At 34.6% G+C, this 72,089-nt stretch overlaps 1 protein-coding gene and 2 long non-coding RNA genes across 3 annotated transcripts; 1 reads left to right on the top strand and 2 right to left on the bottom strand.

The window, feature by feature from the left end:
* Positions 1-28,711: 28,711 nt before the first annotated feature.
* Positions 28,712-29,219, top strand: LOC149252673 (uncharacterized). Its single transcript, XR_016266087.1, has 2 exons — positions 28,712-29,018; positions 29,095-29,219. It is a non-coding gene; the product is annotated as an uncharacterized LOC149252673 (long non-coding RNA).
* Positions 28,752-29,105, bottom strand: LOC149252674 (uncharacterized). Its single transcript, XR_016266088.1, has 2 exons — positions 28,939-29,105; positions 28,752-28,828 (listed from the first exon to the last, which is right to left on the bottom strand). It is a non-coding gene; the product is annotated as an uncharacterized LOC149252674 (long non-coding RNA).
* A 16,847-nt stretch (positions 29,220-46,066) lies between the features above and the next one.
* On the bottom strand, positions 46,067-50,196 carry LOC149252672 (peroxidase 3-like). The gene is made up of 5 exons (XM_089454231.1): positions 49,925-50,196; positions 47,191-47,359; positions 46,863-47,051; positions 46,562-46,727; positions 46,067-46,467 (listed from the first exon to the last, which is right to left on the bottom strand). The coding sequence occupies exons 1-5, from the start codon at positions 50,194-50,196 to the stop codon at positions 46,067-46,069; spliced, it is 1,197 nt and encodes a 398-aa protein (XP_089310357.1).
* Between the last annotated feature and the right edge of the window lie 21,893 nt (positions 50,197-72,089).

Genomic DNA, 72,089 nt, shown 5'->3' with positions numbered 1-72,089 from the left:
CATGTTGACTATGTTGACCATGTCAATCGTAGTCAATTATGATGCTCATGTTGACTATGGCCATGATTCATATAGTTGACAATGGGCATGTTTGACATAATGACTATGCTTGACTATAGTCAACTATATTCTACCATGGATGATTGTGGTTGGGCTTGTTTGAACATCTTTGGCCATGGGAGCTTATGGTTAACTGTGGGTGAGCATGGTTGGCCATGGTTGTCAATGTTCAAATATAGATAAATATGGTTTATCATGTTGACTATGGATGACCATCTTAACCAAGAATAACCATGGTTGACCATTGTTGACCATGGTTGACCACAATTAACCATAGTCAACCATGTTGACCATGTAGATTATTATTACTACAATTTGACCAAGTTTAACCTTTGTTGAACATGGTTGGTGTTGTTGTCTATGATTAACTATGCTTGACCATGTTTGACCTTAGTTAACCAAGGGAAGATAATAGTTGACTATAGTTGACTATGGTTGACTTAGTTGCCTATTGTTGACTATAGTTGACCAAGGTGACTTAGTTGACATGATTCAATATAAGCAACCATGTTCTGTTTTGGTTGACTATAGTTAACTATAATCAATCATGTTTGACTTACTTGACCATGGTTGACTTTTGTCTGTCATTATTTACAATGAATGTAGTCAACTATAATTGACCATGTTGACTATGGTTGATTATGATGGCCATGTTGATTAATTTTTTACATTAGTCCCATGTTGACTATGTTGACCATGGTAATCATAGTCAATTATGATGCCCATGTTGACTATAGGTATGATTCATATAGTTGACAATGGGCATGTTGGACATAATTACTATGGTTGATTATAGTTAATTATATTCTACCATGGATGACTGTGGTTGAGATTGTTTTGAACATATTTGGCCATGGGAGCTTATGGTTAACTATGGGTGAGCATGGTTGGGCATTGTTGTCAATGTTGAACTATAGATAAATATGGTTTACCATGTTGACTATGGATGAACATCTTAACAAGGAATAACCATGGTTGACCATTATTGACCTAATTTGGCCAAAGTTGACTATGGTTGAACTATTGACCATGTTTAATTATGGTTAACTACGGTCAACCATGGGTGAACATATATATATATATATATATATATATATATATATATAGAGAGAGAGAGAGAGAGAGAGAGAGAGAGAGAGAGAGAGGGAGAGGTTTCTTATCATTAGGAATATGTGTGTGTTCCTACCACTAGGAAAGTGCAGAGAGAGAGAGAGAGAGAGAGAGAGAGAGAGAGAGAGAGAGGGAGAGGTTTCTTATCATTAGGAATATGTGTGTGTTCCTACCACTAGGAAAGTGCATACATTCCTATAGCTAGAAATTTTAAGGCATGGGAAATGGTTGAGGTGAGGGAAAATTTTAGGGGATAATATTTGCAAGTTAGCTAATTTTCCATACTTAGAAAAATGTTTGCTAATTTCCATTTTTTCTAAAAATTACTCGCCCAAATTTTAGAGTGTAAAATTATTTTTATCCTAAAAATCACAAAAAAATTATAGAGACTATATAATCATTAGAAATTTAAATATTTTAAGAAAGTAAATGGAGTACAATAATACCTAAGGGTCGAGAGCCGAAGGTAAGATGCAGTATTGGAGACGACACCTAATACAAACTAAATAGTATGTATCATTTGGTGGGAAAGAAACCTCACTAAAGTTGAATTCTTCATATCGAGAATCAAAGTCATGTTCCATTTCAAGAGAATAAGTGTTTGAATTTCCAAGAATTCCATATGCACGAACTTGAAGTCTCTTAATGCCACCAAAAGGATAGATTTGAAGATCATGCTTTGAAGAAAGGATAATGTAAAGTAAAAATGTCAAATGATTGTTTCAGACACTTTGTCTAAACAACTTCAATGAACCACATTAACCATTAACCAGGTCCTTGTCTGAATCCTTTCTAGTCACTCTGCTCATACCACAAAAATTTTACATGTGCTAGACACCCAAGATTTTGGGCTTGTAAAAAACATGGATTAATAGTGAATGAAGTTGGAGATAGTTTCACATTTCAGTTATTTATAAATTACCTTGTGAATTAACATATATAGAAAATTCAACACTTTAACTATATTCTAAGAAGAGATCATGTTCATATTCTATTTGCAATAAAATTCAAAATTTGATTTGAAAACTCTTTTGAAATTCAATAAATAAGGTGACCTAAGGAAAAATTAGATCCATAACATGAAGTAATTTTCATAGAGTAGATGAAATCCAAGACTTAATCTCATTATCAAGCTCTATCTCATTTACTAAATCCACATCTGTACGGGGAAGAGAATAGGAGGTGGAGACAACTATAATCCCTACAATGAAAACATATGGAATTCTCATATTAATTAGGAAAGCATATGGAATTTATGTCCAAGAGCACCCCAGCAAGGTAAAATAGTGTACATAGCACACACATATATTTACTAACAATATCTTTGAGATCCTTTAAAATGCTAAGAAATTTTTCCAAATCATTAGTCCAAATCTTTCTCCCATCAATTACTCCAACAAAAAGCTATTTGTGCTCACGAAAGCCAAATTTTTTGACAATTACTCCAATTATGAAAGAATGTTGTATTTGTGTCTCCTCTTGATACCCAGAGAGCATGAATTTTCAGTCGCCACTCCTCCTCCTGTAATTGCAAAATATCATTCTTCCTCTTTTCTAAATCCATAGCTCATAATTGATGCACCATTGAGAAATAATCTACATGTGAAGGATCCATTCAGGCATGTTTTACATGTAATTGGAGGCATTGTTACATGGATTACATTCTCTTTTGTCATGTCATTGATGGAGATCCTTGTTCCTAGGTTAAAACTAGGGCCTAATACCATGTGGATGAAGGATCTGAGCAAAAAGGGAGCTTTACAAGATGAGCACCCAACTTGAGATCATGCCATGTAGCACTAATTTACACATGGGTTTGGTCAAAGGCCCACTTAAGTCTTGAGTTTGGAAACCTTCTTCAAGGAGGTGGTTAGGGGATGTTGCAAGTAAGAAGGGGTGAGAAATAACCCTAATGAAAGAGCTTCCATGTATTTGAAGGTGTGTTTTCACCTCAAGTATAAATTTATGGGGGTAAGGACACATTTTAACATATTTGGAGGCATATTTCAACTTTTGAGGTATTTGGGGTTAACCACATTACAGAAATTCAACCCTAGGTGACTATTATCCATATGAACCTAGTTAAATAGATAAATTGCTAACATTAATATAATGTAGAAATTAATTTCAGATCATGGCATCAATCACACAATAACTAAAAATTTAAGTACTTGAAGAATAAAAGAGTTTTTCACATACATAAGTAATTTCTTCTTCAAAATCAGCGTTGAATACCTCAAAGAAACCGCTACAAGATAATCAATTAAAAATTGCATGGTCATCAAAATAATTTCAAAATGAGGTATACGAACAACACAAAAAAGAAATGCAAAAGTTATACAACTGTTATATTGCTCCATATGACCATACAGATCAATACAATTGTATTGATTCTTTGTATAATTTCATTTCAACCTATTGAAAACCTGTAAGTTCATCCTTATTGTGCATGGATTTCTCTCAATTGTTCAATGTGAGAAATACCTCTCTATCTTGTTGTATTTATGATTTTTTGAAACATTTACAAGTTCTTGCTTGCACTACATTTCTCAATGTACATATTGTTTGAGACCTTTTGTTCATATTTGGAAGGATTTTTGCATGGGGAGATACCATGTGTTTGTTGACATAATCAAACCGTCATATGAATAGAAAATTCATGCTTTAAAAGGATTTCATGAAATAGAAAGTTGCAAGTGGCAATAACACCTATTTTATTTATTCAAAAGACAAAAGGAAGTGCTCCACTTGAGGAAGATTAGGGCCTTGAAAAAATAAATATTATTTTATGAATTAGGGTTTGATTTGGAAAATCTAAATAAAGGAGAGGGTACTTTGGCCAAAGTTATAGCTGGAATATTGGGAGTCCCCTCTGAGCTTATTTGAATATCTTTGGGATGATTGGAAGAGAGGTTATGTAATATTTTTCCATCACTCTATTCTTTCCATGGATGATTATGGCTTTTGCAATTTCCATGAGTTTAGTTGAGACTTGTTTGGTCCTATTGACCTTCTTGCAAAATAATATTCAAAAAATGATGTATTGTTGGTTGTTTGTCCAATAAGAAGGTTGTACTGCTTTCTCTAATTCATTTAAGAGTTCATGTTTTGGTTATTCCTTTGTTGTTCATGGTTGTTTGTTATCACTTGGTGGTAATTTCATGTTTATGATGGTGCATCTTCTTTAAGGGTTCCTAGTTTTTGTTTTTTTTCATGTTACCAAGCTTCCATCTTCCAACTCTTAAGAAGCAATAACGACATCACTAGTACCTCACTAACCCCAATCAAATCTCTCCTTTTACCCTTTTGTTATTCAAAAAATTGTTTTGTACTAATTATGTCACATTAGTGAATGGCTTAAGTATGTCTTCTTTGTCATATTCAAAGCCTTTTCTCTTTGATTTTAACTCCATCACCAAATGGATAGGCATTGGTCTTTGTAAATTCCAACCATTATTTTTATTTTAATAAATACCATAAAACCAAATTTTGGTAGGGTTTCCTCCCTTGTGCTGGAAAAGAATTGGCCTAAAGTGAGGAAGAATTATTGTTTTGATGTGAAACCTTTCCAAGTTCTCATAGGGTTTCACTTGGTTAAGGGACTTTGTAATATTTGAATTCTAGGTTTGGTAGGTAACAAATTGGCATTGTTGTTGAGGATGGTGTCTAATTCCAAATATTTAGTAGATTAGTTACAATGGTTTGGTGAGGGCATTTCTTTGAAGATCTAGTGGCTCTAGGAGGAAGCAAAGCATTGTACCAAAATATTTTGAAGTGACATGTTGTATGTAGAGGCGAAGACATCCAACAAGATTGAAGGCATTTGAAAACTCACCAAGTGACTCCATTGATGTCGAAAGGAGGTATGTTTGTAATATGTTTTTTAAATTTCATATCAACTTTTTAGTTTGAAGATAGATGGATTTTGTGGTCTAATTGCATCTCACTTTTAATATTTTTAGTATAATGTATTTTCCTTATGCATGCCCCCACTCAAACAAGGCAGTCCCAATTGAACACTTTGCTCCTGTAACTCCTATTCACTACCATATTCCCTACCATTATTTCCTGCAATATTATGTCCCTCTGCTCTATATGGAAAGGTTGAGGTCAAAAAAGCATAAGATCACTCACTTTTCATGATTGGGATAGAATAAGAAAGACTTTTGAAGCTCCAAGGAACCTATGCTCACACACAAAACGTTTCATAAAATTTTCATTATGATGAAGGTACACTTCCATCAAGTCTTTTATTTCATGTTAGATTTGGACATCTGAACTATGACAACCTTCGTTTGTTGAATAAAAATGGTGTTACTAGTTTGCCAACTATTATGAAGAAACTTAAGCAATGTGATGTTTGTACCTTAGGAAAGCGCAACAAAAAATAATTTCATGATTCTCATTCCAAAGCACATAGAAAGCTTGAACTAATTCATTTTGATTTGTGTGGCCCTACGCATGTTCCTTCTGCAAATGGAAATAAATATATGATGACATTTATTGATTAATACACCAGAATGTGTTGGGTTTATTGATTCTTGTTCCTATCTCTTGTACTAGTTAGGTTCCCTCATAGCCTATCATGGCTAGATCCTAGTTTGTACAACTTTGTTGAATTATGCCCTAGTTTGAGACCTCATCCTTATAAATCCCTAATATATGATAACCATTTTTATTTTTGGAGTTGTGCTTGCTAGAATTAACTCTCCTTCCTTGAGTAACCTCAAGCCCTAGCTCTAGGGTTTCTTTGACTCCATTTTCCCTAACCCTAAATTAGAGTAAGGCATTAGTCTTAGCATAATTTTTATCATTTTCGCAAAACCCAAAGTCTCATCCTAGGTAACGGTTTATCTAGGGTGGACGACACTGGTGTCATTTGGTCTCATGGCCAAGAAGAGTTAGATCTTTTTTTCCAGCATCTCAACAAGAAGTCCTCCTCCATAAAGTTTACTATGGAGCAGGAAATTGATGGGTGCCTTTCTTTCCTTGATGTTCTCATTTCGAAGAATAATGACAGTTCTTTCTCCCACCAAGTATTCCGGAAGAAAACTCATACTGAGCAGTATCCTCATGCCTACTTTCATCATTTCTATGCTCAAAGGTTAAGTGTTCTCAACACTCTAGCTACTCATGTGCTAAGAATCTCTGATGAAAAGAACCTTGATAAAGAAAAATCCCATCTCCTTAACATTTTTGTTAATAATGGGTATAGTAGGCACCAAGGTCTGAATGCTTTCCTTAAAGCGAGCAGAGGCCCCAAGGTTAAGAAAGACCCTAAAGATCGAATCTCTAAGGTTCATCTCCCTTTCATCCAAGGGACCACTAACAAGATTGCGAGAATCCTTAAGAAGCATAATGTTCCCTCTACCTTTAGACCCCTTAACACCATTCATAGCTCCCTACGATCTGTTAAAGATCCTGTTGACCCCAAAGACATGAAGGGTGTTTATGTTATTCCTTGTTCCGATGGTACACCCTACGTTGGAGAAATCAAGTGCTCTATAAACAGAGGATTCATGAGCACACAACCTACATCAAACATGGGAGGACTCGCTTCACTTCCTTGGCAGAACATGTGAAGAAGACTAAGCACCATATATGCATTGAGGAGGCCCAAGTGATTGCTAAATTGCTACTTTACATCATCGGAAATTTAGGGAAGCCATTGAAATTGAAAGAAGACCGAGGAATCTCAACAGGGATGGCGGATGGAAGATTAGAAGTTGTTGGATCCCTGCCCTTTCCTCCTAACCCCTCCTCTTTCTTCCCCCTCACTGCGCCTCCTATTTTGATTTTTCTCCCTGTCTTCTGGATTGTGTGTTTCCCCCTTTTTTTCCCTTTTCTAATATTATTATAATTTTTTTTTATTTCTTTATAAATAAATTAAATTTATTTAGGACAATTTCATATAGATTAGCTATTTAGTGGATTATTTTTAAACCCTTAATTTTTTTTTTTTTTTTTTTAAGAAAATAATTATTTTCAATAATCAAAATAAACTAAGGGATTCCGTTAGTTAAAGAAAATAATTATTTCCAATAATCAAAATAAACTAAGTGATTATAATAAAATTAAAAAAATAACAAATTATTTATTCTTTCGTATAATAATAGAATTTTCATGTAATCTTTTTTGTTTTAAAAAATAAAATAAAATTCAAATCTATTATTTTATTTTCATAAATATTAGTTAAAGATTAGATTTATTTAGTTACAAATAAATATAATAATAAATAAATTTAGCAAACTAATTTCTTAGTTATTAATTATTTGATTAATACTAATAATAAATACAATAGTCAAATAAAAATAGTTAGAGATAGGATTTATTTAGTTACAAATAAAAATAATATTAAATAAAATTAACAAAATAACTAATTATTTATCAATTATATAATTGATATTATTCCTATCTCTTGGCTCTGTCAAATGTAGTCGTTGCCTAGTCAGTTCCCTGGTCAAATGTAGTCGTTCCTTTCTAGCCGTTGAATGATGGATCTCTCTATTTAACTTGTTACCACATTCTAGTTCTTCATCTTGTCCTAACGATGAACCACACTTGCTGGTTCAAAACACGTCGACCAATGAATTTTGATGTGATTCTTTCCGAAATCCTTCTCAAACAATAATTTATTACTCATTTTTTATAAAATGTAAATAAATAATTTACTTATTTTATAAAAGTGTTTTTAGAAAAACATAAATATTTGTAGTTTATTTATTTTATAAGTTTTAATAATAATAATAATAATTTACTAATAAAAATGAATAAATAATAGTTAAATATTTTATTATTGCTAAACAATAGAAATATTTGTTTAATTAAATATTGGTATATAAAAATAATGTGAATATTAATTAAATAATAATAATAATAATAATAATAAATTCATTTTTATATCATAATAATTAATAAAGTTAATAATCAATAATAATAATTAATTAATTGTCACAATGTGATATTGGATCATGGTTGAATGTGGTTGACTTTCATATTGAGACAATATTTGTCACAAAGCAACATTTGATCATGGTTGACCATGGTGCACCTTGTTTGACCCAAGAGTAACAAACCATTGGAAGTAATACTAAAAACCCAAGGTTGACCATAGTTGTTCACAATTGACCATGGTTGACCATGGTTTGTTATGGTTGATCATGATTAATATTGTAAAACCAAGTTAATAATAAACCCAAGGGATTAATAGTAAAACCCCATAATTGACCATGGTTGATAATGGTTGACCATGATTGATATTATAAACCCCAGGGATTGATCTTATAAACCCAAAGAAATAATAAACACAAGGGATTAATACTAAAACCCCAAGAGATTATCAACGCAAGGGAGTAATATTAAACCGAAGGGACTAATATTATAAACCCAAGGTATAAAAACCCTAAGATCAATATTAAAATAAACATGGTTGAGTAGATTTGATTTTCATATTGAGACGATCCTTGTCACAATGCGACATTGGACCATGGTTGACCATGATTGATTATGGTTAACCATTATTGAATAATATTAAACCCTAGGAATATGAACCCTTAGATCAATGAACCCAAGGGATTTATATTATAAACCCAAGGGAACAATAAACCTAAGGGAAAACAATTATAAAATCAAAGTATATAAACCCTAAAATAAACATGGTTGACCATGGTTGATTTCCATATCTAGCCTTGTTTGAGCATGGTTGAACATGGTTGGTTATGACTGACCATGATTGATAATGATTAATGTTATAAATCCAATAGATTGATACTATAAACTCAAGAAATTAATACTAAAATCACAAGGGATTATGAACCCAAGGGACTAATATTATGAATTCAACGTATATAAACACAATACATTGATTAACCATCTTAAACATGAATAATCATCTTTAATTTTCATATTAAAACAATCTTTATCATAATTCAATGTTTGAACGATAATTGACCATAATTCACACACCCTAATAGACCATGATTGAAAAAAAAATCTTCTATAAAGAATTATGTTATTATATTAACATTGATAGCAACGCAATTATTTATAATACCATGACCCGTTTTGCAGGGAGTTGCGTGTTGATTTAGAATTAACGGTGACAAATAGAATAGAGAAACAGTTATGGTTGGTGTTGGTTGATAAACCGGAGTTGGTATAGGGACTAGTGTTGAGAATTATATGGCAAGCCCAACGGTAAATTAATTGTTTATAGAAAACCTAAGTAACATGCCTCGAGGCTGGGCATTCTTTATATGATGCTTATCTCCATATTCCCTCTATCATGGAGCTAATCTGTCCGTTTCCAATTCTGATCATTATTACACCGAATGCCTCTCCTCTTCACGACTTACACGTTAATAGAACATGAAGCTCTTAAAACTTAAAAAGGAATGGTTGCTCCGATAATATTTTATCATTTTATGTATATAACTGAAAATGATGTCTTACATTACCTCCTCCATTGATCTTATTCTGAGGATACTATGAGCCGACAGGTTATCTTGGAGCTTACTCCAAACATGCTATGAGCATACGTTATCTCCTCATAAATATGTTTTTGGGTCTATATTCTCTGCTCAAAGATTATGATTCTGAGTCCGCACTCTTTTTAATATTCTTTTGCTAATATGGTTTAAAATTTAATTAAAAATTTGATAGAATGTTATAAAATTTAATTAAAAAATTAAAAGAATGTTATCAAAATGTATAATTTAAGGGCATGGAGTATGTATTAACAATGTTTATGTTTGGTTACCAGTTTATTTTTTTGGGACTTAAGGAAATAGGTTAACAGCTCAATATTCAAAGTTATCAAGTAGGAGTGAAACCTGTTTTTTATAGACCACCCGCTAGTTATTCCAGGTAGCGTGGTTTTCCTTGAATAACGGTGATGAGTCAGCCTGCATTCGCTGCAGAAATGGTTAGTTTTCCTTGAATAATGGTGATGAGTCAGCCTGCATTTGCTGGAGAAATTGTTGGGTTTCCTTGAATAACAATGATAATTCAACTTGCATTTGCTACAAAAATAATAATCTTCACCATTAGTTTGACAACTCAATTATGACAAATTTTTTTATATAAAAAAATGCACAATTTAAATATAATATTTAAAATTATATAATACAATTGTAAAAAGATTTTTTTTAATATTAAATTTATTTATAAGTTGGAAGAAGAATTTTAATTTTAAATTATATGATTTAAAAGTGAAAAGATTTTTGTAAATTTTAGATTCATCAAGTAAATTTAATAATGAAATTTTACAAATAATTATATATGTAAATTGCAGTTACCATAAAAGATAATAAATAAAAACGTAAACTTATATTTCTCATCCTAAAAAAAATAAAAAATCTTAATCATATCTGCGTTCCATTAATGAAGTTTATTCTCTGAGAGCATTTGTTTTCAATTAAAAAAATGAGACAAGGGTTAACCTTGTCATAGGGCATTAAATGCTCGGTTACCTGCATACTCTATAACAAAATAACACATCGTATATTTTTTATTTATCTAGCCACAATGAGTGTGTATTATTTTATTATAGAATATGCAAGTAACCGGGCATTTAATGTTCTATGACAAGCTGGTTAACCCTTGCCAATATAGCGGCCTATCAATTTCCTCTCATCAGGGCTTATACTGCTTTAGAAAGATGCCACACCGACTTAATGAACAGACCCTTGTTTTGGTTATTATAGAATATGCAAGTAACCAAGCATTTAATGTTCTATGACAAGCTGGTTAACCCTTGCCAATATAGTGGCCTATCAATTTCCTCTCGTCAGGGCTTATACTGCTTTAGAAAGATGCCACACGGACTTAATGAACCGACCCTTGTTTTGGCCGACGGCAGTGAAATTGTAGGTGCAATTAGAATCGTCCCTACCCTAGCGTCGAACTACCCAACCTAACCTGTCCTTTCCATTCTCCATTGACATTGCAATTTGAAAAGTCCATGTCAATCGAAATTCATATTTAGAAAAGGAAACATTATTTTACCATATATCAGAAACGACAAGATTCTATTTTAACCGTAATGGCGTGCAATGAAGAAATATAGAAAAGAGAGCATGCATAATCCATTTCACTTAGTTTGGAAGTCCCAACAACCTATACCAGTTCCATCTATATTTTAATTAAGGAGTCATCTTATCGCTTTAGTTGTTTCACACATTACTTCAGCATAGAATACAAGTTAATCAAAAGCGAAAATACATGCAAAACAAACCGATATGCATAATTTTAAATTAGCATAGCTGTATTAATAAAGTGATTGATATGCGTTGACGGAGTCATCTTATCACTTAGTTGTTTCACACATTACTTCAGTATAGAATACAAGTTAATCAAAAGCGAAAATACATGCAAAACAAACCGATATGTATAATTTTAAATGAGCATAGCTGGATTAATAAAGTGATTGATATGCGTTGATCATAGTTGAAAAATGGTGTGCTTGAAGTAGATTAATATATTAGGGTTGAGTATGGTTAATATTGTTTAATTATGTTTAAAAATGGTTGATAAGGGTTGATAATAGTTGAAAATGTTAATTATAATGGTAAAGGGTTTTTCAGCATGAAAAATATTAGATGGTTGTCATTTCATTATAATAACCGAACATTATATCATAATACTACAATGATAAACATATAGATATGCCGATCTTTGACAAAAATAAACATAAATGAGAAACTTTGAATACATAGTCAAATGACTACAATTCTCCATAAAAAATTCTGGAATAAAAGAGGCAAAATATGCAGCATCAATAGATGAAATAGGACTAGAAAATAGTAATACCAAAATAGCACAGAAAATCCAGGAAAAGGGGACATGATACATCGAGGGTTGTTGATGTTTGATTATGGTTGAAAAGGGCTGACCATGGTTGATGCTACATTAATGTTAATATTAATGTTACATTAAGGGTTGGAGATGGTCGATGAGATTGACAATGATTGATTGTGATCAACCATTAACGTAATAATATATTTGTGTTATATTATAGTTACATTCTTGAACAAGGATGACCATGGCTAAATTTGGTGACATGTTTGACTATGATGAATCATGTTTCACCATGTTTGAACATGGTTTACTATAGTTAAATGTGGTTAACTTATGTTTGACCATGAACATGGTCGTCCATGTTGTCCATCTTGACCATGGTTGTCCATCATTTGACCATGTTGACAATATTTGACTATGATTGACTATGGTTGAGCATGGATGAACATGGTTGACCATACTAGAGACATGGTTGAACAAGCTTAACTATGGTTGGGCTTGCTTGACCATGTCTTAACATGGTTGAGCTTACACAACAATGATTGACGATGGTAAACATATGGTTGACTATGGCTAAACATGGTAAACTAGGGTTGTCGACATTTACCTACAGATGATTGTGGTCAACCATCCTTCCCATGTTGGCCATGGTCCACCATCATGACCATATTGACCATGTAGATCATTGTTGTTCGTGGTTTGGCCATTTTGACCTCGGTTGAACATGGTTGGTCATCTTAACCATGGACCATGGTTGACCTTATTGTCTACAATTGAGTATGGTCACATTGCAACCACATTTACTCTTCATCACATTGTGATGTTGTTAATTGTTCGTAAGATTGTGATGTCATTTTTTGTTTGGCATGTTGCAGTGTTGTTTTTTGTTCACCATATTCTGATGACATTTATTGTTCATCAGTTATGATATTTTTTATTGTTCACTACATTGTGATGACATTGATTGTTCATCATGTTGCATTAATTCTTGTTGTTCATCACACTTTAACATTTTTGGAATTGTGATCACATTTGTTGTTCATTACATTGAAAACAATATTAAATTTATTAAAGCTATTATGTGAGAAATATAAATGTAAAGTAATATTAAACTTACATTACCAAGATATTAATATAGTTATTTAAAAAAATAAATATTGAAACATTGAAAACTATATTAAATATTAAATTTATTATATAAAGTTATTTAAGTTATTAAATTTAATGACTATATTAATATCGATGCCCATGTTGACGATGGGCATGATGCTTATGTTGACTATGTCTCGCCATATTACCATGTTTACCATGATTGAACATAATTAACTATGGTCAACCATATTGACCACATAGACCATTATTTACCATGTTTGACTTTGGTTAACGTTACATTACTGTTAATGTTAATGTTACATTAATGGTTAAAGAGGGTTGAAGAGGATCACTATTATTGGCAATGGTCAGCCATTAATATAACAATGTATTTGTGTTACATTTTTTGTTATATTGTTAAACAAGGTTCACCATGGCTAAACAGTGTGACATGTTTGACCATGGTTAAGCTTATTTGACCATGTTTGGACATGGTTTACTATTGTTTTATATGGTCAAGTTATGGTTAATGGTGAACATGGTAGTCCATGTTGTCCATGTTGACCATGTTTGACCAGGTTGAGCTCAGTTGACCATATTTTACCATTGTTGAACTTATTTGACAATGGTTGACTATGGTTAGACATGGAAACCAAAGTTGTTAGCATTTAAATATAAATGACTATGGTTGAACATGATGCCCATGTTGACCATGGTTTTTTATCATGACCATGTTGACCAGGGTTGTTTATCTTAACCATGTTAACCATGTAGACTATTGTTGACTATGGTTTGGTCATGTTTGACTTTGGATGAACATGGTTGGCTATCTTGACATGTTGAACATGGTTGACATTGTTCTCTACAATTGATTATCATCGACCACATATGATAATGGATGACCTTGCTTGACCTTAGTCAATCTAGGAAAGATCATCATTGGTTTAACTGAACATGGCTAACCATGGTTGTCAATGGTTTTGTTTGTTGCTTTGTGACATCATTTTTTTGTCCAATTGCGACGACATATGTTGTTCATCACATTGTGAAAACATTTTTTAGCTATCACACTGCAATAATTTTTATTGTTCACCACTTTGTGATGTTTATTGTTCGTCACTTTGGGAAAAAAATTATTGTTTATCACATTATGAGGTAATTTGTTACTTAACACAGTGCAATGTTATTTGTTTTTCACCATATTGCAATGATATTTATTGTTCGTGACATTGCAATGGCATTTGTAGTTCATCAGAATAAAATATTTTTTGTTGTTCGACACAAACAATATTAAATTTATTAAAGTTATACTTTAACCAATATAAAGTAACATTAAACTTATATTACTAAGTTATTAGTATAATAATAATAAAAATTAAATATTGAAACGCTTAAAATAATACTAAATACTAAATCTATTATATAAAGTTATTTAAGTTATTAGCTTTAATGACTATATTAACCTATACACCAATGTTGGCCATGGTTGACCACAATTAACCATACTCAACCATGTTGACCATGTAGATTATTGTTTATTGCAATTTGACCATATTTAACCTTGGTTTAACTTGGTTGACATTATTGCCTATGATTAACTATGCTTAACGATGTTTGACCTTAGTTAACCAAGGGAAGATAATGATTGACTATACTTGACTTAGTTGCCTATTGTAAATCATGGTTGACTATAATTGACCTGTTAAGAAATATAGGGAAAAGACAAGAAGTGATTTGTCTAGAGATGATAACTACTTGTGAATACTTTTTACTTCTTTTGATTAGGTTATTCTTTAGCTTGATAATTATAGTTTTGTTTTCATCAAACAACTATCAAAATATGAACAACAATGAGACAAGGGAAATAAGATGTAGGTGATCAGCCAAGGCCAGAACCTCTCCAACCTCAGAGGAAAACCCAAACAAATTCGTCTTCTTATTAAATCTTCAAGTAGTAAATTCCAAGACCAAGACTCTTGACCTAACAACCTCTCCAAGACCAAGTCACAAGACTTCCTTGAAAATATTAATTCCTCCTTGAGTCAACATTAGTCAAACTGATTTCTTCACCATAGATCTCGGCTTCTCTTTAGATTTTGGCATATTGACACACACCTACAATTCTCGGCCTCTTCAGAAACCCTAGTTGTAGCACATGTGAGGGACAAAAAATTATTTTGTCACTTGATTTCCTTCTTGCTTGGATAGTATCTCATTATTCTACAATTTGGCTTGATAAGTGACCTGGTTTCTTCCTTGATTCAACCTCCTAGGATGATTGTGAGAACTCGACTTCTTTTGCAGCAGATGATACTAATATCAAAAACACTTCGGCTCCTTCTTCTCACTTCTTCATTGATGAGAGGCTTCTCTTCTTGTGTTTTTCACACTTGATCTATTATTGTAGTTGCTTGAACGAATGAAACTTCAAGTGAGGTCGAGTTTATATATATAGAATTCTTCCTCATGCTTGTAGGTTGAATTAACTTGATCCTAGGTTGACATGTTAACTTGGAGATGACTTATTGCTTCATTGAAGGTTGGCATGTTTGATGCTCTTGGACATGGTCTTGGAGGGTCTTTTGACTCTTACATTGACTTAAATAAATATGTAGTATGCCCAAGAAGTGTCTCTTATACATGATAAAGACTCAATTTACTTTATGACTTAATAACCAAACCTAATAGCTCACAGTGGGAACTTTATCTATAAAATACAATTTCTTGAGCATGAAAACCATGACTCAAGCATAAAATAATTTTATTTTCCTTCTTTACATTAATTACATAAAATCATGATTACACATGTCATTATGAAGACCCAACCTGGTTATATGTTTCAACACTCCCTCATAACTAGGGAGGTATTCATAATCCATAAAAGGTACTTGGACATTCTTAATCTAAAGAATTATCATAAGAGTTGGATTGGTAACCCATATTTTCAGCATAACATCATCAAGCATTGTCACATAGCAGGGCCTTGACTAACCACTGTATCTCTCCACAATATTAGAGCACAACGCTAGCGAGAACAATGATTTATAGACACCCTCATCATTGTCTCTCTTGGAGCATACCCCACCCCGGTTCTCTCAGAGTATGTTCCACCATGACTATTATTATCTTGGATTCCTAGTCCTCAAATAATATTGATCCTTGATGACTACTCTTATCTTGGATGCCCTAACACATCCTCAAAGAGTATCGAATGCCACATTCTTAGATAATCCTCCATTGTATCTTCCCAAGTGAAGACAAGAATGATGTGTCTATCTCTCCCTCTCAACTAGGGAAGATATAAACATTCCATTAATGGAATGTACCCATTCCTATAAAATGAATGTACCCAAACTCCCTCTTAATCATGGACTTTCTTCTAGCGGCTCTTTAGGTGGAGATCATGCGATGAACAACTAGTTGTAGGACCTCCTTCCTTTGATGTCCTGAACTATGGATCCTCATCTTTTTGGGTCTTCTTGTAGGGCACAAACCATCCATCACTTTCATTCATGAATCATGTCAGTCATGTCATCCTTCTTTTCATAGTGATCCATCAATCCATATTTGGCCTACCTTCATGCCTTTCTAGCCTCTTCATGTCATGTTTCCTTCAGTTTCTTTCATCATACGACATGAATATCAGTTGTAGATGACATCTATAACTCTTTCCTTGGAAGTGTTGCATTAGCCTATCAAGTTGTCTCATCAAAAATAGAAAATGAATCATTAAATCAAGATTACCTTTCTGATGGTCTTTCATCATGACGTCTTTCTATTTGCATCAACATCCTCCATATATATTAACACATCTCCAACAAATATACAATGTCAAGGGTCTCTTTGTTTTTCCAGACTTTATAAGAATCTTCATATCTTTCTCATGGATATATCATAGTGAAACATTTTAGTCCTTGGATGTCGACTTCCCTCTCCATAGTTCAATTTTTGTAATTTCTTCTTTTCTTTATTCATACAATTCTTCCCATGAAGTTCCAATCATAGTTCCTGCAACTTTGTCAACCACCTCATATTTCATGTGAGGACATATTATGTTGATTTCATCTAGTTGATGTGTGAAACGTGCCTTCATGCATTCTTCCAAAGGAGGATACCCTTTCTTTTTATCTTTCTCACAAGGTAGATCATTTATCCTTGCATCCATATGACATGACTCAAGTTTATCTAAATATATGCATACATACCTCATTTCTTTCTTTTGGCTATCTAAACTTCCTTCAGTAGCTTCCTTGATTGAATGTACATCAATCATCTTCACTTTTTCATCACACCATCATTCCATGAATTCCCTACAAATTGGAATTCTCGATGAAACACTTGCTTGTTTCAATCAGTGAATCTTCTAACTAAGATTCCAATAGAGGATCATGTTCATCCTCATCGCGCAAATGCCTCTCTTGAGTTATGTATGATGAGATTTGTCCTAGATGACTTTCTTCTTCCCATAAGTACTACTTATTCTTCTAATGAGGTTACCAAGAGCTATATCCTTCTATAGGTAAATGCCATAAACTTCTATTTCACCTATCTTTCATGCTTCTCTTAATATGATGTCATGAGCTCTTTCATTCAATTGAATGCTTCTATTTTTCCATGATGCATCCTATCCTGCTTCTCAATTATTCCTACCACGATAGCTATATTTTACAACAAGAAAATTAAAAATAGAAACTCGAAAAGAAATATCCGATGAAGACTATCTCAATCATAGTAGAGATCTTTTACTTCCTCTTTCTTGGATTTCTTATTTTTAGCTCCCTCTACTTCTTCGGTGATATGGGATTATTCCCTTCGTCTTTTGTTGTTGTCCTTCTTTATTTTAGGACAATCTCACCTATAGTGCCCATATTCTTGACATCCATATCATTTGACTTTTTCCATATTCTTCTTTCCTTTATGAGGACCAAATTTTCCAAATTTCCCTTTTCTATTTTCCATAGTAGCATATGCTTTATTTTTCTCATATGATCCTACATCATATTTTTCCTTCAACCTGGTTTCTTTAATTTTTCATAGTGACCATAGATCCTTGAATGAATTGGCTTCCTTCTTCCCATAAATTCTCAATGTAAAGTTACCCCATTCCTTTGGTAGTGCATTTAGTACAATGGTAGTCATCTCCTTGTCATACATTATCTCGCCCAAACCTTTTAGTTGATCTCTTATTTCATATATCCTCATAAAGCATGAGGCTATTACTTCTTCTTTTGATATATTCATCTTATAGATTTATGGTCTTAATGAGATTACTTCTCCTATTTTACTTATGGAAAACAAATCTACAAGTTTGTCATATATTTCTTTTGATGTTTCAAGTTTGGATACATAGGGAATGAGGGGATCCTTGATGGATTCTATGCGAATCCTTTGATCCCTCACTTCCCCTTTCATATACCTTGCAAGTGCTTGAGCATATTCCTTTGGAGGTTTAGTGATTTAGCCATTAATATGTTCCATGACCTCTTTTTCTATGAGTTTTAGATCTGTCATTTTCTTCTATGCTAGAAAGTTTGAAGCCCAAACCAACTTGTTGCTTTCCTTGCAAAAATAAATTTTGACATATTCAGATGTAGGCATAAATTTACTTACTTGTAAATACGCTCCTTCAACTTGCTAACTTCTTGAATTTGATGATGATATAGATGATAGAAAAATTCTTCTTAATGAATATGGTTTTCTTAGAAAGTGATCCTTGACTCCAAAGAGAGGGAGATTACCTTGAATCTTTTGATGATGCCAAAAATCTTTCTTCATACTTCCCTTGGATAAGAATATTTCAATATGCTTTGATTTGATGATTTCTTTAATTAGGGTCTTTTGATTTCTTCTTCCTCGTGATGATGATTTGAGTGAGGATCCCAAGAATACTTTAACTTTGGACTTCTTGTTTGGTCGATCTAGGGTTTTGACACTACTTCAAGATGATGATGTAGCCTTTGTCTTCGAAATCCTTTGGAGATAAGAGGATATTATTTATTCTTGATGCCCATGATGCCTTAAAAATTCGGTCTTCAAGTGTTTGAGTGTCCTTTGTTGAGTTGCCCTTCCTTGATTTGTCACCTTAATTTCTGATACCATGTTGAGAAATCTAGGGTAGAGATAAGAAATGATTTCTCTAGAGATCATAACTGCTTGTGAATATTTTTTACTTATTTTGATTAGGTTCTTCTTTAGCTTGATTGTTATAGTGTTCTTTTCATCATAAATTTATCAAAATATGAACAACAATCAGACAAGGGACATAAGATGTTGGCGACCATCTCAGGCCAAAACCTTTGCAAATTGAGAGGAAAACCAGAACAAATTCTTCTTATTATAGAATCTTCGAGTAGTGAATTCCAAGACCAAGACCGTTGATCTAACAACCTATCAAAGACCAAGTCACAAGACTTCCTTGAAACAATCCTTCCTCCTTGAGTCAATGCTAGTCAAACTGATTGCTTCATCATAGATCTTGACTTCTCTTAAAATTTCGGCCTATTGACATAGAGCCACAATTCTCGGCCTCTTTAGAAACCCTAGTTGCAACACGTGTGAGAGAAAATCAACGATTTTGTCCCTTTATTTCCTTCTCGCTTGGGTGGTATCTCCTTCTGCAATTCGGCTTGATAAGTGACTTGGTTTCTTCCTTGATTCGACCTCCTAGGATGATTGTGATAACTCGGCTTCTTTTGGAGAAGATGGTACTAATCTTCTTCACACATGTGAGAGGTATTTTCCTAAAAATTGATCAAAATCACTTCGACTGCTTCTTCTCCCTACTTCGCTTGATGAGTGGCTTCTCTTCTTGCATTTTTGGTACTTGATTTATTATTTTAGATGCTTGAATGAATGAATCTTCAAGTGAGGTCGAGTCCCTATATATATACTTCTTCCTCATGCATGTAGGCTAACTTGACTTGATCCTAGGCTGACATGTTAACTTGGAGTGGACTTATTGCCTCATTTGAAGGCTGACATGTTTGATGCTCTTGGACTTTGTCTTGGAGGGTCTTTAGACTCTTACAATCACTTAAATAAATATGTAACATGCCCAAGAAGGGTCTATTATACATGAGAAAGGCTCAATTGACTTTATGATTTAATAACCAAACCTAATAGCTCACAATGGGCACTTTATCAATAATAAAAAAAATTCCTGAGCATGAAACCCATGACTCAAGCATAAAATAATTTTATTTTGCTTCTTTACATTAATTACATAAAATCATGATTACACATGTCATTATGAAGACCAAACCTAGTTACATATTTCAACATGACCATGGTGACTTAGTTGACATGATTCAATATAATCAATAATGGTTCCTTATGGTTGACTATAGTTAACTATAGTCAATCATGGTTGACTTTTGTTTGTCATTATTTACAATGAATGTGATCCACTATAATTGACCACGCTGACTATTGTTGATTATGATGGTGGCCATGTTGATTAAAGTTGAACATGACATCCATATTGATTATATTGACCATGTGAATCATAGTTAATTATGATGCCTATGTTGACTATGGACATGATGCATATAGTTGACTATGGGCATGTTGGGCATAATGACTATGGTTGACCATAGTGAAATATAATCGACCATAGTTGACTGTAGTTGAGCTTGTTTGAACACAATTGGCCACGAGAGCTTATGGTTAACTGTGTGTGAGCATGGTTGGCCATGGTTGCCAATGTTTAACTATAGATAAATATGGTTTATCATGTTGGCTATGGTTGCCCATCTTAACCATGGATAACCATGGTTGACCATTATTGACCTAATTTGACCAAAGTTGAATACGGTTAAACTATTGACCATGTCTAATTGTGGTTAATTGTGGTCAACCATGGGTGAACACTGTTGTTAATGTTTAGCTATAGATGAATATGGTTGACTTAGGTGACATGATTAACAATATTAAACTATGTTTAGCTATGATTGATTATAGTTAATCATGGTTGACTATGGTTAACTATTGAATATTCTTTGTTAGCATTTTTTATGATTATGGTTGACATGTTTCCATTATTTCAACCTTTGAGAACTTAAATGATGGGGAATCTAGTTATAAAAACTTGTAGAGTTAGAGAGAATAAGTTGTTGTTGTGCACAATTATTATATCAAAATTTATAATCTTAATTTTATATTTTTTAAATTATGTAAGTCATTATATCCTTGAAATTAGAGGGTCTTCCATGACTGCAAGATAAAATGGTCTTAACATTATCAAAAAATATATTTTTCGATGGATTGAAAATGTCAGTGTCATCGAGACCAACACATAATTTTCATTTCAAATGGTTAAAGGAAAAAATGAGTTATAGTGGAAATAAAAGAGGCATGCATTATAGTATTTTGACATATGTCCAAAGAAAAATATATTAAAAGTAGTAACCAATATTATTACTTTTTTTAATTATATATTTATAATTTTGGCAGTTGACTCTATATTTGTTTGTAGCCTCGTGGACAACATATTTGTTTAGCTTATGGAAAAATGATCTCTCTCTCTCTCTCTCTCTATATATACATATATACATATATACATATATATCTATATCTATATATATATATCTATATATATATATATATATATATATATATATATATATATATATATATATATATATATATATATATATATATATATATATATATATATATATATCCCTCCCTCCGTTAGTCCCTCCTTCAAAGTCAACCCCCTTAAATTCTATCACTCTCTTCCTCCCTGTGTCACCCACAACACTTTCTCTCCCCCCCATTTTCCCTCTCTCTCTCTTCCCCGCTCTCTTTCCTAATGTCTCCCAATTTTGGATTCTTACTCATGCTAATCTCTTTATCCTGCTCTTTTCTCCTCACACAACCATTCATTATTCTCCACTGTTGTTGTTTATTTTTCTTCATTTCTCTCCCTTAACCCCGTTTGTCCCTCCCTCTCTACCCCTTCTCCTCCCTTCCAACCCCACCATTACCATTTCCCATATGTCAAAGTTCCTAGCTATAGGAATGTGTTCACATTCCTAGTGGCAAGAAAACAAACCTACTCCTAGCACTAGGAATATGTGCACACTTTTAGCATTAGGAATGCACATGTGGTTTTTGGATTTAAATTTGTTTGAATGGAAGTGTAAATGTGTGACAACTTGGTTGTTTTAGATATAGGTCCAGTTTCATAAACTTGGTGGTTTGGGAGAAAAATACGTGATATATATATATATATATATATATATAGAGAGAGAGAGAGAGAGAGAGAGAGAGAGAGAGAGAGAGAGAGAGATCCTAAGCCCTTAGGTTTATGCACCTAGACTATATTTGAGGCAATTAACGCATGACATGCACACTTCCCATTGGATCAAAATTTAAATTCAAAAATCCACAAGTACATTCCTAATGCTAAAGATGTGCACATGTTCCTAGCACTAGGGATAGGTTTGAGTTCTTACCACTAGGAATGTGTAGATGTTTACTTCTAAGAAGCATTGGGAATGAGAGTGCATTCATGCTACTAGGAATATTCGCACATTCATATAGTGACGAACTTTGACACATGGGAAATGATAGAGGTGGGGTTGGCAAGGGGGAGGAGGGACACAGAGGGAGGGTAGAATGTGGTCAAGGGAGAGAAAGAAAAAAAATAAAGAGAAAGATTGGGGAAGAATGAATAGTTAAGTGAGGAGAAAAGTATGAGATAGAGAGCTCAGAGTGACAAAGAGTCAAAATGTGAAAGAGATAAGGAAAGAGGGTGGAATAAGATAGAGAGAAGGAAAGTCGGGGGGGAGAGAGAGTTGTGAATGGAACAGGGAAGAAGAGAGAGATAAATTTTAAGGGGGTTTTCTATGAAGAGGGAACTGAGGGAGGGAGGGATATATATATATATATATATATATATATATATATATATATATATATATATATAGATATATATATATAGAGAGAGAGAGAGAGAGAGAGAGAGAGAGAGAGAGTTTACTTAGCATTAGAAATGTGTGTGTGTGTTCCTGCCATTAGGAAAGTGCATACATTCCTATAGCTAGAAACCTTAAGGGATGGGAAATGGTTGAGGTTAAGGGAAATCTTAGGGGCTAATATTCAGAAGTCAGCTACTTTTACATACATGAAAAAATATTTGTTAACGTCCATTTTTTCTAAATATAACTCCCCCAAATTTTACACTATAAAATTATTTTTATCCTAAAAATCACCAAAATTTTAGAGACTATAAAATCATTGGAAATTTGAATATTTTTACAAAAAGTTCACCAAACATTTTACAATTTGCATATTAGGGACTAGCAAGATCCACTAATGTTTCTATACTTTAAGATAATTTTCAATCCTTAAAATTTTCCTTGGTTGAGGTGAGGTTTATTGAAATAGTAACTAGGAAACTAGGTTCGATCTCATAATATTATGATCTTGGTAAAGCATCGAAAATAAAATTTATGTGAGTCTCATGTCCCATTGGGACATTTAGAAGAGAAGAAAAAATGAATTTTGTTGTATAATTTATGTCCGTCCAAATATACCTAAGTTGACCCTCCCTTAAAGTCATGTCAACTTGCATAAGAAGAAACCCATTCACTCTTAATAATATATATATATATATATATATATATATATATATATATATATATATATATATATATATTGTTCACCTCCCTCGAAAAGCACTACTTTGAAGTAACATACATATGAAGAAACATAATAACGTCTGGGGCAACATATGAAGGAACACAACGAAGTCTACATCTATGGAATACAAAAAAATATAAAGCTATATCTATCAAGATAAAGATATCCGAGGAAGTATCTTTGTGAATCTCTGAAGAAATATTTGAAGTACAATCTATGATATGATATAATGGAAAAGGTAAGGCTCAACTCTTATGAAAGATTAATGCAAACCAAATTGTGGATAATTTGTGATATCTTATCTTGGAAGTCTTGGAGGGTTGACTTAGTGTTTGAAGGATGGTTATTTAGTTGTTAGTTTGTCTATGACTTGAATTTATCTTGTTGACTAAGAATCTATAAGGAAAGGATAGTTGAGTTTTCCCCTTGTCGGTTTGTCCCTAGCCTCTGGCTTAATTTTTAGCATTCTTTGTCTTTTGTGCATTATATTTGTAAAATTGCTTGATGACCTAATGAATGAAGCAAAATGCATAATGGAATACACACACACACATACACACATATATCACAAGTAATTATCGTGTTAATAAATTCTCTCTTGAAGCCGAATTTCAACAAGGTTAGGGGGAGAAGGAGGGGGAAGAGAGGGAGAGATAGAGGGGTCAAGGGAGCAGAAGAGAGAGAGCAAGGGGTGGGGAAGATTGAGTTAGTGAGTAAGGTGAAAAGATGTGGGGGAGAGAGAAATTAAGTGAAATTCAAAAAGTGTGAGGGTTAAGGAAAGAGGGTGGAAAAGGGAGAGAGAAGGGGAGTGGAGAGGAGTGAAAGAGAGAGAGTTGTGAGAGGCATGGGCAGGAAGAAAGAGATAGAATTGGATGGGGGTTTTGTGAAGAAGCCACTGAGGGAGAGAGAGAGAGGGAGAGAGGGAGGGAGAGGGAGCAGAGAAAGAGGGAATGGGAGATGGAGGAGACAAATTGAGTGTGCATGTGCTAGAGTGAGTGAGTGAGGTTAGGGAGTAGAGATCGAGAAAGAGGGAAAGTGAGGAGGGGAAAAAGAGAGAGGAAGAGTTAGAGATAGGGAGATGACGAGAGGAAAACAATGAGAGAGAGAGAGAGAGATGGAAGTAGGATATAGTGGAAGAGAGAGAGATTGATGGGGAGATAAGGGGAGAGAGGGAGGGAGATAGAGAAGGAGCTAAAGGGGGGAGATAGGGGGAGAGAGAGAGAGGGAAAAAGGAAGAGATTTTTATATATAAAGAGAGAGGTGGAGAGAGAGAGATTGATGAGGGGGAGAGAGAATGTGGGAAGGGGGAGAGATAGAGAGAGTGAAGGTGTTAAGGAGAGAGGAGAGAGAGGGATAGAAAGATATTAGCTATGATTAGTGCCTTCATGGAGGCATAGTATCATAATTCTCTGGAACTAGGAAAAAAAAGTCAGAAGGATAGATAGATAGCGAGAAGCCATACTCATAAATATATATACCAGTCCTTTTGAGAAAAGAGTCATCCCTTCACACATAAGGGACAAGAGAGAATCAACGTACCTTTATGTGAAAGAAATGGGCGATGATGCACAAGAAAGCACAAAAAAAAACCAGTTGGAAAACTAGGTACCCGGAAGGGAGAAATCTTCTATCTGATATATTGTAGCTTGTATTTGAACCTCCATTTTCCATGAACCGGGCTGAATTGCAAGGCCCCTCTTTAACAAGATGTCCGTGCGAGAATTCAGAGACCTGTCCACATGACTGATTGTAAAAACCAGATTGTTAAATTCACCTTAACTATATATAATTACTATATTCGCACTACGCGAATTTTTTTTTTCAAAACATATCATTTATGATATTAAACCGGATAATATACCATGTATGCAATCAAACCGTCGCAAAATCTTATGAAGTTGGACTTCCTCGGTTATATTACACGGGTGAACAATGTGTCTCATATTGAAGCCCGATTCAGCGAAGGTTCCCTAGTACATTGCAAGCGGTCAAACCGTCGCAATAGGCTCGGGGATTTATAGCGAAAATGGACAGCTTTCATTTTAACAGGAAAGCCCAACTAAAATAGAGTCTGGTTTACTAAAAGCGAGAGTCAAATAGTCCATGTCATTTCGATTTCTATGCTTCTTTTAGTCTACGATGTCCTTTTTCCTATGTCTTCTGTGTCTTTTTTTCTTAAAGTTTTATATATATATATATATTATTTTATTTTATTTTTAATTAAGAAAATTGAGAAGTGAATCGTAGTCGTGTGATATAAAATTATTTTTAACTATTATTATTATATTTAGAGTTGAATTTATACATATTTCATGTGAGTTGAATTCATTTACAATGTATAATTTACAAAATAATAAGTGAGGATTTGAATCTTGAACTATATATTTTTCAGAAAATTTTATATTTCATTATGGGATTGATTTTGAGTGCTATTATTATAATCTTTAGATATATTTTCTAGAAAATTTCATATTTCATTATGGGATTGATTTTGAGTGTTACTACTATAATCTCTAGTTAAATGCACATTAAGTTGATCATTACTACTATAACCTCTAGGTGAATCCATACTCTCCCTACCCATAGCCCGCAAGGAAAATTGGGGGATTTGAACATTGAACCACATACTTTACATAAGGCTTCATGTCACAACCACATATTTTATATAAGACTTCATATCATGACCATTACCAATTGAGCTAACCCAAGGGTTAATAATAATAGCCTGATTTTAAAGTCATGGCCAAGCTAAACACCAAATTGAAACCAACATCCATGCAATCATTTAACTCTTAAAATCTACAAAGGTATGCATACTATAACCCCTTCTCTTTTACACGATGTGACCTCTTGAAAAGAAGAAGTGTTTTTCACCCTTAAACCCATGAAAATTTTACATATTATTTATTATTATCATGAGAAGATTATAAAGTATATAAAATGATTGTTAATAAAAATAAGTATTATTAAATATTTAGACCTTGATTATGCCTTAAAACTATTTCTACTTGTCTAACAACTTGTCTTCCTAGGATGTAAGGAAACATGTTAACAACCCGAGACTCGGAGACATCTAGAAAGAGTGAAAGTCTTCCCCCTTAAGGACCATTATAAGTGGTGTGGGTTTCCTTGAATAACAATTATGAGTCACTTTGCATTTGTGAATAGTAGCCAAAGAGGACAATCCCCACTATTGATTTGACAATTAAATTATGATAGATTTTCTCATTATTTAATTTTTTATTATTAATTATGGTTAAAAATATACCTTAATTTATAGTTATCCTTCAAAAGAAATTATATTATTTATAACCATTTATAACTAACATAGTGTTTTATCTTTGAAAACAATAATTTTAGTTCATTTTCATATATTCAAGTAATAATTTATTGTTAATCATTTAGAAGTACTTTTAATTCTTATCAATTAAATAAAATAATTATGTCAATTAAATTATTATTAATAGTGAATATCTAATTTCGTGATAGATATTAAAATTATACTTTATAAAATTGTTTTATTTATTTATTTATTTTTAATCATATATAATTATATAGTAATTCTTTTTTACAAATTAATATATAATTAAATAATTACATAATATAAAAATATTCCAGTAAAAAATCATATTCGTTATAATATTAATCTTTCAATTTCCACTCTCAAATATAATATATTTTAAAAATCAAATATGACTTCGTACTTGTTAAAATAGCATAACATCTGATCAATATGAAATATGTTAGATCTTAGATTTTTGTGATCTATATTGATAATAAGTTTGTCTTTCGGATTAATCACATAGTGTATATTTGGTCCACGTTTCGAACCAACTAATATGGTTCATCCTCACGATCATCCTGAGGACAAATGTACCAAAGACAAACCTCATTAGTTGGTTGGAAACGTCCATTAAATATACACTGCATGATTAATCCAAAAAACAAACTTATCATAAACCTAAAATATATATATAAAAGTTTAATATATTTAATAAATTATAAAATAAATTTTTATTTTATTAAAATAAAAAATTATAATTATAATTTGGTTTTCAACATTTAATGTTTACAAAATATAAACTCATTATTTTAAAATTTTATTTATTTTTAATATATTAATTAAATTTATTACATTTAAAAAAATATTCATATAATTTATTTTTTTATTTTACTTTATTTTTTCTATTTTTCTATCTCATAGCAACAACTAATTTTCAATTAAACAAAAAAAAATTCAAACATGTTAAACTTCTACGAGCTTCGGAAAGCTAAGTTCACCCAAAGTAAGCTGATTTTGGTACCTCGAGTCAACGCTCGAAAGAGTTCCACGGACTTTCACTTCGGTGCGATTATTGAAGATCTCTGATCCTGTAATTTCATAGATAATTAATGTTGGTAACAATATTTTCATGTTAAACACAAATGTTGACGGTACATACTCCACGTTTGCTTCGTTACGTGCGCAGCATGGAAACATATTTTTGAAGACGGAACTGTTCAATGGTGACTTTTTTACAATATTTTGGGCTCATATTATACAATACTCCGGGCTCTTATTAGTCCCTGCCATCTGGCAATGGCCAGGGACTATAGTAACCCTGCCATCTGGCAATGGCCAGGGACTATAGTAATCGTTCCGAACGATGTTAACATTAATTCACCTGCTTGTGACCTGCTTCTTATCGCCGGTTGAGGGAGTATATCCAAAGTTTTTTCGTATATAATAATTCACCGTGTTATTTGGCCTCTTCCCGAGGCTAGAGGCAAAAAAGCATAGGTTATAGGCGGAGTACAGGTAATTACAACAAGCTGCTGTTCACTCGTCGTGCATGAAGTAATGCTAGCATTAATCCTCTAGCGTTTAATGTTAGAGATTAATACCACTGCTATTGTATGTACCCTGCTACAGCACGCTGTATGCTTGCCACCTCATGTAGCACCGCCGTACACCTGCAAGCTCATGCGCCATCGTTACATGTACGCCTGCCACGGTATTTTGGTCATTGTGGCTTCTATAGTACCTAAGCTCATCGGCCCTGCGCTCCAGGCATAAATAAATGAAAGGGTAAGACTGGCTGGCTATTAATGTAAGCATTCTTCCTTCGTGACAACCTGTGGCCTGCGCAGGGAAGCTTATCAAAATTCCATGCATGTAAAAGACATCAAAGTGAAACTAATGTGTTATGATTTGATGCAGGGAAATTTGGCAACTAAGACTGTCTAGCATACCTGAACTTTGAAGCAGCAGCGAGCCTGGGAGTTTTAGCTGAACAGGAGCCGACTCGTCCATTCTCCTACCTGCTATACCAGTAAGTCCATTCAGCTAATTAATTCTGAAAGTCCATTCAGCTAATTAATTCTGATTTCGAACTGGTTCGCTGCTAGTCTGATGAAGCCTTCTGCATAATAATGGAGTCCAGTCGGGCTGGAAGCTGATTTTCCATTGCAGCAGTGCTCCAAACAGGATACAAAATGCTTTACCAGGTTAAAATCCTGCGATTTCTGCTTCACTGTATGAAAATTTCGATTAGTTATGCATTTTTATGAAGTTACCAGTCAATTTAGAAACCTGTAAAAACCTTATGCGGTACAGTGAAGGCCGCACAGATGACAATCGCAAAATTTAATAAAAATTCTGTTGGCAAATGAGAACAATTTGACCAGATTTTAGCTTAGCTGGGTTTCATGTGATATTTACATTGCTAACGATGACATGTTTTTACAGTGGTGTATTTATGTACATTAAAATTTAATAATTAAGTTCAATACCATTGCATAATTTTAATACAAAATTAACAAGCTCAATCTATCCCTTGTTCATATTAGCATTATGTTACAATTTGTCAACTGAAACTTTAGGCAATGTAGAAAAAGGCAGAGTTCAAACCTGTTTTCGCAGAGCAACAGTTTTTTGTGTCGCGCTCCATCCATTATTGCAGAGCAATTGAACATGTTAGATACCCCAAGATTGAATCAGATCGGCCTTGATAGCGTGAATTAAGCGTGAATTAAGCTCAGTTTCAGCAACTTTACCTGTTCTTTCTAATTTCCACTCTTTCAGTCGCATTTGCTATACCGTTCTCGTGCACGTGACCTATCTTCCGTCGCTACCAGGAAAGGCTTGTTGATACCGATCTCTCTATCATTCCGCTTTCCTGACCGGAGCTCCTGACCTTCGCCTCCGGCCCTGAGCAGTTTTCTGTGTCTGGCTCCATCCATTACCGCAGAGCAATTGAACGTGTGGAGGAGCGAGGGGATATGTGTCATTTTGTCGCCGCTCCTCTTCTTTACGTGTCTGTGTGCTTGTTTTCCATCCATGTGTAAAGCACATCATGCCTGCACACGTTATTTGTTGTCTTCTTTATTTTCGAAGCTATTCAAAATGGGGCGACATTTATGAGCTAATTCCTTTACTGTTTATTTTTATTCTTATGATTATGTATATTATGTCTTTTATATACTCTTATAAAGGTATGTTTTTAGTGTTTATGTATATGTTTTGCCGTTCTCTAATCATGTGTTTATATACATTGTGTATGCGCTACAATAACTATGCAAACCAATAATTCATAAGCAGGCCTTTTATCGTAAGTATCAACTAAAGTTACAAGTGCATATTTTAAATAATAAAAAAGGCCGCAAGAAATCCAAAGTTAATAGTTAATTAATATGCATTTAAAGAATGCCTGCCAGATCTACTTTCGTCTGTTTCTCTCCTGGCCGCATCTATGCTGCTGTTCGCTTCTCTGTCACTTAGTTATCTCGCTCTTAAGGTTGAAGAAATCAGTAACAAGAACTCTGCTTTCTTGTACAATATAAAACTCGAACTCCGTTTCTATAAATGAAGATTAAATCAGTTTATCTAAACTAACCGCTGTAGCAATAAACGAATAAATTTTCATAATATACCTGAAAGTTAAAAGAAAGAGAATACAGCTTCAAATAGTACGCTAAACTGATCAGTTGGCTGAGGCCGAAATAAGCTGCTTTAGCTATTAAAATACTCGAAGAGGCACATTTCAAACTCTAAAACCTTCTCTTCATTCTTTTTTATTTAAAATGCCAAGTGATCTTAACAAAGCAATTGTCTCTTTAGTAATAAATCAGATATTCATGGATTTCTAAAGCTTGAGCTGCTTATGGCTGCAAAATGTTTCCCTCCTTACTCCCAAGCTGGGCTCTTGAAACTCTTGCACTCTCTGGATTCTCTGAACCTAGTTCACTGCACGAAGATTGAGTCCCAGCAATGCTATCAGATAAGTTAGTGAAGTTCAAGGAATTCATAGGAAAAATACAAATTGCTACTACTACTGTCTATGCTTGTATATGATAAGTAGACAGAGCAAGAAACTACACAGTAACATAGTTACACCGTGGGTATGAGTTGCCAGTCAGTATGTAACTTGCATTGATTCAATTGCTGGAAGCTATGTACTCAAAATACATAATTACACAGTACAGTATGAATCGTATGAGTTGCTAATTAGTAAGTAAATTGCATTGATTCAATTTCTTGAAGCTATATAATTAAATATAACTAAAATAGATACCAATGTTAATATTAACTCACACATGCATGCATGAATGAAGCACTAGCATGACTAAATTAGAACTCTAGCATGATTGACACTTCCTAAATTTAGATTGTAAGTAAACTGCCTGAGACTACATGCTGACCGAGAGTAATTATCTCCAACAGTATATAAATAGAATCAAACCTGCGTATGGTTGTATCATCGCAGCAGTCCAATGGGTGAGTTTCATCATAATTCTGTTGATTCGTAAAGCCTTGAATACAATCATGATAATCAAACCAGTCATCCAGCCACATGGTCTCTAGAGGAAGTTCGGGAAGAATATGAAGACATTCTTTGATGCTGCTCCTGTCCATGAAATCTGATATTAAAGGTTCTTCAGCATCGAAACCCACGTCATCCTTGCACTCAAACTTTGTAAGGGGTGTTTCCCATAGCTTCTGCAAACTGATATTATCATTTCTCTCAGTCTCCCACTCATACAAACTATTCGGTAACTCAGAGGCACTGAGGAATTTGAACCACCTTGTTGTTGTAGCAAGATTAACAGTATCATTCCATTCCATATCATGCTGTGGGCTAGATAAAAAACTATCCGAACTATGTGCAGGGACTAGCTGCGATGCAGCCTTCCTTGTTATAATTATAATATGAGCTTGCATTATCTCCTCTTAAATATGCTTTGAGTTTATATTATCTGCTTAAATATCTAAACTTTTCTTGATATTCTTTTGGCAATCTTGCTTAAACTTTAATTAAAAAATAAAAAAGATGTTATATAATACTTGAAATTATATTATCTAGATGTCATGTAAACGGATTTTTGAAAATTCTGAACTCATCTCTACGTTATTAAAATTAATTTTAATGGTAAAAGTTAATAATAGTTATTTTTATATAGGAGCTGCAATTATCACGATAAAAGATGGGGAACTTATACACCTGAATTCCAGTGAGCATGATTAAAAAAAAGAAATCTTAATCATATTAGACTTAGATTATTGTTGTTTTTATATAGGATTTATGTTCAATAATAAACACATATGGGCATCATGGGCGTGGCCACCGACCTAATTAACCGGCACTCGTTTTGGGTTACGGCATTGAAATTGTATCATACCTGCCTTGCTTGAAAATGAGATTTCAAAGATCATTTTCAATTGAAAATGATATGAAGAAAAAAAAAACATTATTTTACCACGGACCAGATCCGATTTTAACCACAATTGCGGGCAATGAAGAAATATACAAAATAGAGCATGCATCGTCCATTGAACAACCTGTATCAGTCCCATCAATATTCCAATTAAGAGGGAACTATCTAGCTGTTTGAGTCAGTACACCATAAAACGCAAACACAATTCATAAAAAGCTCAAAAACATGCCAAACAAAGATATTATTGTAACGTTAAATCCCTCTCATATATATATATATATAATTTAAATTTAAGTTTAAGTTAAAATTAGTACAACTATATTAATAAAATGATTGATATAAATTACTTAATTAATAATTTTATTTTTTATTTAAATAATATCAATTGATATATGAAAAGTAGAAAATGATATTGATTGATGTATATCAACCATATTATTAATGTGGTTGTGTTAGTTGACAACTAACCTATGTAAAGTAGATTCGCTGACCATGGTCAACATTGTTTAACATAGGTTAAAAATGGTTGGAAAGGGTTGACCATGTTTGAAAATGATTAACCATGATTTCTTAGGATTGCTAATAGTTGACTATGATTGAAGAGGCTTGACGATGTTGACAAGGTTTACTATGGTTAATGTTACATTAATGGTTGACGAGGATTGATGAGCTTGGCCATGATTGATAATGGTCAATTGTCAATATGATAATGTATTTTTTTTTACATTATTGTTACATCGTTGAACAAGGTTGGCCATGGCTAAACTTGGTGACATGTTTGACCGTGGTCAATATTTTTTTTACTTTGATTGAACACAATTAACTATTGTTCAATATAGACAAGTTATGGTTTACCATGAACATGGTGGTCCATGTTATCCATTGTTTAACCATGGTTGACCATGCTTAAGCTTGTTTGAACATGGTTGAACAAGGTTGACTATGGTTCAACATGGTGACCATGTTTGACCTTGGCTGAGCTTATTCGACAATGGTTGACTATGATAAGCATATGGTTGACTATGACATAGTAGACTAGGGTTACTAGCATTTACTTGTAGATGACTATGGTCAATCATGATGCCCATGTTGACCATGCCAACCATTGTTGACTGCGTTTTGGCCATGCTTGACCTTGGTTGAATATGGTTGGGCATGTTGACCGTGTTTGACCTCATTGTCTATAATTGACTATGTTTGACCCCATATGACCTTAGCTTACCTCGTTTAACCTAGGTAAACTAAGTGAAGATCATGACTTAGTTAAACATGGTTGAACACAGTTGTCAATGCTATTGTTTATTGCATTGCAACATCATTTTTTGTCCAATTGTTATGACATATGATGTTCATCACATTGTGGCATCATTTGTACTACATCACATTGCAATGAAATTTATTATTCATCATATTGTGATGTTGTTTATTTTTCATCTCATTGCAATAACATTTAATGTTCATCACATTGTGACATCAACTGTTGTTTGGCATTTTGTGATGTTTTTTGTTATTCACTACGTTACAACAACATTTATTTTTTGTCACATTGTGATGACATTTATTGTTTGTTATGTTACGATGATGCTTGTTGTTTGTCATATTGCAACACTTTTCACATTATCATGGCATTTGTTGTTCATTGTGTTCCACATTTGTTGTTCATTGCCTTGAGAGAAAAATTCAAGTTAAAGTAATATTAAACATATATATATAGCTAACTTATTAATGAAATTATATTGAAAATTAAATATTGAAACAATTAAAATAATATTTTTTTTGTAAGTTAATATTGTATTACCTCAAAATATCATGCAAATAAAGTATGTCAGAATATCAGCCAACTTAAACATGTCATTATATAGGTGGTCTCAATCTACCCAATCGAAAACCATATACTTTTTATACCTACCAATACAGCCATTTGTCCAAAATTCTAAAAGTTTCAACTTCTAACATAGTTAACTTATCAACTATTATACTGTAAAACAAAAAAATGCAGGCTAACATTTAGAAATCAAGAATATGAGGAGGTGGCAGGAGTTGAATTTCCAGCACTGGAACTAGGAGGAGCAGGATAAAATTGGAGATGGAGCTCCATATGATCCAATCTCACATCCATTCTTTCCAAGCATACTATTTGGTTTCTTTGGACACGTTTGACATCTTCTAGACTTGTAAAGATATTATATATTCCTCCCATTTGTCTATCAATTCCCTCAACAACAGGTTCTTTATATGCCAATACAAAGTAATGATACTAATGTATCGCTTCCTTCGTCCATGAGTATGCACAAGGTCAAGAATCTAACTAGAAACATTTTCTAGTATCTTTGAGTTTGAAAAAACTTATCTATCTCTAGTAGCAAGGGATTCCAATTAGCGAATATTAATTTGAGTTTCATGGGGAACAACCACATGATAGGTTTCAATAGCTTCCTAGGCCTATAGCTGGGAATGATTATGTCCCCAGGAGACACAACACCCCTCTTCATAGCTACTATGCATTCTTTGTTGGTGCATGTCAAGCAGAGAGGTATTGCACCAACGCTCTATACAAATAATATTCATGGAAAGAAGCTGAGAATGGTTATGCCACAAGATATAAGCTAATGATAGGATAGGGAATAAGGAAATTATGTGTACCGATGGTAAGCATAGGGTTAAAAGGGTGGCCTCACATACATAAAGTTGACACTAGATGGAGGAAACTAAGGTTATTGATTAAGGAGAGTCACCACACCAAAGAAAGAAAAGACCATTAAGGATATTGAGAATACAATAATGGACCTAGAACTGCGCAAGACCTCCTCAAAACCAATACTAGAAGCCATATATGAAGCTAATATAAAAATTGACAGAGATTTGAGAGGAATAAAGAGTTAAAGCAAAAATGAAGCCATATCAACTGTTGCTTGGCATTTTGTGATGCTTTTTGTTATTTGCTATGTTACAACAACATTTATTGTTTGTCACATTGCGATGACATTTATTGTTTGTTATGTTGCGATGATGCTTGTTGTTTGTCATATTGCAACGCTTTTCACATTATCATGGCATTTGTTGTTCATTGTGTTCCACATTTGTTGTTCATTGCCTTGAGAGAAAAATTAAAGTTAAAGTAATATTAAACATATATATAGCTAACTTATTAATGCAATTATATTGAAAATTAAATATTGAAACAATTAAAACAACATTTTTTTTTGTAAGTTAATATTTTATTACCTCAAAATATCATGCAAATAAAGTACGTCGGAATATCAGCCAACTTAAACATGTCATTATGTAGGTGGTCTCAATCTATCCAATCGAAAACCATATATTTTTTATACCTACCAATACAACCATTTGTCGAACATTTTAAAAGTTTCAACTTCTAACATAGTTAACTTATCAACTATTACACTATAAAACAAAAAACTACAGGCTAACATTTAGAAATCAAGAATATGAGGAGGTGGCAGGAGTTGCATTTCCAGCACTGGAACTAGGAGGAGCAGGATCACATTGGAGATGGAGTTCTATATGATCCAATGTCGTATCCATTCTTTCCAAGCATACTATTTGGTTTCTTTGTACACGTTTGACATCTTCTACAGCTGTAAAGATATTATATATCCCTCCCATTTGTTTGTCAATTCCCTCCACAACAGGTTCTTTATATGCCAATACAAAGTAATGAAACTAATGTATCGCTTCCTTCATCCATGAGTATGCACAAGGTCGGGAATCTAACTAGAAATATTTTCTAGTATCTTTGAGTTTGAAAAAACTTATCTATCTCTAGTAGCAAGGGATTCCAATTAGCGAATATTAATTTGAGTTTCATGGGGAACAACCACATGATAGGTTTCAATAGCTTCCTAGGCCTATAGCTGGGAATGATTATGTCCCTAGGAGACACAACGCCCCTCTTCACAGCTACTATGCATTCTTTGTTGGTGCATGTCAAGCAGAGAGGTATCACACCAATGCTCTATACAAATAATATTCATGGAAAGACGTTGATAATGGTTATGCCACAAGATATAAGCTAACGATAGGATAGGTAATAAGGAAATTATGTGTACCAACGGTAAGCATAGCGTTAAAAGGGTGGCCTCACATACATAAAGTTGACACTAGATGGAGGAAACTAAGGTTATTGATTAAGGAGAGTCACCACACCAAAGAAAGAAAAGACCAATAAGGATATTGAGAATACAATAATGGACCTAGAACTGTGCAAGAGCTCCTCCAAACCAATACTAGAAGCAATATATGAAGCTAATATAAATTGACAGAGATGTGAGAGGAATAAAGAGATATTCAAGACTACGCAGTTTATAGGGACATTAGACGAAACAGTTGGAACGATGAAGTGGAATCTAGTATGTCAAATGCTCCGAGAATGCCCAAGGAGATTCAACTTATTACAATAAATTACCATCCCCTCCCTACTTCCTTTTGGAGACTAGAACTCCTCCACTCTAGGTGAGAGTATAAACAAATGACGAATAAAACCAAGGTGGCAGCCTTTCCTCTAAGATTCACTTTAGAAAATGTAGCATAGATTCCCATAATTGACAATGACATGATGTTAATAGGCTGCACTCTGCTCCACCTTCCCTCCAAACTTTCCTCCAGAAAATAATACTAAAATTAAATTAATATTAAATATTAAATTTATTATATAAAGTTATTTATGTTTAAGAAATTAACTTTACTAACTATATTAATGATTATGCCCATGTTTACTATGGGCACAATTCTTATGATTGGCTATGACTAAATATGATGCCCATGTTGACCATGTAGACCATTCTTTACTGTGGTTTTTTAACCATGATGGACAATGGTTAATGTTAGATTAATGTTACATTAATGGTTAGAGAGGGTTGATGAGGTTGACCATGACTAACCATGGTCAACCATTAATATAATGTAATGTATCATGCCACATTTACCCAAATTCACAAGCTCGCTAGGGTAAACGTGAGACAAATGTCACTATGACATGACTTGACCTCCATGTTCTAGTAATGGAAGTGGAGCTGATACACTAACACTTACAGACATCCTACTGGGACTCCAAATCACTCAGAAGTTGAACAACCACCCCAGGTGATTAATCCTTGAGTTGGAACCATTTTCCTTTGACCTAACACCTAAACCGCATGCACAACAAGGCAAGATTACAGTTATGAGACACCAACTACATGAAAAAACCTGTTTCGATGTGGCTATGACCTAAATCCCCTAGTTCAGTGCCAACGGTTCTGAGATCTTAGCCACTTTTTCAGGCTAGCCCCATACTATTTCCCATAACTTCCTGTAACTTTCCATAATCATAATTAACATGAAGACAATGCTAAACATTCAAACTTGAAAGAAAGAACTTGACCTAGACATGCCTAATCCGTAGCAGACATTTTGTCAAACATATGGCAAGCATTTAAGCTACAGGTCATGAATGCATATATGATCATAAGCTGATAGTCTTCATCTAAGAATCACCAAGAATGCTCTAAGCCCTCTCTATCTAGTTGTAATAACACTTGTTAGTCCATGCATTCACCAACCAATCAATAACTTATCAAAATATGTCAAAAGCCATAGATAGATTACATCATATAACAAACAAATAACTAGCATAGAAACCATGGAAAATCAACCATAATGTCAGCATCATAACTAGTACAAGTGCTCATAAATCACAATTGGACAATAACTCTTATTAACATATGAAAATGTTGACCAAATCAGGGACTTCCACATACTACTCGACCATAGATTGGGTCGAATCAAATATCTATTTTAGCTAATCACCCCCAAACCATTCCAAACATCAATGTGGGGTCTCATGGAATAAACCAAGACAAAACTAACATGGGTTTCCAGAGGCCATACCACTTCAACACGCAACCACAACGATTCCACCTCCACGGTCCATAAATCACTAACATCAACCAGATTGGTCACTACCTACATTTTCCAAGGCTCCAAGAACTAGTAACACAACCCACAACCTTCTAAGGATCCAAAGAATTTGTTCCAACTGCAGCTCCAGGGAATAGTAGCTCAACCCACCAAGGGCTCGAGAGTGTTTTTCCCAACTTAGGCTGCAGGAAATAGTATTTCAACCCAAGTTGTTCCGAGGATTACAAAGAATTTGTTCCAACCCACAACCATCAGGAACCTAAGCACAAATTAGAAAAACAAATGGAAAACCCACAACACCATGGTTATCTAGGAAATGGAAATGCAATATTGAAACCATTTCCAATCTAAGCAAATCTTGATGTCAATGATAACACATAACCAAGGAACCACATGCATATACCATGCATCCAAAACCAACAAGGAAATAACACATTCAACATGTTACCTGCAAAACAATCCAGCTGTAGCTGTTGATCAAACTGTTTCCTTGCGCTCCTTTATTTCATTTGCCTTCTTCCACCAAATCTAATTGAATGCTAGAGTGCTCCAAGCATGTTCCAAGAATACTATAAGTGTGTAAGTGTATGAGAGAGTGAATGAAAGGAGAGCTCAACTCAAAACTGTCAAAAGGCTAGCAACTGATTCTTTAATGTATTTTTATCATTGATCTCTCTATTTTATTAATTTTCCTTCATTTTTCCTCTAATTTCTCTTGCATGTAAATATGTGTCTCTTCACCTTCCTTTTCTCTTATTTTCCTTTCTTTTCATAAATAAATGCCAATTATTGCCACTTTGCCTTTGCCAATTTCCATAGCCATTAATTAATTAGAAGTGATGTCCACTATAGTGTTTTTCCAAACATTCAACTTGGAATATGTGTCCCATGACCTTGGTCTTATTTTATTTACATGGTAAGTCAACCATGGGCTATTACAAACCCATCCCTTTTGGGGGAACACTGTCCTCGATGTTTAATGACACTTGTAACTAGCAAAACATGTTGCCCATGGAACTTTATAACACAACTTAATGCAACATTTAAAATGATACCAAACTGCTGAAAACATGAACACCATATTGCTTATGGGAGCTTTCTACCATAACTCGATGTAGTATTTACAACACGTTTCTTATTAGAGCTTTATAACACAACTCATTGCAGTATATACAATACACATATGCATAAACATAAACCAAAACAAATTAATCAAAATCATATGCTTAAGTAGTAAATAAAGAAGGATACATAGCCCGCATCTAATCAATCATCTCCCATATAGCTTCATTGGGCCCAATGTGCTTCCACTTCACTTTAACTTTCTTGATTTCTCGGTTCCGGAGCATGAGTTATTTCCATTGAAAAATGCACTAAGGTTCTAGATAGAATTCTCCCTCTGGTTCCATCTACAATACAGGTATACATGACCAACATCCTAGACATACTTCTTAAGCAATGAAACATGGAAAACATCATGGAATTTCATTGTTGGCGACAGTGCAATTATAGAGGCCACTAGTTCAATCCTCTCAAGGATCTCAAAAGGTCCACAAAATCGAGGTGTCATCTTGGCACATGATCCAATCCTCAAAGAGCTCCTCTTGGGCTTGATGCACAAGTACACATGCTCCCCAACCTAAAACTCCTTGAATGCCCTTTGTTGATCTACATAATGCTTCTACCTATCATGTTATGCCTTTAAATTCCCCTTAATAACATGCATCTCTTGTTCCATGTTGGCCAGCATATATGGTCCAATCAACACCATGTTCACTCGATCGCTCCAACTGATAGGAATATTACAAATTTTCCTATAGACATCCTCAAATGGGCTCATCCTCAAGAATTCTTGATACCCATTGTTATATGTAAACTCTACCAGTGGAAGATACTCCTCCCACTTCCTTTGTTGATGCATGACATACATCCTTAACATATCCCCAATAACCTTGTTAACCCTCTCTATTTGTCCATTTATATGTGGATAATAAGTTGTGCTGAAAACCAAATTTGTCCCCAAACCCGCAAATAACTCCTTACAAAACTTGGAAGAGAACTTGGCATTTCTGTTTGATATAATATTTTTGGAAACACCATGTAATATCACTATCTCCTTGGAGAAGATCTGAGCTACCTTACTTAATCTATTAACCACAACCATGATGGAATCATGCCGCTTCGATATCATCAAAAAACCTGTAATTAAGTCCATGGAAATGATCTCCCATTTCCACTCTGGAATCAAAATAGGTTGTAACATACAAACTAGATTCTTACATTGATCTTTCACCTACTGATAGTCCAAACATCTAGTAATAGACTTAGCCACCTCTTTCTTCAAGTTTGGCCAATGATAGAACTTATTAACCGTTTTCAGTCTTATGATATATTAGGTGACCTGAATATGTGTTGACATGAAACTCCCTCAAGATAATATTCTTGAGCTCACTGTTGTCCGACACATAAATCTTGTTCATGAATCTGACTAAGCCATCTGCTATGAGGTGATACTTCTCATCCATATCACCTTCACCCTCTTGTTGCAATCTCTGCTTCAACTTTTGGTACCTGTCATCATGTTGCCCTACCTAGAAGATCTGATCCTGTAAATCTATCCCATAAGAACTTACTACTAAAATTTGATTCACCTGTACTCTCCAACTGAGAGAATCTGCAATCATGTTCTCCTTGCCTGTGATGTATCTGATCTCAAATTCAAACTCATTGAGATTATTCAACTGTCTAGCTTGCCTGACATTCAGATTAGGTTGGCCAAACAAGTACCTCAGTCCATTATGATCACTCATCAGAATAAACCTCTTGTGAAGAAGATAATGTCTCTACATATTTAAGGCATGAATGATACCTTCCAACTCAAGATCATGTGTCACATAGTTTTGCTCGTGCTTATTCAACTTCTTTGACTCATAGTATACCAGTTGCCCTTCCTACATCAGGATGCCACCAAGTCCTTTCTCACAAGCATCTGTACATACAACGAATTCCTTATTAGGATCTACAATCTTAAAATATTAAAGGAAATTTCAGCCTAAAAGTGGTCTCCTAAGGAAAAATAATAAAAGAATAGAAAAATAATAAAATAAGAGATGAATTGTGTAGGGAAAATAAGAAAACTATTTTTTTATTGTATTTTTTGCTTATCTCCTTATAAGTTTACTCAAATTTCAAGTGTAGAAACTCATTGGATGTAGAATTAAATTCCACATTCAACAAGTACCCATTATGTATACTTTTGAGAATATCCACATTGATAAGAATTGAAGATGCATTAAAAAATGTGTTCAACACATCCTTTTAATGTATCTTCCCCTTTTTTTTAATAAATATGGGTCTTATCAAAATTATGCATAATGGGTACACTTGAAATTTGAGTATGTCTACACTTGAAATTTGAGTGAACCTATAAGGAAAAAATCCAAAAATACAATTAAAAAAGTAGTTTTTTTTTCAAAATATTTACATGTTCCACTTTCTAAATTTCCATGTTATGATTAAGGTGGAGTATTGGAAAAATTAATCTCAACCACCACAGTTATTAAACTGACAACAACCATACTTGCCAAGTAGATTTTTATTGAAGGTTGTGGATTTTGTTTGCAGGCTGAAGGACAAATTAAATGAAGTTTTGAGTAGGAGTACAAATTCTCCATTCCCTAGCACATATCAAATAATTAAGAATGAATGTGCATTTACTAAAGGGTTGGTGAAAACATATGACCAAGCCTTTATTCTATAACTGTTATTCGTATTCCACAACATGTACAAGTTCAAAAAATTATGTTTTAATACTAGCACGCATCCTAGGTTTTAAGAATTTGACTTTTCATGTATTAAGATCTTAGAAAATGTATGCTTTAGGTTTTAAGAATTTGACTTTTCATGTATTAAGATCTTAGAAAATGTATGCTTTGAATATACATGTATGTAGAAGTCTATGTTTTAGTACAAACACCCATCCTAGGTTTTAATACTTTGGCTTTTCATGTATTAAAATATTAAAAAGAAAATGTATGTTTTGAATATACATGTATGTAAAAGTACAAAAGCCCATCCTAAGTTTTAAGACTTTGACTTTTCATGTTTTAAAATATTAGAAAATGTATGTTTTGAATATACATGTATGTAGAAGTATTTTGCTAAGTTGTGGATCCAAAGTCTAAGGGATTAAGGTGAGAAAATTGAGGAGCAAATTTTGCTGGAAGCCTCAAAAAGAATAGTTATTGGTTTTACAGCTTGTTACTTACCAACTCCTCTTAAAGAGTAAATGACAATAAAACTTTTTGTTTTACTTAAAGAAATGGTTTTACAGTTTGTTACTTACCAACTGCTCGTAAAATGTAAATAACAGTGAAAACTTTTATTTTACTTGAAGAGAAAGCTGCAGCCTCAATATAAATGTATTTCATGTATTCAAAATATAATCCAAAATTATAATCCAAAATTTTATTATGTTGCTGCTCTCATTTACTCTGTTTAAGTGGCTTAAATTTCTGAGTTTTTATTTTTGTTTAGTTAAAGAAATCAATTGTGATTTAAACTGGTAACTGAAGTCTTGAGAAAGACTCCTCTCCCTAATTCTTTCACAGCCAAAGCCAATACGCCTAAAATTGAATCCAAATACATCTCGTCTACCCTAAATCTTTCGTAGCCAATACACCTAAAATTGAATCCAAATACATCTAAATGACACTAATTTATTGCCAACCAGTCAAACCGTAGTAATACACGAAGAAAATCTAGGGAAAATGGATAGCAATAAGTCAAAACGTAGCAATGCACGAAGAAAATTCGGGAAAAGTGGATAGCGGTCGGTCAAGCCGTAGCAATATACTAAGGAAATTATGGAGAGTGTTGATAGCAATTATTTTCAACGTTCGCCCAAGCTCAATCAAAACTGTCTTCGATTTAACGTTATTTTCAGCACGAAAAAAAGCTATATATTGATATTGAGTATATCAGCAAGATGCTTGTAGCCTATACATATACAGCTATGCGGATTTTTCCACCTACTATAAATATAGCAGAATTTATGATGTAGGGTCTGTATATATATATAGGTTTTTTGATGGAGATAGGAAATATATGTTCATCAGATATCTAAAACAAAATTGTTTTCCATGCCATTAGAGATATAAAATTCATACCTTTGCTGTGTATTGTGCCCATGTATAGGCCTAGCATAAGTTAAATAAGTGCCATGAAAAACAAAACGATACCATGAAAACAAAACATGTTGAGAGTTAAAAGTCAGGGAGACAAATGTCCTGAATCTGGAAGAAGTTGTTTGCCGAATTAATCTGCATCCTCCATACGCCTTGGGGAGCAGTAAGGCCCATTTTGGATAATGCATCAGCGTCCCTGTTATTAGATCTGGCAATGTGTGAAATAGTATAGCTCTTCTTGTTGTTCCATAAAGCTGCAATTCTATCCATCCATCTAGCAATATGAATGTCCCTGTTATTAGATCTGGCAATGTGTGAAATAGTATAGCTCTTCTTGTTGTTCCATAAAGCTGCAATTCTATCCATCCATCTAGCAATATGAATGTTTTCGATGTTATGTTTTGACATAACATGACCAGTTATTAACTTTGAGTCTCAGAAGATATGTAAATTGGGAATGTCCAGAAAAATACAAAAGGAAAGGAGCCCTGCTAATGTCACCGCCTCAGCTCTGTTATTCGTTCCCTGTTCTGCATTCCAATGCATTCCAAAAAACTGATCATCTGTTATCTTGATGAAAACACTACATGCGCTCCTCCGCTGTTGAGCAGCTCCATCCAAAAATGCACATAGTGAATCCATGGACGCCAAATGACTTCTAACGCTGTCTATAGTCTATTGCTGTATTATTTTTTTTCTTTTTACAGTTCCTGATTTGATTGCTGTATGATTTTTTTTCTTTTTATAGTTCCTGATTTGTCCGGACATGTCCAGAGCATTGTATAGAGCAATGACAGAAATAACCACTGAATTGTAGGGCTCTACTTTTGCTTTAACGTTGTTTAGAAGCTAAAGCCAAATAGGCCATGACCTCTTAATTTCTATACTGCGTTACATTCCGATATATATTTTTCGCTTTGCAAAGCTGTATTCGCTATTTTATTTTTTAATTTTAATTAAATTAAAATATTTGGTATCATTATCTATTTATTATTATTATATTTATTATTATAATATAAAGAGTATAAAATTTATAAATTGAACCGTGGTGAGGGTAATTATTATTAGATTAAAATTACGTTATTTGAAATAATTGGTTAATAATTAAAAAAAAAAAAAATTATCTTTAAAATATAGATAAATTGTTTTTCCATTAAGTCAAATAAAATTATTAAGTGAAAATGAATTTAATTATTGAAACCACTTTATTTACAATTTAACCACTTAAAATATTTAACCATTAAATTTTTTTAAATATTATATTTTATTTTCTCGCTTACATTATTACATAAAATATTTCATATTTCTGTAAACTCATAATCTAAAGTAATGATTTACATTTCATCAATACATCTCTTTTGTATTCTCTATAACATAAAGTCACGTGGAAACAACGGATAAGATAAAGAACATTGTATATATATATATATAATTGTAATGATTATGGTAATTGAAACTATTTTACTTACAATTTAACCACTTCAAAAATTTAACAATCAAATATTATATTTTATTTTCTCACTTACATTATTACATAAAATGCTTCATACTTTGTAAACCCGTAATCTAAAGTAATGATTTTACATTTCAATCTAAAATAATGATTTTACATTTCAACTTTACATTTCTTTCATGTTCTCCTATAACATAATGTAACATGGAAACAACGGGTGGGATAAATAGCATCGAATATATATATATATATACATATATATACATAATATATATACATAATTGTAATTGTAATTTTGATAAATTATATAAAAACAAAAATTTATAATAATAATAATTTGTTTTCAAAATTGGTTTTTCTTTTTTTTTAAATTTGGAACCAATTTTGTTTCCAAACTATTTTTTATCAATTGTATATTTTATATAAAGTATATATGTGTTTAAACCATAAGAATGGACATTCTTATAAGGTATATATAAGGTGCTATATATTGGAATTAAAAAATATATATATTTTAATAATTATATTATTTAATTTTTTGAAATAAATTTAGTGACCATTTTTCTAAAAAAATGTTAGAAAATTAAAATTTTATTTTTATAATAAAAAGTTAATTTTAAAATTTTGATCATTTGAAAAAAACTCAGATAGTTCACATTTCAAAAGTTTGGAACTTCAACTAGTTTGACAAAATAAACCATGGTCCGGCCCCACATATCTTACAGCGTCTCCTCTTCAGTGAGATAAGTGAAAATCTGTACGGATATTTTCATTTAAAGGCAAAATATTGTGGGTTTTGATATGAAGAAAAGATTATTTTAAAGGAAGTAGTCAAATTGGGTCACCTTTTGATAGTAATTTTGGGCTCATATTGTACAAATCGAATACTCTTGGCAAGACAGAAATCATACAATGCTCTGTGCTGTTATTATAAATCGAATACTCGCAAATACCCTAAAGCCTCCGAAAGGCAGAGAACAAATTAGAAAACCTAGTTTCGACGTTGAACCTGGATTGTTTGCAATTTATTGAAAGAGAAAAACGCATGCAAGCGTCGGGCAGGATGCTTATTATTTTCAAACCAGAACGCAAAGACATCAAAGCCCTCTTAATTTGTAAAAGCACAGTGTCTTCGGATTTGCCCTATACTGCCCGTGAGCACACCGATTGCGCCCATCTTCTCCATCGACATTGCAAAGTCTGAGAAGAACGACGGGAACTGCAATTGTGTGTTGACATATGCTTCTGCCTCGCTGCTGCTCAGAAGCGCATCATCGGAATGAAAGAGGCCTCTACGTTTCTTTAAATTCACGTAATAATGCGTGTCAAATGTTCGGAAACTACCCGGATCCATCTCTACTATCGTCTTGTTGTCATTAGGCTTGCATACTATTTTCAAATAAGCTGTATAATTTATATCCAAGGACGGATCCATATCTCCATTTCCTGTAAAATTGTAAAGCCTGCTGCTAAAGGAGCTGCAGTGGGACGTCCCTATAGTGTGGGCACCTGTGATTAAGAAGCCGTAACATAAGTCAACGCTCATATTACAGGCAAGAAAATCAGAATAAACGTATGGTTAGGAAAGTAGTGAATTACTTACCAGATAACACAACTAGGTCTTTCACATCAAGACCATTGCTGGCAAATATTGATCTGAGTAGTGTGAAATTCGCAGTGGGCGGAGGAAGTTTAGTGAGAGCTTCGTTTGCTATAGACACCACTCCATCTCTGCGTCCCAATGGAACATTCCAGAATGGGCCACCCAACTATTTGCATCAATGAATGAAGCACGTAAATATCATCTTAGAGTTAGAGGCCATCAAAGGAAAACTCATTGAACAGGATAGTAAATGGAGGAAGGAATGGTCCGTGAGTGAGTAAACTAAGGACTGAAGTTTTACCATGTGAACAGCATCTCGTGCAACGAGTGCAAGAACATCGGCGCATGACACAACTCCAGGGCACACGTTCTCCACTGCAGCTTTAGCTGCGTCGATGACAGCGAATCCTCTCAGGCTCAAATTCGGAGATGCGTCCTTCTCTGCCTGTGTTGATTTTGTTGAATTCAATAGAACCGATCCATCGCATCCCTTCACCAGTAAACATCACTTTCTTGTCAAACATATTAATTTATTGATTAGAAAATGCTGTGAATTCTATCCTCTCTCAATGCGTCCAAAAGTACGTAAGTATATTATAGCGGAAGTGTGAAAACTCAATTATACTCACTCTGACAAAGCAGTCATGAAAATGCATTCTGAGAAGAGGTGCAGCCAGAGTTGGGGCTTTGGATATGTGCTCTCCAACTACGTTTCCGACTGCACTATAAACTCCGGGGCAGCGCATGTCATAGAAATTCAGTGCGAGTCCTCCCGCTGCATTTGCCGGAACACAGGCGCTTTATATGGAAGTCCCAACCACCTATATCAGTCCCATCATCAGTATTTTAATTCAGAGGAAACTATTTTACTGTTTAGCTAGCCGTTTCACTCGGTACCCCATAAAACACACAAGTTCATCAAAAGCAAACAAACATGCCAAACACCATATTATTGTAACGTTAAATCATTTGCAAATATATGCAATTTTTAATTAATAGAGTTATATTAATAAAGTGGTTGATACATGTTGATTGATTCTATTTTCTATTTATAATAAAAGCAGATTTACATATAAAAAGCGGAAAATGACATGAATCGATGTATATCAACTGTGTTATTAGTGTGGTCGTACTAATTTTTTCAGAAGAAAAAAAAACATTATCTTTTCATGGATAAAAAAAGGTTACGACGACATGTTTCTATATAAACTTCCACATTATTGGATAACATTCACCATTAACAACTAATCCGCCTAGCTATGGAGAATAAACAAACAAACAACTAGAATTACATAGACTCCACACTCATAACCGATCCACAAGTTATTGTCATCTTACTCAGCGCAACTATTTACAGAAATAGTTCCTAATACGCCATCTCCAAGACAATCATCACTACAAAACTCCAACAACTTTAGTTCATGGTTCGATCATACTTACAAGATATCAATGTGCCCTACATAAGTTAATTAACCCTATTCGAAACTAGCAAAATGTATCATACCCACATGGACTAACGCTCCTCTCTTTGACAAGGAGTTTGCAACCCAATTCTACTCCCTATAAATGTGCATATAGGAAATACATTAAAAGGTTATCTCCAGGGTATGTATTGGCCTCATCCAAGAAGATAGGATAAACAAATTCAAATTGGATGACCCCTTAGCCAGTCTACGATTCCTTTCAAATCCCCCAAAACATGTATTGCATTGATGCCCAACCATTTAGAACATAGAAAAATCCCCCATATAGCAATTAGTTCAGCTTGGCTATTTGTGACCCTCCCCTCTCCCACCAGAAATGATAGAATGTACTGGGTTGAATGAAAATATATGCCCCACATCCACATATTCTTTGAACGCATGCCCCATCGAAAAATTCAATAAGAAACTCCCTCCAAATGTCTTTCATTTCTATGGTTTTGTTACCATGCTTCATTGTTTTAGGTCCAATCTCCCCAAAATATGTTGCAATTTTAATGGAAGTATGCAAGACATCTGACTCTTTCTGTTCAAAGTTCTTTCAGTTCTGACACTTCCAAATACCCCAGAATATGTAAAAGGGAAAATTTGCATACTCATTTTGTGATTCAAACTAAGAAGAAATACATTTCTCAATCGAGCCCTTCATCCAAGTGCAGTAAATGTTTATGAGACTCAACACCCCTTCCCAAACTGTAGATGCAAATGGACATAACAAAAAGAGGTGTCACACATCCTCCAAATATCCCATATAGAGAATGCATATGCCAAATTCATTAAATCCCATGTTGTGCTAGTTGACAGCCAACATGCTTAACGTAGACTAGTTGACCATGGTTAAATTTGATTGGCATTGTTTGACTTCGTTAAAAATGGTTAACAAGGGTTGACCATGGTTAAAAATGGTTAACCAAGATTTATCAGGATTGTGTTGACGTTGTTGGACCCGCCAAAATTCAAGGGGATCTCCTTGGTAAGAAGTCTCGACTAGACCTCGGACTGCCTGGAGTAGGAGTTCCAACAGTGTGTGGTAATGCAGTGCCTTGATCGTGGTAGCGCGCAAAGATAATTATGATGATTTTGGTCAAAATCAAGTGTGTGACCTTGCAACGAGTCAAGTGAGATGCATGGGGGTTCTAACACACGGAGGGGGAATGAAGTGTGTCCTTAGAAGCTTGTAATAATACGTATCTTGAAAGGAACACACGAGCAGAATGACATCAAAAGCTGCAATGTGGAATAGTCCACAAAATAAAGTGACGTGTTAATCCAACAACAAGCCTTCAACAATATTCATACAATTGCATAAAAAATAGTGCATAAGCAAATGCGTAAGTTTAAAAACATACAATGTTAAAGCAACTAAAATAGTTCAACTACAATAACAACATATGCATGAAAACGTGCTCACTCAGTTTTATTATTATTAAGTGAAAGTTCCATCCATACATGCACCATTGAAAACCACTAGCCCCAATAGTGGAACATTACAATCAACATTGCCTGCTTCTCCAAAGAAGTGTACTCTCTCTACATTGTGGAGAAGTCAAGGCTCATCACAATACTCCCAAGACTTCTCTAAGCCTAAGCCTAGCCAAAAGCTTGGCTCCCAAAAGTCTGTTCTATGAGTTATGAGGTTATATTTATAACCAAGGGTGGGGCGACCCTTGACATTCCCCTTTGTGACTCTTTGACTACCCTCATGACTCTTCAAATTCTTTACAAATAACTCATTAAATTACATAGTGACTATTCACATTTCACTAATGACACATTCAATTTCACTTACAACATTTTTCAAATAATATGCATTTTCCACATGTACTCATGTGAGACAAAATAGGCTAGAGATAGTTACTCCGAAGTTTAGGGAAGGAATGACTCAGCAACCTCCACTTGATGCTTTTGGGTCATGTATTGATGCCAAGCTTGGTAATCAGTGATGATGTCCCCAAGTTGCTTGTCGATATCTTTTTGATAGTGGACTTTTGCCTCCATAGCTTCCGGGTATATGGTCTTGGAACCTGTGTCCAACTCATCTTGAAGCTTATGCAACATGGTGTTGATGATGAGAAGACCACCAATGTACTTCTGCATGTTATGTGCGCTCATCTCCAAGTCATCCCTGGTGGCCTCATATCTTAGCTGCTCCATGTACTCATTGATCTCTAGTGAGACCTGGTTCTAGAATTTAGCTTCGCTGAGGGAACTGATTGACGGGATCATGTGTGTTCTCACCATGACATATAAGCTCTTGTACAACCATGAATATGAATCATGTATGCTATAGACAAATGAGGCGAGCTGCTCATAGTTTTGGACCAACATCGGGATCTTTACTTTGTCTAGCTCTGCCTACGGCTTCATCATCTTTGGCAAATGAAGCAGGGCCCCTTTGCACCACATTGTCCACTCTTGCACATGGGTGATGGCAACATGTATGCTCCTAAGAGTTTAAACAAACTCCTTGCTCTGCTACTGCAAGTCATCCACACGGACACTACTTTGTGCATCATGACAAATTCATCATAGAGTTTCTGCGTGGTGGTCTCAAGTGTTGATACTACAACAAATATCACTTTCCTCATCTCTGCCATTGTGGAAGCTCTACTATGTTCTCGAGATTGTTCCACCTCTTGTGTGGCTACCTGTAAGTTCTTCTTGAGTTTTTCATTCTCAGCCAACAAGTACTTCACATTGGAGCTTGTTACTCCAGCATAGGTCAAGGTGGCTTCAGACAGTGACTGGATGCTTCTTGGTGTCAGGCACTATTACCCTTTCCTTCATGAATGTAGGTGATGTGTGATCATTCAGAAAATGATTCCTTCGTGCTTGTATAATCTTCTTATGCAACTCATCAAATGAAAGATTGCACATCCATGACCGGATCATCATCAAGGAGGACAACATCTCCTTGTTTTCTCGGGACTAGTTTTGACACTGGAGGTGGTGAATACTGAGAGGTAACCTTGGGTGCTCTCGGTATGAGGTTAGTGTCTTCATTCTGCGGCTCCTGCTCTAAATCCATGTCTATCTGCTCAATCAATTTCGTGATCTGTTGAGCCATTTCCTGATCCTGCATCTGTTAAATGTCTACCTCAGCTGCTGGCTATTCTAACTCCTCAACTTGTATGTGCACAATTTGCTTTGTCATTGTGCCTTGCATTTATTCTTCCTCTTGTTTATGCTTTTCTTCTCTTTCTCTTCTTCTCATCTCTTGTTCTTCCTTCAGATTCTTCTCTATCTCTTGCAACTTTAGTTCTGCTACCTACAAGCTTTGCTTTTTCTCTTCCCCCACTCTATTTTCGATTTCCTCTGCTTTTGCCGCCAAAGCTTCATGCATGAATATAGAATACACATTTACTCTGCAACTTTGTTCTCCCTATATTATTTCAGCAACTTCCTCTTTCTGTGATATTGTACTGGATTTTTTCCTTCTGCTACTACTGCTAGACTTACTGCCATGTTAGTGTTGACTCCTTTTCTATGGATAGCTAAGTGTTTGCATATATTGGCAAGTTAATTGGCACTTACTCAATTTCTTCCCCAATACTGCTTCCAACATTCTTTCTTGAAGCATCTCTCTTTGGTGCCATGGTATAATTACTGTTGGAGAGAAGTGTTTCATGAGTGTGGTAGCTGTGGGAAAAAAATCACACCCATAGCAAACAAACATTAGCTCTTACAAATATAACTTCACAACATGATTAAGGAGCAATCAGGGCATCTAATGAAAGGGATTGCACAACTTTGACCAAAAAGGGTGACTGACTAACTATGGGAACTGCCCACTACACACTCCAAATAGTTAGCGCGAAAGCTTGATGACTGGAACTATGCAATGCACAGTTCATTCTAGGGGAGAGCTTGGGAGAGACTACACATTTCACAGTGTCAATGACCAAGCTGGGAGACTGGTTCCTGAAACTGTGTAGTGCACAGTTGGAGCCAGGCTGGGAAAACCTCTGGGAAAATCTAGAAGCCAAGGCAGAGGTCTTGAGCTATTATATTGCATAGTGCATGCAAGTGAATTTGAGATCCGGGCAAGGGGAGCCCGGGTCTACCAAAGGGGAGTGTGTAATCAAACAGATTTGAAGGATGGCATGATGCTGAGTGAAAATCTAATTGAGTGATGATGCATGCCAATAAAACAAGTGCAGGGATCAATCAAATAGAAGGAGAATGAAGCATGTGGAGAGAGTCATCCCAACAACAACTGTTAGTGCAAAAATAGGGCAATGCATGTGACACTTGGGAAAGGCAATGAAAAACCTAAAACAACACTTATGCAAGTTAAAATAAGAAAAAATTCCAACATTATCTCAACAAAACAAGTGAAACAACACTCTCACAATATAAACAAGAAAAAGCGATAAAACACGATAAAAGAAAAACTAACCCGAAAAGTGACAATGATACTCCAAAGGTTCCTTGATCTCCTCAGGCATGTTAGAGCTTGATGATCGAGTATATGAATGAGCTCTCAAGGCATCTATTACATTCTAAATTGAGAAAAAATGGAGTTCATGACGTGCATGCCTGAGATCAAGGACAAAAGCGACACTTGGCAAAAGATTCTAAAGATAACATTGTGCCACCTTCGGAAAACTAATAATAGATCCCTACTTCCTAGGGATGCTTCTGATTTTCCGGGGAAATCTACCATGTGTTTCTTAGAGAGATTGCACAATTCTGGGAAGGATTATGCAACCCTTTGGCTTATGCATTGAGCAACTTCCAAGCAAAAATTATTCTGTGTAAATTCTGGGCTGAGTGACTCTGGGTTGCCTCTCATGCTCTATGCACTTTCCCAGCTGAAGGCTAGTTGGTCAACTAGCTCTGCACAATTCTGATGTTGGAGGCTCGCTACTGGCTTGGATTGTGCATTCCCGAGAGCAAGGCTGGTTGACCTCAAGGATTGTGCAGTTCACTAAGGAAAGCCTGAAACAGGGTTGAAACCATGTCAAGAGATCGGCTTGCAGGTTAGACAGAAAATAGAGTTAGAAAACAAAAGTCGTAAGTAGAATATAAAGCTGAATTAAAGCACAACTACCTAGGTCAACGTAATATGAGATGCTATGATTTTAGGAGGGAAGCTCATAGGAAACATTTTGGAGGGTCATTGTAGCTGCTACAACATTGGTGACACACTGGTAGAATTCCAGCCCTCTGTATGGACCTTGTCTCGTGTAAAGTGATTTGTACTCTTCTGGAAGTATTGTTCGATTTTTTGATCGTTACGGTTTCTTCACTAGCTTGAATTAAAGATATAGTCCCTACCATTCTCTTTATCGACCACCCACATACCAAGCCAAGTCAACTAAGTTGTTTTGATTGGGGATGAGGGGTGTATTGATGCACAAGTAATATAGTCTATCAGAGTTTTAGTTTCATCTCTGGTGTTGCTCCTCTGCCAACAAGCCTGGACATTACCCTAATCGGAGTCACTTCAGGAACAAAAGAATTTCTCTGCTACCAATGAGTCTAGATAGTACCCTGACGGAGTCACTTGCTTCACCTCCCTACGCAAGAAGCATTTCTCTTATTCTTCCTTTATTTTGTTTTCTTTTCATTTTTCATTTTTCAAAGAACTGTGCATAAGCACTTATTTATTTCATGAGGTAGAAGAGGGATCCTAATTTATTGACAGTAGAAGAGGTTGTCCCTTTAGAGAAGGATGTTTATATATACCTCTGGCATACTTGTTAAAGTTTTCTCCTCACCTTACTCTACTTGATTGAGTTGACAAGGGTTAACCGAATATAGAAAACCAATTAGAGTAGGCGGTACTAGTTAAAAGTCGAAGCGTTGTGATTTCATCAAGACACACTTTGAAAATAAAATATTTTCCATAAAGGTATCATCAACTAAAAAAACGCATGATTTTCATAAGGAGAGGGAATAGACAGATAACCAAATGTTTATAGTTTTACTAGTCCTCTTGTATTTCACCCTACTTATTTCAAGAAGCCAAACACAGTTTCATGGGGAAACTAATCCTAAGGGTGCACAAGCGAACAAACAAGCAAAGGAAAGTAGTAAGACAAAAGAGAAACATAGTAAGCAAAAAAAACAGAAAGTGAACATTACTGCTACTCCTAAGATAAAAAGAGCATGGGCCAAATCACCTGAAGTGATATTTCCGATGTAGCCATCGGTGCATTGGTTGACCCATATAGGTGATGGCATGACTCACAAGAAATATATTCAAGGAAACCAATAGAAAATAAAGATAAAGTAATGTAAATCAAAACGTTTGAAGTTTGAATGCATCTATAGAAAAGAAAAGATTAAAAGCACATGAAAGGTTCGCGGCAAATGTATCATGGTGTTGTGTAACATTGCCCATGGACGACAAAGATGTACACTCTTTCGAGCGTGAAAAATGAGAAAACATGAAAAAGGAAGAAAAAATTCGTTTTTCCACAGTGCTTGCTACGTATGACTCCAATGCATGAATGATAGGATCGAGTGATTCTGGTGGAGGATATGAAAATTGTAGATCATTTTGATTTTCAATGTGAATAAGAGAGAGACGAGGAGCCTGGGGTGATTGAACATATTTTTGATCAGAAGTGGAACCGACCTCAAGACTACAAGAACCTGACATAACCATGAGCTCAGGCTGAAGTGCCTCGACAACTTGAGGGGTTTCAACATCATCAGAAGATAGATTGTTAAAGACCGGTGCCTTAGAAAGATCAACAATAGGTGAATTAGAATCGTGATCAGATGAATGAGTGAAAAGATCACAAAAACCAGGATCAGAAAATTTGAGATGGACATCGACATCCTCATGATATGATGAATCATATAGAGGGGTAGATGGAAAACTAAAAATTTCACCCTCTGAGTTTCGAGAAATGAAAGATGAGAGGTCAAGTGGATTTAGGAAGAAATATTTGTCCTATCTGTAATCAAATGACAAAATGACACCCTGCGTGTTCTATGAATGATCGGAAGTAGAAACATCTGGGGATAAATTTTCACAATAAAAATAAGAAATGGTAGAATCGAAGAAGATGTTAGGATAAAGAGGATGAGGTGAGGATAGAAGGAGGTCATCCTTCACCACAATTTCTTGTTTAGATTCCCATACATACTCATAAAAAATGATAGCACAGCTTGGTTTCCTAACACTAGCTCCATCCACAACTTGATTCTTGTGAACATCAAATGTGGAATCCGGAATGGATGAACAAAAGACACCAAAATCTGGAGGATCAGAAGAACCAATACATGGAGGTCGAGGGGATGAGACCACATGACAACCATCAGGCTTGCAGTCCAAATCTACGTAGAAATCCAGAGCAACTGGGGTGGGAGGAGGTGACAACTAAACAGGTGGATTCACAACTTCTCCCACCTCATCTTGTAAAGCTAGATATGTTTGATGAGAAGAGGATGTAGAGTCACTTGTGACAACAACCTTGTCTGTATTAGATTTATAAGCTCTAACACCGAGGTATGTTGGGAGGGGATCGAAATATTCTAACTTGTGTGGATTGTTAGATATGTGAAGAAGATACTTAAATATTTATGTGAGAAATTCCCAATCAACTTCATCTTTTGGGAATTCAAAGAAAATATGATGGAACTGTTGATAAAATTGTGCAACAAGTTTGTCAGGTGCTTTTCGTAATTTTAATATTTTGCGATTAAGTACTTTTCAATTATAAAAAAAGAAAGCATGACCTAACTCTCTAATCATGTTATTGAAAGAGTGTATAGGGGCTACAGGCAATGTGAGACACCATTTCTTAATGTGCCTTTCGAACGTGTACGCAAACAACCCACATGTAATGTCGTTCGAGGGGACTTCATTCTTGTCATAGAAACCCAGAAAGGAAACTACGTGAATTAATAGGGATTATTTTTGGTCTTGAACATCATATTTAAGTTGTGACAAGTCATCTATGACATCCTCCGACACTTCAAAATTATGAGCATGAGAAAAACATGCTGAAGTTGAGATTGTGATGTAAGTCATGAATGACGTGCAAAGATTCAAAAGAGACATTGAGGGCTTAGCTTGTCATCTGACCCTCCTAGTGTCAAAAATTTTTACGGTGTTGGGCCAGTTATCATTCAAGGGGATCTCCCGAGTAAGAAGTCCCAACTAGACCTCAAACTATTTGGAGTAGGAATCCCAATAGTGGGTGGTATTGTAGTGCCTTGACTACGGTAGTGCGCAGAGATAAGTATGATGACTTTGGTCGGAAGAAAGTGTGTGACCTTGTAGCGAGTCAAGTGATATGCATGGGGGTTATAACACATGGAGGGGAAAGGATGTGTGTCCCTTAGAAGCCTGTAATAGTACGCATCCTGAAAGGAACACACGAGTGGAATGGCATCACAAGCTGAAATGTGGAATAGTCCACAAAACAAAGTGATGGGTTAATCCAGAAAATGCCTTCAATAAGATTCGTACAATTTCATACAAAATAGTTCATAAGAAAATGTGTAAGTTAAACAACATACATTGCTAAAGCAACCAAAATAGTCCAACTACAATAACAACACATGCATGAAAATGTGTTGGCTCGGTTTTATTATTATTAAGTGAAAGTTTCATCCATACATACACCCTCGACAACCACTAGCCCCAATAGTGGAACATTACAGTCAACACTACTTGCTCGTCCAAAGAATTATACTAACTCTACACTGTGGAGAAGCCAAGGCTCGTCACAATACTCCCAAGCCTTCTCTAAGCTTAAGCCTAGCCAAAATCTTGGCTACCAAAAACCTGTTCTATGAGTTATGAGGTTTTATTTATAAGAAAGGGTGGGTGACCCTTGACATTGCCCTTTGTGAGTTTTTGACTACCCTCATGACTCTTCAACTTCTTTACAAATAAATCATTGCATTACATAGTGATTGTTCACATTCCACTAATGACACTTGGAATTTCACTTACAACATATTTACAAATAATATGCAATTTCCACATTTACCCATGTGAGAGAAAATAGGCTAGAGACAACCTAACAAGACAAAACACCATGACTCCAAAGTTTGGGGAAAGGCCAAATCGATAAACTCCACTTGATGCTTCTCGGTCATGTACTGATGTCAAGCTTGCTACTATGTAATGATGTCCCTAAGCTGCTTGTTGGTGTCTTTCTGATAGCGGACACTTGCCTCCATAACTTAGAGGTATATGGCCTTGGAACTTGTGTCCAACTCATCTTGAAGCATATGTATCATGGTGTTGACCATGACAGGATCACCAATGTACTTTTGCATGTTATGTGTGCTCGTATTCAAGTCATCCTTGGTGGCCTCTCGCCTTAGCTACTCCATGTACTCATCGATCTCTAGTTGGACATGGTTCTTGTGTTTAGCTTTGCTAAGGGAATTGATTGATGGGATCCAATGTGTTCTCACCATGACATCCAAGCTCTTGTACAACCGTGCTTACAAATCTTGTATGCTACTAATGAACGGGGCGAGATGCTCATAATTTTGGATCAAAATTTGGGTCTTTTCTTTGTCTAGCTTTGGTTGGACCTTCATCATCTTTGGTAAGTGAAGCAGACCCCCTTTGTACCGCATTATCCACTATGGGTGATGGTAGCATGTATTTTCCTAAGAGTTTAAACAAACTCCTTGCTCCGCTACTGCAAGCCATGCACATGGACACTACTTTGTGGATAGTGAAAAATGCATCATAAACTTTTCACATGGTGGTCTCAAGTGTTGATACTATCACGAGTATCACTTTCCTTAGATTCTCTGCCATTGTAGACACTGTGCTATACTATTGAGATTGTTCTGGCTCTTGTGTGGCTACCTATAAGTTATTTGTGAGTTGTTCATTCTTGGTCAACAAGTACATGACATTAGAGCTTTTTTATTTGGCATAGGCCAAGGTGGCCTCAGTAAGGGTGGCTGGATGCTTCCTAGTGTCAGGTACTGTCACCCTTTCCTTCATGAATACTAGTGATGCATGATCATCCGGAAAGTTCTTCCTTTATGCATATATAATCTTCTTTTGCAACTCATCAAATGAAAGATTGTACACATCCATGACCCAATTATCATCAAGGAGGACAACATCTCCTTGCTTGCTCGGGACAGGTTCTGACACTAGAGGTGGCCTTGGGTGCTCTCAGCATGAGTTCAGTTTCTTAATTTTGTGCCTCTTGCTCTAATGTGATGTCCATCTTCTCAATCAACTGCTTAATCTTCTAAGCCATTTCTCGATCATTCATCTATTCACTGTCTACCTCAATTGTTGGTTGTTCTGACTCCTCAACCTGTATGGGCGATGTTTTCTCTATCATCGTGCCTTGCCTTTCTTCTTCTGCCTATTTCTTCTTTTATTCTCATTCTCTTCTTCTCATCTCTTGTTCATCTTTAATCTTCTTCTCTTTCTCCTGTAACTTCAGTTTTGCTACCTACAAGCTCTTCGTTTTCTCTTCCTCTGCCTTGTTGTCAATGTCCTCTACTTCCTTTTTCTTCCGTTTCCAAAGCTAGATCCATGAAGATTGAATACACTTTTACTTTGCAGCTTTATTCTCCCTATATTATGTCAACAACTTCCTCTTTCCATGATCTTGTATTAGATTTCTTCCTTTTGCTACTGCTGCTGGACTTGCTGCTATGTTAGTGTTGACCCCTTTTCTATGGATAGTTGAGTGTTTGCATATATTGAAAAGTTAACTAGAATTTGCTAAACTACTTACCCAATATTGCTTCCAACATTCTTTCTTGAAGAAAATATCTTTGGTTCCATGGTACAATTACTGCTGGAGAGAAGTGCTTCACAAGTGTGGTACCTATGGGATAGAAAGGATGCTCATGGAAGAAAAAATTAGCTCTTACGAATCTAACTTCACAGCATGATCAAGCAGCATTCAGGGCATCTAATGAGAGGGATTGTTGCAATTTTGATTAACAAGGGTTATTGGCTGACTGTGGGAACTGCACACTCTGCATTCCCAGAAGTCAGTGTGAAAGCTTGATGACTGGAACCATGCAATGCACAGTTCATTTTGTGGCAAATCTTGGGAGAGATTGCACATTACGTAGTCTTAGTGATCAAGCAAGGAGACTAGCTCCTAGAACTACACAGAGCGCAGTTGGAGCCAAGCCATGACAACCTTTGTGCAATTTCATAATCCAAGGTAGAGGGCTTGAGCTGTCAGATTTCATAGTGCATGCAAGTGAATGTGAGATCCGGGTAAGGGGAGCCCAGGTCTGGCAAAGGGGAGTGTGTGATAAAGTAGATCTGAAGGATGGTGTGATGCTAAGTGCATATATAATTGAGTGATTATGCATGCAAGTAAAACAAGTGCAGGGGTCAATCAAACATAACGAGAATGAAGCATGTGGAGAGAGTCACCACAATAGTGAGCGTTAGTGCAAAAACAAGGTAATGCATGCGACACTTGGGAAAGGTAATAGAAAACCTAAAGCAACACTTCTATAAGCTAAAACAAGTTAAAATTCTAGCATTCCCTCAAAAAAACCAATTAAACAACACTCTCACAAGCTAAATAAGAAAAAGTGATAGAAAAGGCAGCAAAAGATGATAAAAGAAAAACTCACCCGGAAAGTGACAATGATGCTCCAAAGGTTCCCTGATCTCCTTAGGCATGCTAGAGATTGATGATTGAGTATACAAATGAGCTCTAGAGGCATCTGTTACATTGAATTGAGCAAAATTGAATTCATGACATGCATGCCGGAGATCAAGGAAAAAAGTGATACCTGGAGGAAGCTTCTAAAGATAACATTGTGCCACCTTCTGAAAACTAATAATAGATCCCCTACTTCTTAGGGATTCTTTTGCTTTTACAAGAAAAGTTACCATGCATTGCCTGGAGAGATTACGTAGTTCTCATAAGGATTGTGCAAACCTCTGGCTTATCCACTTGGCAACTTCTGAGCAGTTGCGCAAATTATGGGCTGAGTGACTCTACGTTGCCTCTCATGCTCTGCATAGTTTCCCAGCCAAAGGCTGGCTCCCAACTAGCTTTATGCAGTTCTAGAGCTAAAGTATCACTATTGGCTTGGACTGCGCAATTCCCAAGAGCAAGGTTGGTTACCCTCAAGGATTGCATAGTTCACTAAGGCAATCCCAAAATCGGGTTGAAACCAAGTCAAGAGATCGGCTTGCGGGTTAGACTGAAAAGAAAGTTAGAAAACACAAGCCGTAAGCAGAAGATAAAGCTCAATTAAAGCACAAGTACCTAGGTTAGCATAAGATGAGATGCTATGATTTTAGGAGGGAGGCTCCAAAACGAAGCATAGGAAAAATTTTGGAGGGTCGTTGTAGCCGCTACAAAAGATTGGTAATGGTTGATGATGGTTGGTGATGGTTTATTATGGTTGATGATGGTTGGTGATGGTTTATTATGGTTGAAGATGCTTGATGAGATTGACAAGGTTGACCATAGATGATCAATGTTGACCATAATTATTGTTACATTAATGATTGCAGAGGGTTGGTGAGGTTGACATTGATTGACCATGGTCAACCATTAATATAAAAATGTATTTTTGTTACATTATTGTTACATCATTGAACTAGGTTTACCATGGCTAAACTTGATGAAATATTTGACTGTGGTCAAGCTTGTTTTAATTTGTTTGAACATGATTGACTATTTTTAAATATAGTCAAATTATGGTTCACCATTAACATGGTAGTCCATGTTATCCATCATTTAACCATAGTTGATCATGTTTAAGCTTGTTTGAACATGGTGGAAGAAGGTTGACTAGGGTTGAACATGGTGACCATGTTTGATCTTGGATGGGCTTGCTTGAATATTTTTGACCTTGGTTGAGATTATTCGATAATGGTTGACCATGGTAAACATATGGTTGAATGTGGTTAGGAATGGTATACTAGGGCTATTAGCAATTACTTGTAGATGAATGTGCTCAACCATGATGCCTATATTGATCTTGGTTGGAAATCATGACCATGTTGACCATTCTGAACATCTTTGATTGTGTTTTGGCCATGATTGACCTTGGTTGAACATGGTTGGGAATCTTGACCATGTTGACCATGATTAACCTTGTTGTCTACTATTGATTATCCTCATCCACCTATGACCTTAGCTTAGCTTGTTTGACCTCAATCAAGTAAGGGAAGATAATGATTAACTTAGTTAAACATGACTGAACATGGTTGTCAATTCCATTGTTTGTTGCATTGCAACCTCATTTTTTGTCCAATTGTGATGACATATGATGTTTGACAAATTGTGGCATCATTTGTTATGCATCACATTGCAATGAAATTTACTATTCATCACATTGAGATGTTGTTTATTGTTCATTACATTGTGACAATGTTTAATGTTTGTCACATTGTGACATCAATTGTTGCTTGGCATATTGTGATGTTTTTTTTTTATTCTCTATATTACAATAACATTTATTGTTTGTCACATTGTGATGACATTTATTATTTGTCATGTTGCAATGATGCTTGTTATTTTTCATATTGCAACATTTTTTTCATTGTCATCTCATCTGTTGTTCATTGTGTTGTGACCAAATTTCTTGTTCATCACCTTGAAAGCAATATTAAAGTTAAAATAAGATTAAACTTATATAACTAGAACTTATTAATGCAACTATATTGAAAATTAAATATTTAAACAATTAAATAACATTATTTTTATTTTTATTTTGTAAGTTAATGTTGTGTTTCCTCAAAATATCATGCAAACAAGGTACATCATAATATCAACCAGCTTAAACATGTCACTGGTAGGTGGTCTGAATATACCCAATAGGAAACTACATATTTTTTATACCTACCAATAGTGTAATTTGTTCAAATTATAAAAGTTTCAACACTTCTAACATAGTTAATGAATTAACTATTGTATTACAGAACTAGAAACTACAAGCTAACATTAAAAAATTAAGAATATGAGGAGGTGACAAGTGTTGAATCCCTGGCATTAGAACTAGGAGGAGAAAGATGACACTGAGATGGAGCTTTATATGAGCCAATATTGCATCCATTCTTTCCAAGAATACTCTTTGGTTTATTTGGACATGTTTAATATCTTCCAGACCTGTAAAAATATTAATATGCCAATACAAATTAATGACACTAAGGTATTGCTTCCTTCATCCCTAAGTATGCCCAACGTCAGGAATCTATGTAGAAACATATTCTAGGATATTTGAGCTTGAAGAATGTTGTTGTCTCTAGCAGCAATGGATTCAAGTTAGTGAATCTCATTTTATGTTTCATAGCGAATGGTTGGATGACAGGTTTTAATAGCTTCCTAGGCCTACTGTTAGGCACAATTACATCCTTGGGAGGCACAACTTTCCTCTTCACACCTACTATGCATTCTTTGTTGTTTCATGTCAAGAAAAGAGGTATTGCACCAATAGTTTATACAAAGAATATTCATGGTCAAAAGTTGAGACCAACTATACCACAAGATCCAAGCTAACTATGGGATAGAGAATAAAGAAATTAGATGCACCAATGGTAAGCACATGACCAAGAGGGTGGCCTCATAGACATAAAGTTAACATTGGATGGAGGAAACTAAGGTTATTAACCGAGAAGACTCACCATGCCAAACAAAGAAGAAAACATTAAGGAGACTAAGAATACAATAATGGACCTAGAATTGAGCAAGACCTCCTCCAAATCAATACTAGAAGCTATATAGGAAGTTAATATAAAAATTGATAGAGATTCGAGAGGAGCAAAGAGTTATTCAGGGCCAGGTGGTTGAGAGGGACGTCAAACTCAAAGGTTGGATCATTGTAGTAGAATCTAATATATCAAATGCTCAAGGAATGCCTAAGAAGCTTCGACCCAATATGATAAAGTACCCTCCCTTCCCCACTGCCCTTCAAAGACTAGAACTCCTCAACTCTAGCTAAGAATGTTTAACTAAAAAGATGACGAATAAAGCTAATATGAAGGCATTTAGTCTAGGATTCACTTTAGATAATGTAGCACAATTTCCTAGAATTGATAGTGCGAAGAGCTTAATAGGCTGTACTCTACTCCACCTTCCCTCCAACCTTTCCTCCAACAAAATAATACTAAAATTAAATTAAGTATTGAGTATTAAATTTATTTTATAAAGTTATTTAATTTTAAGCTATTAACTTTACTAACTATCTTTATGCTTATACCCATGTTGACTATGGGCATGATGCCCATGATTGGCTATGACTGATCATGATGCCCATGTTGACCATGGTTGGGCATCTTAACCATGTTAAACATGTAGACCATTCTTTACTGTGGTTTGTCAACCTTGGTGGACCATGGTTAATGTTAGATTAATGTTGCATTTAAGGTTGGAGAGGGTCGATGAGGTTGACCATGATTAACCATGGTCAACCATTAATATAACAATTTATTTGTTTTACATTGTTAAATAGGGTTGACCATGGATAAACTTGGTTTCATGTTTGACAATTGCTATTATTGCTTGACCATGTTTAAACATGGCTAACTATGGGTAAATATGGTCAATTTATGGTTGACCATGATCATGGTAGTTCATGTTTTCCACGTTGACCATTTTTGTCCATATTTGAGCATGATTGAGCTTGTTGGAACATGGTCAAATAAGGTTGGCTATGGTTAAACTTGCTGACCATGTTTGACCATGGTTGAGCTTGGTTAATCGCTTTTTATCATCGTTGAGCTTATTTGACAATGGTTAACTATGGTTGACTATGGCTAGACATGGTGGACCAAAGTTGTCACCGTCTACATATAGATGGTTATGGTCAACATAGATGCTCATGTTGACCATGTAGACCATGTAGACCATGTAGATCATTGTTGACTATGGTTTGGTCATGTTTGACTTTGGCTGAAGATGGTTGGGCATATTGACCATGTTGACCATGGTTGGCCTTGTTGTTTATGATTGACTATGGTTGACCACATATGACCATGGTTGACCTTGATTGACCGGAGTCAACTAAGGGAAGATCATCCCTAACTTAGTTAAACATGGTTGACCATGGTTGTCAATGATTTTATTTGTTGCATTCCAACATTAATTTTTTGTCCAACTTTAAAGACATATGATGTTCATCACATTATGACATCATTTATTATTTATCACATTGCAATACTAGAAGCTATATAAGAAGTTAATATAAAAATTGACAGAGATTCGAGAGGAGCAAAGAGTTATTCAGGGCCAGGTGGTTGAGAGGGACGTCAAACTCAAAGGTTGGATCATTGTAGTAGAATCTGATATATCAAATGCTCAAGGAATGACTAAGAAGCTTCGACCCAATATGATAAAGTACCCTCCCTTCCCCACTGCCTTTCAAAGACTAGAACTCCTCGACCCTAGCTAAGAATGTTTAACTAAAAAGATAACGAATAAAGCTAATATGGCGGCATTTGCTCTAGGATTCACTTTAGATAATGTAGCACAATTTCCTAGAATTGATAATGCGAAGAGCTTAATAGGTTGTACTCTACTCCACCTTCCCTCCAACCTTTCCTCCAACAAAATAATACTAAAATTAAATTAAGTATTAAGTATTAAATTTATTTTATAAAGTTATTTAATTTTAAGCTATTAATTTTACTAACTATCTTTATGCTTATACCCATGTTGACTATGGGCATGATGCCCAAGATTGACTATGACTAATCATGATGCCCATGTTGACCATGGTTGGGCATCTTAACCATGTTAAACATGTAGGCCATTCTTTACTGTGGTTTTTCAACCTTGGTGGACCATGGTTAATGTTAGATTAATGTTGCATTTAAGGTTGGAGAGGGTCGATGAGGTTGACCATGATTAACCATGGTCAACCATTAATATAACAATGTATTTGTGTTACATTGTTAAATAGGGTTGACCATGGATAAACTTGGTTGCATGTTTGACAATTTCTATTATTGCTTGACCATGTTTAAACATGCCTAACTATGGGTAAATATGGTCAATTTATGGTTGACCATGATCATGGTAGTTCATGTTTTCCACGTTGACCATTTTTGTCCATATTTGAGCATGATTGAGCTTGTTGGAATATGGTTAAATAAGGTTGACTATGGTTAAACTTGGTGACCATGTTTGACCATGGTTGAGCTTGGTTAATCACTTTTTATCATCGTTGAGCTTATTTGACAATGGTTAACTATGGTTGACTATGGCTAGACATGGTGGACCAAAGTTGTCATCGTTTACATATAGATGGTTATAGTCAACATAGATGCTCTGTTGACCATGTAGACCATGTAGATCATTGTTGATTATGGTTTGGTCATGTTTGACTTTGGCTGAAGATGGTTGGGCATATTGACCATGTTGACCATGGTTGGCCTTGTTGTTTATGATTGACTATGGTTGACCACATATGACCATGGTTGACCTTGATTGACCGGAGTCAACTAAGGGAAGATCATCCCTAACTTAGTTAAACATGGTTGACCATGGTTGTCAATGATTTTATTTGTTGCATTCCAACATTAATTTTTTGTCCAACTTTAAAGACATATGATGTTCATCACATTATGACATCATTTGCTATTTATCACATTACAATACTAGAAGCTATATAGGAAGTTAATATAAAAATTGACAGAGATTCGAGAGGAGCAAAGAGTTATTCAGGGCCAGGTGGTTGAGAGGGACGTCAAACTCAAAGGTTGGATCATTGTAGTAGAATCTGATATATCAAATGCTCAAGGAATGCCTAAGAAGCTTCGACCCAATATGATAAAGTACCCTCCCTTCCCCACTGCCTTTCAAAGACTAGAACTCCTCGACTCTAGCTAAGAATGTTTAACTAAAAAGATGACGAATAAAGCTAATATGGCAGAATTTACTCTAGGATTCACTTTAGATAATGTAGCACAATTTCCTAGAATTGATAGTGCAAAGAGTTTAATAGGCTGTACTCTACTCCACCTTCCCTCCAACCTTTCCTCCAACAAAATAATACTAAAATTAAAATAAGTATTCAGTATTAAATTTATTTTATAAAGTTATTTAATTTTAAACTATTAACTTTACTAACTGTCTTTATGCTTATACCCATGTTGACTATGGGCATGATGCCCATGATTGACTATGACTGATCATGATGCCCACATTGACCATGGTTGGGCATCTTAACCATGTTAAACATGTAGACCATTCTTTACTGTGTTTTGTCAACCTTGGTGGACCATGGTTAATGTTAGATTAATGTTGCTTTTAAGGTTGGAGAGGGTCGATGAGGTTGACCATGATTAACCATGGTCAACCATTAATATAACAATGTATTTGTGTTACATTGTTAAATATGGTTGACCATGGATAAACTTGGTTGCATGTTTGACAATTGCTATTATTGCTTGACCATGTTTAAACATGCCTAACTATGGGTAAATATGGTCAATTTATGGTTGACCATGATCATGGTAGTTCATGTTTTCCACGTTGACCATTTTTGTCCATATCTGAGCATGATTGAGCTTGTTGGAACATGGTTAAATAAGGTTGACTATGGTTAAACTTGGTGACCATGTTTGACCATGGTTGAGCTTGGTTAATCATTTTTTATGATCGTTGAGCTTATTTGACAATGGTTAACAATGGTTGACTATGGCTAGACATGGTGGACCAAAGTTGTCACCGTTTACATATAGATGGTTATGGTCAACATAGATGCTCATGTTGACCATGTAGACCATGTAGATCATTGTTGACTATGGTTTGGTCATGTTTGGCTTAGGCTGAAGATGGTTGGGCATATTGACCATGTTGACCATGGTTGGCCTTGTTGTTTATGATTGACTCTGATTGACCACATATGACCATGGTTGACCTTGATTAACCGGAGTCAACTAAGGGAAGATCATCCCTAACTTAGTTAAACATGGTTGACCATGGTTGTCAATGATTTTATTTGTTGCATTCCAACATTAATTTTTTGTCCAACTTTAAAGACATATGATGTTCATCACATTATGACATCATTTTTTATTTATCACATTACAATACTAGAAGCTATATAGGAAGTTAATATAAAAATTGACAGAGATTCGAGAGGAGCAAAGAGTTATTCATGGCCAGGTGGTTGAGAGGGATGTCAAACTCAAATGTTGGATCATTGTAGTAGAATCTGATATATCAAATGCTCAAGGAATGCCTAAGAAGCTTCGACCCAATATGATAAAGTACCCTCCCTTCCCCACTGCCTTTCAAAGACTAGAACTCCTCGACTCTAGCTAAGAATGTTTAACTAAAAATACGATGAATAAAGCTAATATGGCGACATTTACTCTAGGATTCACTTTAGATAATGTAGCACAATTTCTTATAATTGATAGTGCGAAGAGCTTAATAGGCTGTAATCTACTCCACCTTCCCTCCAACCTTTCCTCCAATAAAATAATACTAAAATTAAATTAAGTATTAAGTATTAAATTTATTTTGTAAAGTTATTTAATTTTAAGCTATTAACTTTACTAACTTTCTTTATGTTTATACCCATGTTGACTATGGGCATGATGCCCATGATTGACTATGACTGATCATGATGCCCACGTTGACCATGGTTGGGCATCTTAACCATGTTAAACATGTAGACCATTCTTTACTCTGGTTTGTCAACCTTGGTGGACCATGGTTAATGTTAGATTAATGTTGCATTTAAGGTTGGAGAGGGTCGATGAGGTTGACCATGATTAACCATGGTCAACCATTAATATAACAATTTATTTGTGTTACATTGTTAAATAAGGTTGACCATGGATAAACTTGGTTGCATGTTTGACAATTGCTATTATTGCTTGAGCATGTTTAAACATGCCTAACTATGGGTAAATATGGTCAATTTATGGTTGACCATGATCATGGTAGTTCATGTTTTCCACGTTGACCATTTTTGTCCATATTTGAGCATGATTGAGCTTGTTGGAACATGTTTAAATAAGGTTGACTATGGTTAAACTTGGTGACCATGTTTGACCATGGTTGAGCTTGGTTAATCACTTTTTATCATCATTGAGCTTATTTGACAATGGTTGACTATGGTTGACTATGGCTAGACATGGTGGACCAAAGTTGTCACCATTTACATATAGATGGTTATGGTCAACATAGATGCTCATGTTGACCATGTAGACCATGTCGATCATTGTTGACTATGGTTTGGTCATGTTTGACTTTTGCTGAAGATGGTTGGGCATATTGACCATGTTGACCATGGTTGGCCTTGTTGTTTACGATTGACTATGGTTGACCACATATGACCATGGTTGACCTTGATTGACCGGAGTCAACTAAGGGAAGATCATCCCTAACTTAGTAAAACATGGTTGACCATGGTTGTCAATGATTTTATTCGTTGCATTCCAACATTAATTTTTTGTCCAACTTTAAATACATATGATGTTCATCACATTATGACATCATTTGTTATTTATCACGTTGCAACATTTATTGTTCATCAAATTGTGATGTTTATTGTTCATCACTTTGCAGAGATGCTTATTGTCCATCACGTTGTGATGCCATTTTTTGTTTGGCACATTGTGATTTTATTTTTCGGTCACGATATTGCAACGACAACTGTTGTTTGACACAATGTGATGACATTCACCATTCATGACATTGTAGTGACATTTTTCGTTCATCACACTATGACGACATTTCTTATTCATCAAAATTGTGATAACATTTTTTATTCATCATGTTGTGATGGTGTTTTTTGTCTATCACATTACAATAATTTTCCTTATTCTTCAAATTGTGGCATAATTTATTGTTCATCAAATTGTGACGACATTTCTTATTTGTCATGCTATGATGATGTTTGTTTGTCACATTACAAATAAAATTAAAGCTAGTAGAGTTATATTGTGACCAATCTAAAGTTAAAGTAATATTAAACTTATATTACTAAATTACTAATACAATATTATATTACAATATTAAATATCGAAACACTTAAACTAATATGTAAATTACATTAAATATTAAATTTAATTTATAAAGTTATTTAAGTTATTAAAATTAATTACGATAATAATCTCTATGCCCATGTTGTCATTGTTAACCATCTTAACCATGTTGAACATGGTTGACCACGATTAACCATAGTCAACCATGTTGACCATGTAGACTATTTCTTACTATTGTTTGGCCATGTTTAACCTTGGTTGAATATGGTTGACCATCTTGACCTTGCTATCAATGATTTACCATGCTCAACCACATATGACCATGATTAACCATGTTTGACCTTGGTTAACCAAGGGAAGATCATGTTTGACTATACTTAATTGTGGTTGACTAGGGTTCACTATAGTTGACTTTAATCAACCATGATTTAACTATGGTTGACTATGTTGAACATAACCAATCATTGTTGACTATGGTTGACCTAATTGAATATGTGTGCCTATGGTTGACTTAATTCATATGATTAGCTATAGTCAACCATGTTTAATCATGGATGACTATAGTCAATCATGGTTGACTTAACTATGGTTGAATTTTTTTGTGAGTGTTTACAATTATTGTGGTTGAACATAGTTGACCATGATGCCCATGGTGATTATAAACATAGAACCCTTGTTGACTATGATTGACTATGATGGCCATGTTGATTAAAGTTGAACTTGATGCCCATGTTGACTATGTTGACCATGCCAATTGTAGTCAACTATGATGCACATGTTGATTATGGACATGATGCATATGGTTAATTATGGGCATGTTGGGAATGATAACTATGGTTGACTATAGTTGACTATAATAAACTATACCTAACCATTGTTGATTATGGTTGACTATGGTCAAGCTTGTTTGAACATGGTTGACTATCATAAATTATGGTTAACTATGAGCTAACATGGTTAGCCACGATTACCAATGCTTAATTATAGATGAATATGGTCAATTGTGTCAATTGTGGTCAACCATGTTAACCATGGTTGACTTAGTTTTACCATGTTCAATATGGTTGAACTATTGACCATTTTTTACCATGGTTAACTATGGTCAACCATGTGGTCAACCATCAGTGAACATGGTTGACCATGGTTATTAATATTTAGCTATAGATAAATATGGATGACTATAGTTGACTTGGCTAACATGATTGACTCTAGTGAGTGATGGTTGACTATAGTCAAACATGTTTGACTATGGTTGATTATAGTAAATCATGATTGACTATGTTGGATTATGGTTGACTTTTGTTTGTTGGTATTTATAGTGATTGTGGTTAACTGTGGTTTACCATGATTCTCATGGGGACTGGAAACATCGTACTCTTGTTGAATATGGCTGATAATGATGTCCTTGTTGATTGAAGTTGAACATGATGCCCATGTTCACTATGTTGACCATGTCAACCAAAGTCAGTTATAATGCCCATGTTGACTATGGGCATAATGCATATGGTTAACTATCTTCATGTTGCACATAATGGCTATGGTTGAGTATGGTCAATTGTGCTTAATTATGAGTGGATACGGTTGGAAATGGTTTTCAATGTTTTACTATAAATGAATATGATTAATTATGTTGACTATGGTTAAGCATCATTGACCTAGTTTGACCATGGTTGAATAATTGACAATGCTTGACTGTGGTTACCTATGGTCAAAAATGGGTGAACATAGTTCATAATCTCTGTATAGATGCATATGGTTGACCAACAATACCACTATTAAGTTGGTTGACCATTGTTGATCTTGGTTGACCATAGTTACCATTATTGAACTAGGTTGGAAATGGTTGGGCTAGTTGTTTAACCACAGTTTTCAACATGTATCTATAGATCCGTATCATATTCTAGATTGAAAATGGTTGATCATGTTGACCATGGTTTACCATTGTTGAACTGGTTTGACCATGATTGAATTGGTTAAACTTGTTGACCAAGTTCTGCGATGGTTCAACTTGTTTGAATATCATTTACTATGGACAACCATGGTTAACTATGGGTGAACAAGGTTGACCATGGTTGTCAATGTCTAACTATAAATGAATATTTCTTACCATATTCACCATGTAGGATCATGTTTCCCATGGTCTAACCATATTTAGCATGGTTAGACCATATAATGATAAAATACAATATGCCGATGTTAAAAATAAATAAATACTTATCTTAACATAAGATCAACTAATATTCTAAAATCAATCTTATTATGAGTTAATCTTTGATCTTTTTTTCTTATAAATTTTTTTAACAAATTTTGACTTTATTTGTTTAAATTTTATTGCATAAAGATATTTTACTTTAAAAATGATCAATTTTTTTTTATAAAAACTATATAAAATTCTTAAAATGTTAATATTTTAGTAGTGAAGCTAAATATTTTATGGTTGGCATTTTACTATTGATAAGATTGGTAAAAAAATAATACTTTAAAAAAATGAATCATTGACAAAAAATAATCCTTAAAAAAAATTATCTGTGTAGAAGCGTGATGATGGTGATGATGATGATTAGCATCCATTAAGAAAAAAATTATTTACTCTTTAAAGTTTTTTTGATATGCTAAAAAAATATTAAAAGAAGAAATTCAAAAGTACCATAGTTAAGATCAACATTACCATATATTTAAAAGAAACATAAGGGTATAATAAATTTATTATACTTTCAAAATCACTAAAGTGATATTAATACTATAAAATAAGAAATTATTAGTAATACAATATCATACTCAAAATTTGTTTTATAATTCTATCATTAAAGAATTTTTTTTATGTTAAATGAAAAAAAAAAATGTATTTTTGTTTTAAATGAAAATATATTGTTTATAAATTTTATTTTATTTTATTTTTTAAATTAATATTCATTAAAGTATTTGCAAAAACACAAATACAAAGTCATTAACATGTAAAACAATAAATACATAAGTATCCAAAATCCTTCTACTTACTATAGCATATGAAGTGGATTACACTACCCTTACACCAGTTCATGCATGCAACGTAAATAATACCACAACATCCCTGAAAAGTCATAGTGCCCTCTATGGCCACCCAACATGGAAATTGTGTTAACTCCACAAAGAAAGTGGGTTAGATTCTTCCAATGTTCTATCC

The sequence above is a fragment of the Pinus tabuliformis genome, chromosome 7, assembly GCF_031772625.1.
Source record: "Pinus tabuliformis cultivar Carrire ecotype Pingquan chromosome 7, CPIR1, whole genome shotgun sequence".
Lineage (NCBI taxonomy): Eukaryota > Viridiplantae > Streptophyta > Pinopsida > Pinales > Pinaceae > Pinus > Pinus tabuliformis.
Note: the sequence above shows the minus strand (reverse complement) of the source record. Positions and strands in the feature narration are given on the sequence as shown.

Bases quoted from the DNA above. Each gene is read 5' to 3' on its own strand.
- LOC149252672 (XM_089454231.1), bottom strand. From the start codon at position 50,196: ATGGAGCAGCTAAGATATGAGGCCACCAGGGATGACTTGGAGATGAGC. The intron at 47,052-47,190 runs GTGAGTATAATT...TTACTGGTGAAG, and splicing joins TTCATGACTGCTTTGTCAGA to GGATGCGATGGATCGGTTCT. The intron at 46,468-46,561 runs GTAAGTAATTCA...TCTTAATCACAG, and splicing joins AGACCTAGTTGTGTTATCTG to GTGCCCACACTATAGGGACG.